We start from the raw sequence: 72,089 nt of genomic DNA, 5'->3' as shown, positions 1-72,089 counted from the left end.
AGGAAAGATGATAATTAGTATGGTTTGTTAGTAGAAATTGTACACAGTAAGTCACATTTATTTGGGGCTAATTAAGATTGCAGTCCTGGAAAACACAGATTCAAATAATCTTGAGGACGTGGTCTTACAAAATGGCAACTGTATCTGTAGCTTTAAACTGCAAGGGGGTTGGAAATTACACCACTTTTTAAGAATCATGATTCGTGCTGGCAGAAGCTCTTTGGGATTGGGATTGGGTGCCATCTTGTGCTTTGTACAGAAGAAGGTCACCCCGGGTAACAAGATTTCAAAAGGTCAACTTGGATCCAGACTGGGCAGGTCTGCAGCCCTGTTCAGCAAGCAGTTCAGCTGAGGACGTGTCTAAGAGCTGATTGATAATAGCCTCCCGACTGCATTTGAAGTGCCCTAGCCCATACTACTCCATTTTTTTTTTTCCTTGACAACAAAATGGCTGTTGGAAACTTGTCAGAGTTCTAGGCAGGAAGCAAAAGGAAGGAAAACATTTTAAAAATGACTGCACCAGCAATTTGTTCCCATTTCAAAGGGTTTTCTAGAAGGACTTCCAATAATTTCCACACATATCTCATTAGTCATCTGTCTATGCCTGCCTGAAAGGGCGATTGGAAATGTGGTTTTCTAGTTACACACCCTGTCTTCAAGAAAGGGAGAGATTAGATGACCAGCAGTCATCCAACACCAGCTATTCTAATGGCAACTAAGCAAGGGATTAGATTAAAGGGGCAACTAGCAGTTTCTGCTACTAAGAAATGCAACTTTTAGCGGGGCATGGTGGCCCATGCCTGTAATACCTGTGGCTTGGGAGGCTGAGGCAGGACGATCACAAGTTCTAGCAAGTTCAAAGCCAGCCTCAGCAACCTACTGAGGCCCTAAGCAATTTAGTGAAGCCCTGTCTCAAAATAAAAAAGGGCTGGGGATGTGGCTCAGTGGTTAAGTGCCCCTGGGTTCAATCCTTGGCACCAAAAAAAAAAAAAAAAAAAGGAATGCAGCTTTTATATCTGCAGTGAGCATACAGTAAATGATTCAAACATCAGGCTGGGGGTGTAGCTCAGTGGTAGAGTGGAGTGCTTGCCTAACGTACTCAAGGCCCTGGGCGTGATCCCCAGCACCACAAAATTTACAACAAAAATTGTGGCATTATTATGATATCAAGAAATTAGATGGATACATTTACTTGCCAGTGCAATAGAAGCTTTGCCATTTCTATGTTAAGACAATAATAATGATTAAAAAACAGGCTGGGTGCAGAGGTGCATGCCTATAATCCCAGTGACTTGGGAGGCTGAGGCAGGAGGATTGCAAATTCAAGTCTAGCCTCAGCAACTTAGTGAGGCTCTAAACAACTTACTCAGTAATGTTACCGCTGTTGACCGGTGAGGAGTCCTTGCTTCCCCAATGTTGAAGAATAACACCAGAGAAGCACGCCGAGGCAAGGTCAGAGTAGAAATTAGAAGTTTATTAAAGGACAGCAGAAAAGACTTCTCCCGGAGGAAGAAGGGGACCCAAGAGGTGGAATCCGTGGAAGTGCGGTTGTTTCCCCTTTTTATAGTTCTTTCAGTGATGGAATGCGGGTTGGAAGGCCCGAAGGGTTGGGACACAGGTGGGCCAAAGAAGTAATCTGGGCAGGAAGGACTTCATTAACACTTCTTTGGGATGGGCTATCTCCACATCTGTTGGGGGTTGTTTCCTGGGCTTCATTAACATTCCTTTGGGATGGACTTTGGGCCTAGGGCTTTTTCGGGACTTCATTAACATTCCATGAGTTGTCCTGCGTTTCCCGGAATTCATTTTCAGCATGGCCTCCATTTTAGGTTTCACTCGATATTAGACCCGATTTACCTAACTACACTGACTACCTAATTTTAAATCTGGCTTCAGTAAGACCCTGTCTCAAAATTGAAAATAAGGGGCTGTAGGCAGAGGGCTTGCCTAGCATGTGTGAGGCACTGGGTTCGATCCTTAGCACTGCATAAAATAAATAAGGACTGGGGATATAGCTCAGTTGGTAGAGTGCTTGTCTCACATGCACAAGGCCCTGGGTTCATTCCCCAGGACCACAAAAATAAATAAACAAACAAATAAATAAATTAATTAATAATTTTTAAAAAGGCATTCTGTGAAAAAAAAAAAAGAAAATAAAATGAACTGGGGATGCAGCTCAGTAGTTAAGCCCCACTGGGTTCAATTCCTGGTACCAAAATAATGATGATGATGATGATGATGATTAAAAAACAAACTTTTCTCTGTTGTATTTGTGCTTTTTTTTTTTTGCTTTGTGCTACTAAGGGTCATACCCTACTAGCTCTACCACTGAGCTACACGATTAGCCCTCATAATAGTGTTTTGAGACAGAGTTCTCTAAATTGCCCGGCTGTCCTTGAATTTGTAATTGCCCCACCTCAGCCTGCGGAGTAGCCAACTCAAATACCGTTGAGTAGGTAACTCAACGGGCGTGAAGAAACATGAGGGATCTGGGACAAAGTCTGTTGGGTCTGAAGAAGAAGGTCTGTCTGGTGTGCGGAGAGACTTTCCTCCTTCTTCCTGTAATATGAGTTCCTAAACGCTCAGAGCAGGACCAGAGGTATGGGTTTCTTCTTGGGTGGGTCTAGACAGATAAGGGAACTTTGCAGAAAGTCGTTCCCTGCCATCATCTGGGAAGCAAGGCAGGTTAGAAGGACCTTGATTCTGAGCTTGCTTTTAAGGCCTTTAGATCACATTACTCAGCATGTGATCTAAAAATGCCACCTTTTTGAGGATCCTTTTCTGAGCCACAAGACATGACTTATAATTTTCAGGATTTAAATAATACATTGTGGGGCAGAGGGTGTAGCTCAGTGGTAGAGCATGTGCGGAGCATGCCTGAGGCCCTGGGTTCAATCCCCAGCAGACCCCCACCAAAAATGAGTAAATAAATCAATATCAATAATATGTATATATAAGCACACACACAGACATATCTGCTGTAGCATACTAAACCTGTCTTTACTCTTTTTTTAAATAAAGGCCTCACACATGCGAGGCAAGCTCTACCACTGAGCTAACCCCAGCCCCTGTATTTACTCTTTTTTTTTTAAAGAGAGAGAATTTTTTTAATATTTATTTTTTAGTTTTTGGCGGACACAACATCTTTTTTTGTATGTGGTGCTGAGGATCGAACCTGGGCCGCACGCATGCACGCATGCCAGGTGAGCGCGCTACCACTTGAGCCACATCCCCAGCCCTGTATTTACTCTTTATAAGTATAAATGATGAGCTGGGTGCAGTGGCTTGGGAGGCTGAGGCAGGAGGATCAAGAGTTCACAGCCAGCCTCAGCAACTTAGTGAAGTGCTAAGCAACTCAGTGAGACTCTGTCTCTCTATAAAATACAAAATAGGGCTGGGGATGTGGCTCAGTGGCAGAGTGCCCCTGAGTTCAGTCCCCAGTCCCTCCTCAACACATATATTTATAAATGATGTACTCTTTAGAAAAATGCTTTGAAGCAGTTATAGTCTTTGATTCATCAATTCAACTTCTTAGGAACCAGAGTCTATTCTAGGAAATAATAGTAAATACCAGAAAACTCTCTGTGTAAAGGTATTAATTTTTGCGTGGTGGGTGAAACAGATCTATAATCCCAGCTATTTGAAAGGTTGAAGTAGGAGAATTATAAGTTCAAGGGCAGTGTCAGCAATTTAGTCCCAAAATAACAAGTAAACAGGGCTGAGGATATATCTCAGTGGCAGTGTCCCTGAGTTTGACCCCAGTACTGAAAAAAATTTTTTGTTTTAAATCTTTTTTTTTTTTTTCACTTTTATCTAAGCTAGAGGATGTCCGGTGTCTCTATGTTCAGTGGTAGAGTAATGGAAAATAAACCCTGATATCTCTATTGGCATTAAATTACATTTATAAAGACTATGTAGATCTGGGTACTGTGGCTGAGAACCCAGCTATCAGGAGCTGAGGCAGGAGGAATGCAAGTTTGTGGCCAGGCTGGGCAACTTAGTGAGTCCCTGTCCCAAAAATAAACAAAGAACTGGGGGTGTAGGTCAGTGGTAGAGCACTTGCCATCATGCATGAGGGCCTGGGTTCAATTCCTGATTCTAAAAGAAAAAAGATGTGTGGGAAGGCAGGCATGGTGATGCACACCTGCAGGTCCAACTACCGGGGAGGCCGAGGTGGGAGAATTGCTTCAGTCCTGGAGTCAAGACTCACCTGGGCAATGAATGTATCAAGACCCTGCCTGAGAAGAAAATAACTATGTAACCTAGGGGTGCAGCTGGGTGGTATTCTGGAATCCATTCCCAGGACCATAAAAACCAAAACCAATAATATGAGGAAGTACTTATAGCGTTAAGAAAGAAAAAGCAGCCAGGCACGGTGGTGCACGCTCAGGAGTCTGAGGCAGAAGGATCGAGAGTTCAAAGCCAGCCTCAGCAAAATTAAGGCACTAAGCAACTCAGTGAGAACCTGTCTCTAAATAAAATGCAAAATAGGGCTGGGGATGTGGCTCAGTGGTCAAGTGGCCCTGAGTTGAATCCTGGACACATCCCCCTCACCACTCCAGCTAAAAAAAGAAAAAAGCATGCAAAATTATTGGAACAAAATATTAATAATGATTATCTTAGAAGGTTGGGCTTTTGTTTTTTAGTGGATAGATTTTTTTTTTTTCCTTTTTCTTTTCTTTCTCTTTGGTACCAGATATTTAACCCAGGGGTGCTTAACCACTGAGCCACATCCCCAGCCCTTTTTTGTATTTTATTTAGAGACAGGGTCTCAGTGAGTTGCTTAGGGCCTTGCTAAGTTGCTGAGGTTGGCTTTGAACTGATGATCTTCCTGCCTCAGTCTCTTGAGCCGCTGGGATTACCAGTGTGTGCCACCACACCAGGCTGATATATTTTTCTTTTTTACATTATTGGCTCTCTTTAAACAAGTTGAAAATAAATTAGCCGAGCTGGGCACGGTGGTAAACGCCTATAATCCCAGCGGCTTGGGAGGCTGAGGCAGGATCAAGAGTTCAAAGCCAGCCTCAGCAAAAGGGCAACTCAGTGAGACCCTGCCTCTAAATAAAATAAAAAAAGGACTAGGGATGTGGCTCAGTGGTTAAGTGCCCCTAAATTCAATCCCTGGTTCCAAAGACAAAAAACAAAAAAATAAATGAATAAATAAATAGATAAATAAATAAATTAGCAGAATGAGCAAAAGCTTTCTTTTTTTTTTTTTTTAAATGTTATTTTTAGATATACATGACAGTAGAGTGTATTTCAACATATTATGGGTTAAGGGTATAACTTCCCATTCTGGGGTTGTACATGCAGTGGAGTTACACTGGCTGTATATTTACATATGGACATATGTGAATCCCCAGGACTGATTCAGTGAAAACTGAATTTACTGTTTTAGTGTGAATTATATGTCACTAACCTCCACATTGTATCCGTTGTCTTTACTTATATACAAACATCCAATAGAAGTTTTTCATTTTTCGTTCTGAGAACTATCTGAGCCATTGAAATCACATCAGATTTTGACCACTTGGCCTTGAAGGGGAGAAAAACCCCAACATTTCCTCCAGGGATGGAATTGAAGCTCTTTGAGTGTCATAAGAAAGGACCTTCAGCTGGGCACGGTGGTTCACGCCTCTCATCCCTGTAACTGGGGAAGTGGAGGCAGGAGGATCAGAAGTTCAAAGCCGTTGCTGGCGATTTAGGGAGATCCTGTCTCAAAACACAAATAACAACAAACAAACAAATGGAAAAAGGGCTGGTGGAGCTTGGCCCGGTGGCACATGCCTGTGACCCCAATGACAGGAGGCAGGAGGATTACAAGTTCAAGACCAACCTGGGTAATTTATCGAGGCCCTGAGCAACTTAGCAAGACTCTGTCTCAAAATAAAAATATTAGTAGGGGCTGGGGTTGTGGCTCTTCGGTTAAGCCTGAAGCATTCAATCTTCAGTCCCCTAGAGTTAGGCTGTTGACAGTTACCTAGGGATTAGGAATTGGGTTTCCTGACTTTACTGGAAACCAAGCCTGAACAAACTAGACCCTCCTCGAATAGCTACAATTAAAAAATATATATATTTTTAGTTGTAGATGAACACGATAACTTTATTTATTTATTTTTTTATGTGGTGCTGAGGATCAAACCCAGTGCCTCACACATGCCAGGCAAGTGCTCTACCACTAAGCCCCAGCCCCAGCCCATGGAATAGCTATAATTAAGAAACAAAACAGAACATACCTGGGGAGGCTGAGGCAGAGAGTTGCAAGTTCAAGGTCAACCTGGGCAACTTAGTGTGACCCTGTCTAAAAAAAAGGGAAAGAAAAAGGTCTGGGTTTGGAGCTCAGTGGTAGAGTACTTTTCTCAATATGTGAGGCCCTGCCTTCAATCCCCAGTAACAAACAAAACACAAAGACGGGGTGTAGCTCAACCATAGAGTGCATGCCTAATACCCGTGAGGTTGTGGGTTCAATTCCCAAACTCACAAAACAGCAATAGCTACAACAAACCTGGGAGTGCTGGTCCCAAGAGGAAACAGTGAGAATTCTCAAATAGATATTTGGAAAACATCTGTTGAAAATGATAAACGGAGACTTGTTTTATTAATTACAGCTTTATCAAGGTAGAATTCATGTGGGGCCTGGTGGTGCACACCTGTAATCACAATGACTCAGGAGGCTGAAGCAGGAGGATCACAAGTTTGAGGGGAGCCTCAGTAACTTAGCAAGGCCTTGTCTCAAAAACAAACAAACAAACTTTTAATTAAAAAAAATAAAATTTAAGAATGCTGGAGATGTGGCTCAGAGGTAAATCACCTCTGGTTTCAATCTCCTGTACCAAAAAAAAAAGTAATTTGCTTATCATACAATTCATTGTTCACCTGTTTAAAGTATACAGTCCAGTGTTTTACTGTTTTTTTTTTTTTTTTTTTTTTTGTACTGGGGATTGAACTCAGGAGCACTCAACCACTGAGCCACATCCCCAGCCCTATTTTGTATTTTATTTAGAGACAGAGTTTCACTGAGTTGCTTGGCACCTTGCTTTTGCTGAGGCTGGCTTTGAACTTGTAGTTCTCTTGCCTCAGCCTCCTGAGCCACTGGGATTATAGGTGTGTGCCACTATGCCTGGCTCCAGTGGTTTTTAATAAGTCAGAACAGTTTCTCAAGACAATTTAAAAACATTTTCATCGAAACAGAAATCCCAGGCAGGGAGAGCCATTCTGCCTTTTACCCCCAGCTCCCCTATACTGGGGCAACCATGAATCGACTTTCAGCCACTGTAGCCACACCTATTATAGATATTTCATGTAAATACAGTCATCCAATAGATGGTTTTTGTTGACTAACTTCTTTCACTCAGCATAATGTTTTCAAGGTGTATCTACGCTATAACTTGAATCAGTACTTCATTTCTTTTTTGGTCAAATAATATTCTTGTGTGGACATAGACATGTTGTTGATCCGTGAAGCAGTAGATGGGTAAATGAATTGTGTCTACTTTTTAGCAATCAGAAATAATACTGCTGTGAACATTGTATCCATGTTTTTGAGTAGACATGTTTTCCCTTGGTATTTACTGAGGAATGGAATTTCTGGGTCATTTGGTAACTTTGGTGTAGTCCTTCTGAAAGACTGTTTTCCAAAACAGCCCCACCATTCACCCCCACCAGCAGTGTGGAGTGCTCCCACTTCTCCAGTCCGGCCAACTTATTATGTGTATCTCTTCATCATCATCTTAGCTAGTGGGTGTGAAGTGGCATCTCCCTGGGCTCTTGATTTGCCATTTCCTTAATGACTAATGATGCCATCTTTTCATGAGCTTATTGGCTATTTGTTTGTCTTGGGAGAAATGTCTATTCAGATTTTTTGCCCATTAAAAAAACTTGGATAATTTGTTTTTTTTTTTTTAAATTATAGAGTTGTAAGAGTTCTTTTATCTTGACCTTCTCTAATCAGGACTAGAAAGTAAGCCAAATTTCTCAAACAGGTCAATTTTAATTGGCATGATAATGAAGTACCCTTTGCTTTAATCCTTACACAAATGAAGTAACCCTGAAATAATTTGATGTTAATTAATTGTTTACTTTCATATTATTCTGTTTCCATGTTCCCATCTTACAAAGAAAGCAAATTTGAAATGACCAATCTTCTTTTTGTTTTTTGTTCCTGTTTTCTTCGGTCTTTCCCTGTCTATAAAACCAATCTTGTCTGCTCAGACCATTACACTATGTATTCTATTTTATGGAATAAAATGTTTTCCAATTCTAGGATTTGAAATATAGGGCTAGGGCATAGCTCAGTGGTAGAGTGCATGCTTAGCATGCATGAAGCTCTTGGATTCTATCCTTGGCTCTTGCCCACCCCCCATTATCAATTAAGATCCTTTAAGCTAAATTATAATTTTGTCCTTTGATTGGGTTTATTTCTGGACTGTCCATTTGATTCCATTGGTCTATTTTTTTTTTTTTTTTTTTGGTAATGGGGGTTGAAGTCTTAACATTGAGCTACATCCTCAGCCCCTTTTTTATTTTATTTTGAGACTGGATGATGCTGAGTTGCCCAGGCTGGCCTCTAACTTGTGATCTTCCTGTCTCAGCCTCCCAAGTAGTTGGGATTATAAGCATGTGCTACTGTGTCTGGTCACATTCTCTTGATTAGTATGCTTTGTGATAAGTTTTGGAATTTGAAAGAGTTCTTTAGCTTTATTCTTTTTCAAGGTTGTTTTGGTCATGTCAGCTAGGTCCCTTGCACTTCTATGTTTTTGGGTCACCTTGTCAATTTCCACAAAAATACAGATGAGATTTTGGCTAGCTTTGTTGAATTTATAGATAAATTTGGATAGCATTGTCATCTTGTTGCCAAAAGCTTGGTCCTTGTCCTTGGTGCCAATCCAATAAGGAGGACACAGTATTGAAAAAAAGGAAAAGGATGGTTTATTGTTTTGTTAGCAAAGGAGAAACCCAGGGCACTCCTGTCTGGAAGGCTGTGATTCTGCCCATCAGCAGGGGGCTTTTATAGAGGTGATTCAGAGAAAATAAGGTTAGGGAGGAGAGATCCGGAAGGAGAAGATCAGGGAAAAGAACATCAGGGAGGAGAAGTTTAGGGAAAAGAAGACCAGGGAGGAGAAGATCAAGGAGAAGAAGGCTGGGAAAAAGAAAAAAAAAAAAAACATGTAAGTTCCAAAGCCACACAGGGATAGAGTCAAAGCATGAAGTGAAGCCGTGTTATAACCTCAAGATGTTGCCCCTGGTACAGTGGCCCATGCCTGTAATCCCAACAACTCTAGAGGCTTAGGCAGGAGGATTGCAGGTTCAAGGTCAACCTCAGCAACTTAGTGAGACCCTGTCTTAAAATAAAAAATAAAAAAGGCTGCGGATGTAGCTCAGCAGTAAAACAACCCTGGGTTTAATCCCTAGTACAAAAAAAAAAAAATCCCAAAACAACAACAAAAAAGCAATAACCACCCCCACTCAAAAAAAAAAAATTAAATTAAATTAAAATTAAGACCTTGGGGGTTGGGGTGTGGCTCAGTGGTACAGCACTTGCCTGACTTTTGTGGTCCCTAGCACCACTAAACAAACAAACAAACAAATAAATAAAAGTATGGATTCTGATTATTGGGATTCAGAAAATAATGCCCCAAAGTGCAATGCTTTGGTATGCTGTCGTAAGAAACAGCCTGAGACACACTCATACATTGCTGGTGGGACTGCAAGTTAGTGTAGCCAATCTGGAAAGCAATATGGAGATTCCTTGGAAAACTGGGAATAGTACCACCATTTGACCCAGTTATCCCACTCCTCAGTCTATACCCAAAGGACTTAAAAACAGCATACTACAGGGACACATCACTGTTTATAGCAGCACAATAGCTAAACTGTGGAACCAACCTAGATGCCCTTCAGTGGATGAATGCATAAAGAATCTGTGGTACATACAGACAATGGAATATTATTCAGCAATAAAAGAGAAAAAAATCATGGCACTTGCAGGTAAATGGATGGAGTTGGAGAATATAATGCTAAGTAAAGTTAGCCAAAAAAAAAAAAATAAAGTTAGCCAATCCCCAAAAACCAAATGAGATAAGGAGACTGATTCATATTGGGGTAAGGAGGAGGAGCATTGGAGGATTAGATGAACTCTAGATAAGGGAAAGGAGTGGAAGAGGAAGGGAGGGAGATGGGGGTAGAAAAGATGGTGGAATGAGATGGACATCATTACCCTAAGTACATGTATGAAGACACGAATTGTGTGAATATACTTTGTATACAACCAGAGATATGAAAAATTGTGCTCCAAATGTGTAATATGCATTGTGATGCATTCTACTTTCATATATAACAAATTGGAATAAAAAATAAATAAATTTTAAAAAAAGGAAAGAAACAGAACTGAGAAGATGTATCCCCCCCCCAAAAAAAAAGGAGAAAAGAAAAGAAACAGCCTGAGAATCAGGGACTCTCTGGAAATGGTTTTCTCTTGTCCAGGAACAAGGTCTCCCCACACTCCCCCAATACAAAAAGGTGCTCTCTCCCATTTCCTTACCTAACTGAGAAAATTTCCCAAAGAAATGCAGTTGTCTTAAACTTCCTCCATAGGAATTTCATAATAACCAGGAAATGTTAACCACCAAGAAAGACAGTCACTACCACACCTGGACAGACTTTTCATCTATTCTTCTGAGGACAGCTTGGAGACATAACGTGGGGGAATTTGGCAACACAATAGATATCCTTTTTTTGCACTGAGACTCCAGCCCTTACCTTCCTTTACCCTATTCCTCCTCCTTCCACCCTGTGAAAAAAGGTTTATAAATATACAACCTACATGGGTAGGTGGGTAATCGCATTCCTGGGACTGTCCCATGCAAATTAATCAATTTGTATACTTTATTCTTCTACTAGTTTGTCTGTTGTCAGTTTATGTCAGTTAACCTTCAGAGGACAAAGGAGAAGTGTTTCCTTTGCCTTTACATGATCCATTGTAAGGGTAAAAGAAATTGAAGTTAAAGCGTAAAAGTTAAAGGGTAAAAGACCGGGTGTTGTAAAAGTTTCTAAGCTGCAAGGTCTGAGTTAAAATGTAAAGGAGGTATTGTTAGGTTTCTATGCTACCTGCAAAACCCGAAATTTCTGTAGCTGTTAAGACAATGCTTAGAACCGCCCAGTAAATATTTCCCCTGACTATTTGGTTGTTTAATAAGGGCTCTGTGTGGTTGCACATAGGCATTGCAGGGCCTGGACCAATCAGTTTAAATGTAACCCCCTCCTTAGGAATGACCTATCACTCCAGCCTGACCTGTTCCCGCCAATGAATGAACTAATCATGTTTAGGAGTTGTTGTTCAATTTTCCCGTGCCTCATGATGATTTGTTCTGATGTATACAAAGCCCTCCACCCTCCCCAAAAAGTGTACTTAAGCAGTGCTCAGCCCCTGCTCGGGGCTCTGGGCTGCTTTCCCTTCTTGAGTGGGCACGGAGCCCCAGCATGCTGGTTCAATAAATCCCCCTTCTGCCAATTGCATGAGTGGTCACTTGGTGGTCTCTTTCTCCGACGTTTCGCGGGACCCTTACACCATGAACATGGGATATCTTTCCATTTATTCAAGTATTAAAGTATTTAAATATTCCTTAATTTTTTCTTTCTTTCTTTCTTTTGCCTTCCTTTCTTCCTTTCTTTTTTTTTTCTCTTTCTCCCTCTTTCCGCCCCTCCCTCTCCTTTTTCTTTCTTTCGATCAAACCATGGGCCTTGTGCATGCTGGGTTAGCACTCTACCACTAAGCTATACCTACAGCCAATATTCTTTAGTTTCTTTCAACAATATTTGGTTTTGTGGAAAGAATAATGACTTTGGAATCAGTCGTGTCTGGATTTGAATCCCAATTTCACCACACCGAAACTAAGTGATATTGGGAAAGTTACGCAGATTTTACCAAAATGCACTTTTTTCATCTAATCAATGGAAGTCACTTTACCTATTTTACAACTTTCTTTTTTAACACTTGTTTAGGATTTTTAGGGTTCATGAAGTAATAAGCATAGCTCTAGCAATAAAGTATAATGCATCGTCGTAGGTGTTCAATAACTATTAACCCTTTTGAAAGATTCCTTGGTGCTATATGATCTTGTCACTGGAGTCCTAGGACACCTGCCTCTGAGGATCTAACAGGTCAGCTCTGACCACTTGCCTCCAAAACCAAACAGGAATGGTAATGGCGGGGGGAGCACGAAAGGAGCTTTCATCAGTGTAGCTGCACTGGGAAGGTAAGGGACCCATGACCTTAGGGTCGTCTTCCAGAGGCTGCCAATGACTTCGAGGTTTTGTAGAAATGGGAAGGAGGGCAAAGGCCAGGAGTCTGCACAGCTGGAGGATTTCCACAGCTGCCAGAGCAGGTGATCTTGATCAGGCATGATCTGATCTCTCCGGATCTCAGGATGGGTTGAGTGGGAACTTTTCAGCAATAAGAAAGTCGCTGTTGCCATCGGGGTAGCTTCCACTTGTCACAAAATGTTCATCTGTTAGACCTGGTTTTCTTGGAATCCAAAATGACTCAGAGCAAAAGAGATGGATACAAAATGAAGACAGAGATGGCATGTCCCCCACCCTCACCACCACCCGGTACTGGGGACTGAACACTGAGCTCCATTCCCATCCATTTTTGTGGGGGAAGATTACCAGGGATTGAAATCAGGGGCACTCAGCCACTTAGCCACATCCCCAGCCCTATTTTGTATTTTATTTAGGGACAGGGTCTCACCGAGTTGCCAAGTGCATCACTAAATTGTTGAGGCTGGCTTTGAACTCTTGATCCTCTTGTCTCAGCCTCCTGAGCCACTGGGATTACAGGCCACCATGCTTGGCTCCCATCCATTTTTATTTTTTGAGACAGGATTTCACTGGGTTGCTTAGGGCCTCACTAATTTGCTGAGGCTGGACTGGAATTTGCAATCCTCCTGCTTCAGCCTCCCAAGTCACTGGGATTATAGGTGCGGGCCACTGTGCCAGGTTCCATGCCAAGTCTTTAATCCTGGTGTAGGTCACCCATCAGACATTTGCAGGCAAAAGAGTCTAACTCTTTGTTAAATCTTATGGCTAACTCCATGTGGTGGTGCATGGCTGTAATCCCAGGAATTTGGGAGGCTGAGACAGGAGAATTGCAAGCCTCTCAATTTAGTAAGGCCCTGTTGCAAAATAAAATAAAGGGGCTGGGCATGTAGCTCAGTGGTGGAACATGCCTGTGTTCAACCCCTAGTACCAAGAAAAAGAAATCTCATGGTAAAAAAAACTTTAAAAAAAATTTTTTTTGGGGGGGGTACGAAGGAGGACTGAACTCAGGAGCACTCCCCCACTGAGCCACATCCCCAGCCGTATTTTGTATTTTATTTAGAGACAGGGTCTCACTGAGTTGCTTAGTGCCTTGCTGAGGCTGGCCTTGAACTCTTGATTCTCCTGTCTGTCTCCCTCCACGATGGGATTACAGGCGTGTGCCTGGCCTCAGGGTAAACCTTTTGATGGATGTCATTGTTTTCATTTTCATATGGATCTCTCTCTCTTTTCTTTTAAATTTATTTTTTAGTTGTAGATGGACACAATATCTTTATTTATTTTTTTAATGTGGTACTGAGGATGGAACCCAGTGCCTCTCATGTGTGAGGCAAGCCCTCTACTGCTGAGCTATAACCCCACCCTCTCACATGGATCTGTTTTTAAACAGCAAATTCCTTACCTGCTGGGTTTGGTGGTGCCTCAGCAATTTAGTGAGGCCCTAAGCAACTTGGTGAGACCTGTCTCAAAATAAAAAATAAAAAGGCTGGGGATATGCCTCAGTGGTTAAGCACCCTGAGTTCAATCCTTGATCTGTAAATAAATAAATAAATAAACAAATAAACAAATAAAATGTAGGTACAGAAGCTGTTCAAGGTGATGCTCACCTGTGATCCCATCTGCTTGGATAACCAAGACAGGAGGATAGCAAGTTTGAGGCTGGCCTGGGCAATTAAGCTAGACCCTGTCTCAAAAAAAAAATAAATAAATAAATAAATAAAAGAAAGAAAGAAAGAAAGAAAGAAAGAAAGAAAGAAAGAAAGCGAGCACTGGGGCAAGATGCCTTGGGTTCAATCTCCAGTATCAAAAATAAATAAATAGCAATTAAATGGTTTTTAAACATTTAAATCAACTGGTATCCAGTAAAATTGACACTAAGAATTGGCATATGAATTTGGGAAGGTTATTTAAACGGTAGGAGCTCAAGTTGGTTTTAGCAAGCCTTAGTTAAGCATTTCTCTCTTCTTGTAGGCCTCTTGCCTCAGGCTTTTGAAGTGTGTGGTGCTGGGGATGGAACCCAGGGCCTCCGACTTGCTAAGCAAACACACTACCCCTGAGCTACATTCTCAGTCCTGCTTTTGTCCTCTTGGGTAACAGCACCCTGACTGTCCACAGTATCACCAGTTAAGATGGGACAGTTTTGGACTTTGCTGGAAGGAGGGGCCATATGACTAAATTCTGGTTAAGAAGGCATACAGGAAGTGTTCTATGGTAGTTCTGAGACTTCCCCTTAAAAGAGAGAAGTGTACCATTCTTTCTAATTCTCCAGAATCTTTCCTGGAATGTGGGCAAGCACACTGGAACTCTGGGAGCCATTCTGAACTCTGAGAATGAAGATTACACTCCAAGATGATAGAGAACTCACTGGACACGTCTGTGATCCCAGCAACTCCGAAGGCTAAAGCGGGAGGATCCTGAGTCCAAAGCCAGCCTCATAATGTGGTGAGGCCCTAGGCAATTCAGCAAGACCCTGGGTCTGATCCTTGAATACTTCACAGGGTTGGTAAGCCACCCCAGAGCTGCCTAACTCTGGTCAGCTTCAATATTTGAGAAAAGAAGATTCTATTCTTAAAAAAACCACAGTGGAGGGCTGGGGATGTGGCTCAAGCGGTAGCACGCTCGCCTGGCATGTGCGGGGCGCTGGGTTGGATCCTCAGCACCACATAAAAGTAAAATAAAGATGTTATGTCCGCCTAAAATGAAAAAATAAATATTAAAAAAAAACCACAGTGGAAGGGAGAAGTTCTTTATATCCAGATGAATATAATCCTAATATATATATATATAGATATACGTACCTGTATACACATACATGAAACATGTTATATAACATATATGTTACACACATTATATAATATATAGATTAGAGCAGATTGTATATAGTATATAGATTATATATTGTATATAGGTTATATATTTATTATAATATTAATATATCACATATGATATTTATTAAAGGAGATAGAGTGTATAATCTCAGGCAGGGTCTGGAACTCAATAGCTTCTGCATGGTAACACCAAGTAAAAGATGTAATGTAAAACATTTTTGGTACTAAAGATTGAATCCAGGGATGTTTAACCACTAAGCCAGCTTTATTTGAGCCTTGCTAAATTGCTGAGGCTGGCTTTGAACTTGCAATCCTCCTGCCTCAACCTCCTGAGGTGCTGAGATTATAGGTGTCCACCACCACACCTGGAAGATTAATGTGATTTTGATCCTAAGAATATCTGAATATTTCCAGAGGGCATCATCTGTCTAGATCAAAATCAAAGAAAGTTGCAATGCAATTGATTACATTATGACTATTATGATGTGAAGATGGGGTGATTAGTTAACTGAAGGAAAATCCATAATGGGTGGTGCCAAACATAAAGATTGCTGTATGTTGTAGTTGCATTTCATTATCTTCTTAGAAATTGATTCTTAGAAATTCATCTAGAGTAGAAAGAGGCATTCTAGCCACCATATCCTCAGGGAAGAATTCTCACGACTGCATTATTTTTTTTTGTTGTGAAGCTTTATTTTTATACACTTGCAAACTTAAAATCACTGGGGCAAAGGAAAAGGGTCCTGAGTACAGAGCTGCAATATAGGAAGCTCCTTCATTCCTGATCATTTCCAGTTGCTGAATGAATAGCCCTTTCTACCAACGTGCCTCACAATCCAGTGGCCTATAAAATTGCCTCCATTTGTAAGTGCCCAGTTCTGAGGGTTTGTGTGCATGTGTGAGTGTGTGGTGGGTACTGAGGATTAAACCCAGGGGCACTAACCACTCAGCTACACCCCAAGCCCCTTTTAAATTTTGAGACAGGACCTGGTAAATTGCCACTGGCCTCAAACTTTCAATCCTCCTATGTCAGCCTCCTGAATTACTGGGGTTACACTTGTGCATCTCCATTCCCAGTTTGCACAGTTCTCATTTTTGACAAATATATATACTCATGAAAAATATACATATTCATGGAATATGTGTATACTCATATGTATGCTCATGTAAATATATGTATGCATATGTATGTACACACACATATACACACATACACTTGTGTAATTGCAATACAGAAAGGAGCATTCCTATCACCCTGAAAGTTCCCTGGTGCTCCCAAGAAGTTTCTGACCCCAACCCTGGCCCTTGGCAACCATAGAATTCCTTTATCTCACTATGGGTTAGAGTTTATGTAAATAGACTTTAGAATACAAACTCTTCAACATGATGCTTTCAAGATTCATCCTTGATCTTAGGTACCCCGTCAGTTCCCTCCATGCTATTACTGGGCCATATTCCATGTATCCTAGATTTTATTAGTTTATCTATTGGACATTTGGATTTTTTGTTTTTTATTTTTGGTGGTGTTGGGGAATTGAACCTAGGGCCTTGAGCATGCGGGGGTGGGGGGTGTGTTCAGCCACTGAGCTACACCCCAGCCGCTGGATATTTGGATTTGATTCAGTTTTTGACTTTTTCATAGTGCTGTGAACCGCTGCCAGGCACAGGGCTCAAGTCTGTAATTCCAGAAACTTGGGCGGCTGAAGCAGGAGGATGGCAAGTTCGAGGCCAGCCTGGGCCACTTAGTGAGACCCTGTCTCAAACTAAAGAATAAAAGAAGTGTTAGAGGTGTAGCCCAGTGATAGCACCCCTGGTTTGTTTGTTTGTGTTTTTAAACATAGTGTGTTTGATAAACACAGGCAGCTTCTTGCTTCTGGGACTCAATTTTCTGGACTCTCTTCAAACCACAGCCCTCTGTATACAAAGAAGCTGTGTTTCTCTACATCTCTACGTTCCGGTTACGTTTTCCTAAGGGTGTACTCTACATGGAGATTCAGCAAACCCCTGGTCTTTCCCAGAACACCTCTAAGATCTATGTATCAGCTGTTATGTGTTTTCCTTTGAAAATTATATATTTGCCCTGATTTCATCAGCTCTGGGGCAGGACAGACAGAAACACTTTAACTATAATTCTTAGCACGGTTACTATTTCTTCCCCTCTCCCTATTTTGTGCACTACCCCAGGAGCATTCTACCTCTGAGTTACATCCCCATCCCATGAAATTACCCAGGTGACTGTCCTTGAACTTGAGATCCTCCTGCCTCAGCTGCTGGGATTACAGGCATGTGCTCCCATGACGGGCTTATTTGCCTTTTTGTTTAAGAATGATCCTTAGAGAATAAATTCTTGGATTGCAGGACACTTATTTTCCCACAAGACGAGGAGCTCAGTTTCAAGCACTAACTCTGATTTCACGTAGAAAGTATTGGGATTTTTTTTGGGGGGGGGTATGTGGGATTCAACCCAGGGGTGCTTAACCACTAAGCTACATCCCCAGCCCTTTTTAAAAAATATGTTATTTAGAGACAGGGTCTCATTGAGTTGCTTAGGGCCTTACTAAGTTGCTGAGGCTGAGTTTGAACTCACAACCCTCCTCCCTGAGCCTCCTGAGTGTCTGGGTTTACAGGCACGGTACCATTGCACCCAGCAGTGTTGGGACCTGTAAGTGTGCATCTGTACAAACATTCATTTCAAGCACCCACCATATTCCAGGCACAGTGCTAGGTGCTGGGGAAACAACCATGCTCAAGACAGGCAAGGGTGCCTCGTGGAACTTGCCTTCTAGTTGAGGAGGAGAGACAGATGATAGAGCCAACAGGAGGACTGAACAGTTGTGGCTGGTGAGATGAAGGAAGTAAGTAGGGTGACACGGTGGTGAGTGGCATTTGAACTGAGGCTCAAGGGTCAATGAGCTCTGCTTGATGAAGAGGCAGGTCAGGGAAGTACCAGGTCGATGACCTTGATGAGGGAAAGCATGTGTTGACGTTGAAGGACTGAAGTAGACCATATGACAGAAGCCAGATCCCAGTTGTCATTAAGGAGTCTGAATTTTTCTCTAAGCGATGAGAAGCCATTGGAGGGTGAGCAGCAAAGGAATGGCAATGTCTGATTTATGTCCTTAAATATAAAACGTATTTAAAAACACAAAATATAAAATAGGACATTTGGCTTCTGGGTGGAGAGAGGCTGTAAGGGGGTGTGGTGGGAATAGAATTGGACTCTGCCGCCTCCCCATGTCACCTTTGCTGAAGATGGCGGGCCAGACAATCAGCGGAAGCAGGAGACCTGCCTTCGACCTCCCTCTCCATAACCCCAGGAATCATTCCTTCCTGGATCCTGGAGGAAAACGGTGTGTGTGTGTGTGTGTGTGTGTGTGTGTGTGTGTGTGTGTGTGTGTAAAGATGGCCCGGGGGCCACAGGAAATCTTGGGCCTCTGGGCCCCAAAGGTAGAGCAAGGTCTTTTCTAAGCTCCTTTTGCAGACTCTGACTGTGGTTCCTAGGTTATTAGAAGGTCCCAGTTTTGTGGGTGATAATTCAGTGATGCAGTGGCAGGACCTGAGCCACCAAGCTACATGGTGTCTAACAGGAACTGAGAAAATATGAGCAGAGTTCATGAAAATAACACCGAATAATAAAATGTGAGCAAAATACCGGATGAAATTACAAAAACAAACAAACAAAGCAAAAAATACAGCAAGCAGCAAGAAGAGGACCTCTAAGCTTTTTGAACTAGAAAAGATGTCTCATGGGAACTTGAAAAGCCCAGGTGTCTCAGAAGATTTGATAGATTATTCTCTTGTTTCAAACACAGTTTGATGTATAAATGGACTTAAATATAAACAAATTTTCTTTTCTGCAGTGAACCTGTGGCAGGATGAACGAAGTGTTCAGGTTGAGGGTATCATTTATTCTTGTTTCTCTAATGTATACCTGACTTTTTATCTAACTTGTGACATGATATACTATTTCATACATCTCAAAATAAATAAGGATAGATGTAATATTATAAGAAACCCATGTTTCTTAGAGTATTGAACATCAAAGTGGAATATTAGCCATGTTATCTTTACTCTATTTTTTAATTTAAGAAGAGTAGATGGTGAGTTGATTTGTTCATCATAAGCTAAAGAAGGAATCTTGTATATGGTGTGTAGAACTACCTATCTGTATATATCTATGCCTATATCTCTATCTATGTATATATTTGTCTTTCTTGATATGAGGTTTTTAAAAATTATGGTAAAATAAACATAATATAAAATGAGCGTGGTGGCGCACGCTTGTAATCTCAGTGGCTTGAGAGGCTGAGGCAGGAGGATCACAAGTTCAAAGCCAGCCTCAGCAAAAGCAAGGCACTAAGCAACTCAGTGAGACCCTGTCTCTAAATAAAATACAAAATAGGGCTGGGGATGTGGCTCAGTGGTTGAGTGCCCCTGAGTTCAATCCCTGGTACCCCGCCCCCCACATAAATAAACATAATATAAAATTTATCTTTTGAGCTGAGTGTAGTGGTGCACACCTATAATCCCAGACAGGTGGAGAATCACAACTTTCTAAGCCAGCTTGGACAACTTAGTGAGACCCTGTTTCAAAATCAAAAGTGCTAGAAAAGATAGCTCACTGGGAAAAAGACCCTGGGTTCAATCTCTAGTACAAATGAGAGAGGGTAGGGGAGAGAGAAAGAGAGAGTGAGAGGAAATCATGGAGAAAATATTTGAAAATCTATATCCTACAAAGGACTAGCCTGGGGCTCCCAAGGCGCGATTCCAGGTGGGCATGTCCATGCCCAGAGTGACAAAGCTGTTCTGTATCCTGACCATAGCATTGTCAACACCCTGGTCATGCTATTGTGATATAGTTTTACAAGAAATTACCACGGGGGAAGACTGGGTAAAAGGTACACAGGAGTTGTTTTTTTTTTTTTTTTTATAAACCCACAATTATCTCAAAATAAAAACTTCAATTAAAAAAAAAAAAGACCAAATCTGCTTGATTTGTTCTCTGGCTCCCTTTCTTGGCATTTGCTTTCAACTGTTAGGGAGACTTTGTATTTGTTCCCTCAGCCCCAGGAAGGGTGTCATTTCACCAGAAAGTGCTTCTGATGACGCTTCTAAGTGTGTCAAAGGGCTGCTCTTTGGCCGCCTGCAAGGGAAGCCGTGCTCACATTTCCTTAGCAGATTTCCGTGAGTCTCAGGGGTTGAAGTTAGTAACAGGGCCATGGGTGGATTACACATGAACTCCCACGGGAGAACCCAGGAGGAGAGAAATTCAGAGTTCTCTGTTATGTCCCCAGAGCTTAGGAGGTAGCACACAGAGCTTGGTGCTCAGACCCTCAGCTGGAGCCAGTAAAGGGTTGGAGAGGGGGGTGGTGAAGAAAGGCTAAACATTCCTGAATTTGGAGACTGTTTGGAGACATCAGGGCAGGGCAGATCTGTGTGGCTGGGCTGCCTCTGCCACCCTCTGGCTGTCTGACCTTTGCAGGACTCACTTTACCTGTTGGATCCTCAACTGGGGGCTGGGAATGTAGCTCAGTTGGTAGAGTGCTGGCCCCACGTGCCCAGGCCCTGGGTTCAATCCCCAGCACCACAAAAAAGAGACTGATCCTTAACTTCCTCATCTGAAAAGTGGGGCAAACAGTACCCTGTTGCCGAGAGAATGAGATCACAAGTGAAAAGTGCTTCCACAAAATAAAATAATGGCCCTCAGTGAACATGAATCCCTTTCCTCTTTTGCTCACTGATGCCGTGATGCTGCTTCTAGTTTGAGAGGCTGTCTCTCGGCCGCCCTGTTCAGTCCCCATGAATTTGGCCATAATTTCTTCTGGAACCAAAAAAGTAGCTCTAGAACTCATTTGAATAACTTGGAGTTTAGAGAAACGTGGGTTTAAGTGGACCGTGCCTTAGAACACAGCTGATAACCATCTCACGATTCATGTTTATTATTTTCATAGTTTGGGAGAACCTGTTCCAGCCTCTCAGAACATGTGCGGCTATGGAGGAAAGTTCAGGGCTTAAGGCTGAAAAGACCCAGGGTGGGAAAGAGGCTGCTGGGTGCCAGCCCTGGCTTAGGGGGCAGGACTGCCGACCTCAGGTTTCCCATTAGGGGACCTTAGAGGGAAAAATAGAAGGGTTGCCGTTGAGGATTAAGGGAGATCTAACTTGGGAGGTGATAAACACTAACATTTATTGAGCATTTATTATGCACCAAGCACTATTCTGATTCACTCAATTGCATATCCAGAGTCCTATAAGATAGGCACAATCACCGTCATTTTGTGGATTCAAATCTCAACGCCAAGAGTTTGTTATGTGCTCTAGCTATACAGCTAAACCTGGCCTGGTGGTGACATGCACCTGTAATCCCAGCTACTAAGGAGGCTGAAGCAGGAAAATCACCAGATGGAAGCCAGTCTGGGCAATTAGCAAAAGCTTGTCTCAAAAAAAAAAAAAAAAAAAAAGGGCTGAGCTCAGTGAAAGAGTACTCTTGAGTCAAATCCAGTACAACTAAGAAGAAAAGAAAAGATTACAGTTAGTTAAGTGGAAGAGTTTGGATTTAAATGTAAAATAGCCATGCCATTAGCCACCAAATTCTGTGGTCTCCTGGGTACCTAGCAGGCAATAAATAAATATCAGCTTCCTATCCTTTTTAGGTAGGAGAGGCTTGTTGAACTGGAAGACATTCTCTTTTTTTAATATTTACTTTTTAGAAATAGTTGGACATAATACCTTTATTTATTTATTTATTTATTTATTTTTATGTGGTGCTGAGGATAGAACCCAGGGCCTCGCCCGTGCTAGACGAGTGCTCTACCGCTGAGCCACAATCCCAGCCCCTGGAAGACATTTTCAGGTGAGGGAAAGTAGTGTCTCTCCACATCAGAAGAAATGAATCCATAAAACAGCTAATTAATGAGCGGAATTTCTTTTGAATTTAACAATGCGATAAAAATCCCAGGAACATGGTAGAACTTTCTAGCTAGAACATAATGAAACACGTACCATTTTTTTTTTGGACAAGGCAAACAAGCATAGCAAGATTTATTTATCTAAGAAAGTGATTGAGGACAGGCCCCTCCAGAGAGGAGGGTTCTTTTGGAGCCAAAAACCTAGGGAAGTAGTACAAAGTGCCTTTTTTTTCCTTTATTTTTTTTTTCTGGGTATCAGGAATTGAACTCAGGGGTACTTGAACACGGATCCACACCCCCAGCCCTTTTTTGTATTTCTTTTCAGAAACAGGGTCTCACTGAGTTGCTTGGTGTCTCACCCTTGCTGAGGCTGGCTTTGAACTCACGATCCTCCTGCCTCAGCCTCCTGGCATTACAGGCAAGGGCCACCATGCCCAGCTGCAACTTGCCTTTTTCACAGGCCTCAGAACTTCTCTTTTATTAATCCTTGTCTTTCCTTTCTTTCCTGTACATATGCACTTGGACTGATTAACATCAATAAGGGAACCAATTTTTTGACGTTGTGAAAGAAATGTGTTCATCTCCAATGATGATTTCAAGCTCCTGCCGCCAACCAATCAGGAGGAGGCCTCCAAGCATCATCCCTTTTGCTAATTTCACTGTCATCAATTATTTTCTTCAATGCCTCCATCACACTTTAGGTACATAGGCCTCTTTTCTGATCATGACACCATTTTTGTAATTGCTATTTTTGGCATACCTCGATTTACCGTAGGGTCAGACCTCAAACTCCAAGAGCTTGTGGCCGAACTTGCCTTTGTTGTGATTTATTTATTTATTTATTTTGGTAGTGCTGGGGACCAAACCCAGGGCGTTGTGCACGCGAGGCAAGCCCTACCAACTGAGCTATATCCCCAGCTCATCGAACTAGCCTTTGTGACCTACATAGTAACGTAGATAAAAGTCACTCTCCATGCCTCGCAATACTGAACTCACATATCTTAATTTTATGGAAAACCTTTGAACATAAGGAGTGGAGAAGGAACAGTCATGAAAAACAGAAAAGGCAAACCATCACAGGATGGGGAATTCACATTTATTGAGTTGGTGTTATGATCCATGCTGGATCATATACCAATCTGTTGTTTTGAAATTTTCATAACATTCCTGAGAGTTAGAGATGATACAGGTCTATGGTCCCTTCCCCCCACTCTCCTATTGGGCTACAAGTTTTGTTCCCCTTTAATGTGCACAAACTGGGGTCTCAAGGAGACCTCACTGGGGAGTCATACAAGGGGCTGTTGATTTATTTTTACATTTTTTTCCTGTGCTGGGGTTGGAACCCAGGACCTCAGGCATGCTAGGCAAGGTGCTTTGCCACTGAGCTACACAGCCCAGCATCAGAGGTTCATTTAGATGAGCAATTGTATTCATCAGACTTCTGTAACTGTGACAAAAATTGCCTGAGACCATCAACTTAAAAGGAGGCAGCAAGGTTTATTTTGGTTCACAGTTTTAGAGATTTCAGTCCGTGGCCACTCGGCCCTGTGGCTCTGGTCTGTGGTAGCACAGTACATCATGTTGTTGAGGATGCCTGTTTGCCTCATGGCTGCCAGGAAACAGAGATAAGAAGGGGCCAGGGTCCCAGTATTCCTCCCACCAGGCCCCACTTCCTATAGGTTCCATATCCTCTCAATAGCACCATGAGCTGGGACTAAGTCTTCAACACACGAAGGGAATGTTCAAGATCCAAATTCTAACCGACACCAAGGAGGCTTCTGGCAAAGAGTTCTTCTCAAGGTTAAAAAGAGTTCAGGCACCCAGGGTTGATCTAGGCCTTTGCTTGAAGATCAAATGAGAGAGATATTTGCCTTTTACTATTATTTCAACTCCAAAGATTCCATCTTGAGCTCCAGAGAACAAAGACTAGAAGAACTGAAGTCTGTGATTGGAACTGTCCCATCATGTGGGATTAGACAGGTGGGATTCAGGGATTCAGGCCCGCCCCAGGGGGGCCCTGGCTGCTCACTGCAGCAGGAGCCAGCACTGAATGGGGAGGAAATGTGGGGTGCGAGGAATCCTGGTGCTCAGGGAAGACTACAGTAGGCCTCCCAGAACCTGCAGGGCGAGAGTGTCTTCAAATAGAGTTTGAAGGACCCACAGCAGCAGGTGGGGTAGAGTCAAATGAATATATGCATATGTGTGTGTATATATATATAGATCTATCTATCTATCTATCTATCTATCTATCTATCTATCTATCTATCTATCTATCTATATATATATTTTTTGTACTGGGGATTGAATTCAGGGGCGCTTGACCACTAAGGCACATCCCCAGCCCTTTTTTTTTTTTTGTATTTTATTTAGAGACAGGATCTCACTGAGTTCCTTAGCGCCTCACTTTTGCTGAGGCTGGCTTTGAACTTTTGATCCTCCTGCCTCAGCCTCCTGAGCTGCTGGGATAATAGGTGTGAGCCACTGTGCCCGGAGAAACGAATACATGGTTCCCATTTCTATTCCTGGGTTGGTGTGATACACTTTCAGAATAGCTCTTATATCTAGAAATGTGATGTGTGGCCTCTTAATCTAATGGAAGAGACATCAAAATGATGTTAATTAAACAGTCACAAAAATAATGTAACTTCAAGGTGTGAGAAGGAAGGAGAAGTACTAGGTATCCTGCTAGTATAGAAAGCTGGATCTGTTCTGGCTCAGGAGTGAGAGAATAATAAGGAAAGGTTTTCCCGGGAAAGTAATGTTTACTTTGTTGGTGGGGATTGCAGAAAGCCTGAAGCAGATTTCCCCCCCCCCTCCTTTCATTTCTTTTTCTTTTGGTACCAGAGATTGAACCCAGGGGTGTTTAACAACTTAGCTATATCCCCAGCCCTTTTTATTTTTTTAATTTCCAGACAGGGTCTCTCGAAGTTGTGTAGGGCCTCTCTTAGTTGTGCAGCCTGACCTTGAATTTTTGGTCCTCCTGCCTCAACCTCCCAAAATCATTGGGTTTACAGGTGTGTGCCACTATGCCCAACCTGAAGCACATTTAATCAGGCCAAATAAATGACAAACTGGAGGAGGGGGAGTAGAACAAGACTCATGGAGGCTGCTTCTCTGAGAGCGGAAGTGAGTGCCTGCAGGTCCCTCCTGCATAGTTGGTGAGCTGTTTTTCAAGGCATGTGGGCAGGGGATGTCCACATGTGGGCTCTAATTATGTCTCAGACTCCAAGGTTGTATGATTTTAAGCAGATTTCATGTGCTTCCATTTTCTACCTCTCCTGGAGGACAGAGGGTGGAGCGGAGCCTGCCAGTTGATCTCCACAATGCAGATCTAAGAGCAGATTTTAAGAACAAATTTCGTCTTTTAACTTCTTAACTCCTGACAAGTGCTCACTCTTTCCTGTTGATGCTCCGGGTGGACCTCAGGAGAAGAGAGTTTATTTTGCTGTGGTGCGAGGTCTCATTGTTTTATTGAACACATTCTTTCATTTATTTACTCAACAGCTAGGGCAGGGGCTGAACATTCAAAGGAGAATAAGATCCGTCACTGCTCCCTGTTCCCTCAGTCCACTGCCCATTTAGAACACAAAAAATGTAACTGAGTAATTTCAATACAGTGACAGAGCATTGCTAGAGAGATTTAGAAGGTGTTAAGAGAAAAAGCAAGGTCATCTGACATATATATATATGAAGCAGAGTGGGTTATATATGGAGATAGATATGTAAATAGGTGGGTAGACCACTGTGGCTGTTTAATACATGGATGTGGCTGAATGTTTCTTTTTTAGGCAGGGGAGGGGGTTACTCAACCACTGAGCCACATCCCCAGCCCTATTTTTGTATTTTATTTAGGGTCTCACAGAGTTGCTTAGCACCATGCTTTTGCTGAGGCTGACTTTGCAATCCTCCTGCCTCAGCCTCCCAAGCCACTTATATGCCTGTGCTATTGTGCCTGGCTAGATTTGGCTGAATGGATGAAGGGTGTTGCTTTTATTCTAAATTCATATAGCTAGATGGCTGATTCCATGATGTCTATTTTGTTCTTTTATGTCATAAAAGTAGAAATTACTAAAGACTGTAATTGTTATGACTCTAAGTACAGGTAATGTACTCATTCTAAGTACAGGGACGTAGTCCAGGTAAACATGACCTGAGTGAGTGTGTACAGGGAGTGTGTCCAATGTGTGTACAGTACACACTCACTCAGGTCATGTTTACTTGTACTACCTCCCCACTAATTTTTCATCAGGTGATTTTTTTTCTACCATTAATCTTTCCTCCTGGAGACTAGAAAGACTGCTCTTGGCCCATTTTCATCTTCTTGTATTAAATCTTCGAAAGGAATGAGTTCAATTTATATAACACAAGAGACAGATAGAAGACTGATCCTGGGGTAGAGAAATTCAATAAGAGTTTGTTCCCCGACGATGGGAGTGCTCAAGGGGTGTGCTGTGAATTCAAGAAGTGATGCAGTCATTACTGAGCTGTGGAGATAGCAAGGGCCAGGGCTGGGAGTCTCTCTCTCTCTCTCTCTCTCTCTCTCTCTCTCTCTCTCTTTCTCTCTCTCTCTCTCTCTTAAATTTGCACTGAACACTTGCTATAGTAAAAAAAAAATAAAATGGGATTGGAAGCCCTAAGTGCAAATCATCCACTGCAGAAGAAAAATGCTACTTTTAGGCTGCCCATTAAAACATTTGCCCACTCCATATGCTCCTGCTCTTAGCAGGGAAAGAGGATTTGCCCAATGCAAACCGAGAGCACATTTCTGAAAAATTGTTTTCCATAAATCTTGCAAATTACTCTGCTCAAATATTCTAGGTTGGAGCCAGACCGACCTCTGGGGAGCGATCATCAGGGAAATAACCATGAACGGCAATCAGACCTTGCGCTCAGCTGACTGGCAACCCCAGCCCGTGACCTTTCTTCGAGGGAGGCATTCCTGTGGCCGCCTGAGTTGCCAGGAGCGCTGTAATTAATGGGGCACCCGAGAAGGGTTCTCTGTGAGCTGCTAACTGCTCCTCCTGGAGACACAGATTCCAACCACGGCCACCACCGTGTCAAGTTGCCACCACGGCTTGCTGACTGACACCCCAGGAGCGCTCTGCACTGTTCTTTATTTCCTCCATAGTGGCCCCGCTGCAGGGAGAGAGTCAGGTGACTGGGTCATACCTGCTGTTGAACTGTGGGCTGGGAACCTACCCCTCCAAGTGGCGCAGGTGAGCCCTGCTCAAAGAGGCCAGCTGGGGAGGCAGGAGGAACCTGCAATCCAGCCCCTGCCACTTAACCGGCGTGTTTCTTTGCACACATCAGAAACCAACCAATATGACTCGGGAATTCTTTTTTCTTTTTCTTGGTTTCATACAGGGGATTGAATCCGGGGATGCTCTACCCCCGAGCTATATATCCCCAGCCCTTTTATTTTGGACACAGGATTCTCCTGAATTGCTGAAGCTGGCCTTAAACTTGCCATCTTTCTGTCTCAGGCTCCAGAGTTGCTGGGATTACAGATATGTGCCACTGTGCCTGGCTCCAGATTTTTTTTTTTAATATTTTTTAGTTGTTGATGAACCTTTATTTATTCATATGTGGTGCCGAGAATCAAACCCAGTGCCTCATACAGGTTAGGCAAGTGCTCTTCCACTGAGCTACAACCCCAGTCCCAGAAATTTTAACCACATACCATCTTGACTTTCTAAACTAATAGTTTACTGGGTTTTCAAATCCTGGAAACTGGCTAGATCATATACTAGCTAGTAGTCATTGAAGTCTTAGGACAATATTAAAGTTAGAACAAATCTTTTAAAACCCCACCTGAAATGTCATGTTAGGATATTGTCTGAGCTTGGTGTTTGCTGGAGAGAAATCATTCACTTCAGGACACCTTCAGTATAAGGGCCTGTCAGTAATAGATGCAATGGTTTATTTAAAGTGTCGGCGTTGATGTTAATTTTGGGTTCACCCACAGGGCCTGAAGGTTAACAGGTGAATTATGAGGATTCAGTGCTATAAGCAACATCACCTGGTGGTCAGGAGATGCTAATGTCTCTTCAGGGAAACCATGGAGGTCTAGTTCACCTGCTTAAAGGTTGCCAGGTAACTGTTGTTTAATATCAGCTCACACGATTCTGCAGAACCTGTCTTCTCCCACAGATGCTGTGTCCTTGGAAACGTGGGTTTTAGGAGCAGAGCTGTGGCCTCAGCCCTTTGCAGCCAAGGGGACTTTAGCATATCAGCTTCTGAGCTTCCACTGCTCATCTGTGCAGTGTTTCTTCCCGTGGTTGGCAGAATTTAATAGAACAGGTAAAGTGTCTAACAAGGAGCCTGAACATCAGAGTTTCTCTCTCTCTCTCTCTTTTTCTTTTTTTCTGTCATGGTGCTGGGAATTGAACCCAGGGATACTCTACCACTGAGCCATATCCCCAACCCTTTTTATTTTTTATTTTGAGATGGGATCTTGCTGAGTTGCTGAGGCTGGACTTGAACTTGCGATCCTCCTGCCTCAGGCTCCTGAGCAGCTAGGATTACAGGTGTGTGTCACTGCACCTGGCTCATCATAGGTTCTCCATAAATACTAGTCCCTCAATCCCAATCTTGATGTCGTAATGATTTCCATATTTGTTTTCTGGGCTGCCGTAACAAAGGACCACAAACCAGGTGGCTTACAACAACAGAGATGTCCTCTCTCACTGCGCTGGAGGCTATAGTCCAAGAAGTCCTGCTTCCACGGAAGTGTGTGTGTGTGTATGGGGGAGGAGCCGCCCTGGCCTCTCTGCCTCTCCAGCCTCAGGTGGTCTTTGGCTGTCTTCCTTCTGTGCATTCACATGATGTTCCCTTACTTTTCTAAAGTTGACTTTAGTTTTAAAAATTCTGGGATGTATTTGGTAAAAATTTCAAAATGATTGCAAGTCTCCAGAATAAAAATAATAACGATTCCTCAATTTTTTTTCTATATAATTTTGTTTTGAGCATATTTCAAAATCTCAAAAAGTAGTAGAACACACAGCTTGGCATCGTGTACCATGTGCCAGCTTTAAGAGCTGCTTCTGGGGCTGGGACGTAGCTCAGTTGGTAGAGTGCTTGCCTTACATGCAAGAGGCCCTGGGTTCAATCCCCAGCAGCAAAAAAAAAAAAAAAAGGCCAGGGGAGGGGACTGCTTCTGAAAAAGCAGTGACACTGGATGTGAGGGTGATTGATCTGGCTGTGACATCTGTCACCCTATTGATATCCAGGCTTGGAAAAGCAGCAACACCAGTTTAAAATAGATTCCTAGTGGCACATGTCTATAATTCTAGCAACTCAGGAGGGTGAGGCAGGAGGATCACAAGTCTCAGGCCAGCCTCAGCAACATAGTGAGACCCTTTCTCAAAAATGAAAAGGGGGGCTGGGGATGTGGCTCAGTGGTTAAGTGCCTCTGGGTTTGACACTCAGTACAAAAAAAAAAAAAAGGATTCCTCAACTATGCTCTTGTCACCATTTTAGCAAATTATTTAAAAACTTTTAAAATTTACTGTTTTACAGAATATACGTTCCTTTTCAATGCCTTTTTTTTGGTACTGGGGGTTGAACTCAGGGGCACTCAACCACTGAGCCACACTCCCAGCCCTATTTTCTTTTCTTTTTTTTATTCTGCTATCTTTCCTATCCTCTACTATCCCCCCTCCCCCCAGCCCTATTTTGTATTTTATTTAGAGACAGGGTCTCACTGAGTTGTTTAGTGCCTCGCTAAATTGCTGAGGCTGGCTCTGAACTCAAGATCCTCCTGTCTCAGCCTCCCTAGCTGCTGGGATTACAGGCATGCACCATGTTGCTGGGCTGTTCAATGCCATTTTAAAGTTATTGTTCATTTAATATCCAACTGACTTGAGAAAAGGACTTTATGAGAGTCCTTTCTGTTTTGATTTCTACTATTTGAAAGATTACTAAAAGTTTTACAAACAATGGGGCATGAAAAATTAACACGTAATTCATAAATTATGTATTAATACAAATTATTAGGTTATGTTTTCAGTAAATAGAGGAAGTTTTGAGATGAGGTAAAATGTATCCATTCATGTAGTTTGAATACTTCACTGGGAGGAAAAAAAAAACCAAAAACCTGATGAGATTCTGATGAAAAAAGAAAAGGAACTAAGTACAGTTTGAAAGGTCATTGAGAGTATTTCGAAACAATTCACACGTCACTAATCGGAATACCAAGATGGTTTAAACGATCTTATGGACAGCTCTGTAACACATTGATTTAGGGGCCAGCCGTTCTCCGTCTTTAACACTATCTTCACCATTAGCTTTATTTAAATACAATCGATTATGCAATATACACAGTACTATTCATGGAAGATAGAGACCTTTGTATTTATAAACTAAATCTTCTGCTCTTAAAACATTTGACATTGTGCCTTTTGTGTTAGGTGGCCTAAACATGGCTTCTCTGCTTACAGGTAAGAAGATGAGAGCCTGGTCATTCACTTACAGATAGGAGAACACAAAAAATATACTTTCATATTCAATTGATGGAAGCATTATTCATAGTTAACTCATCCTGGCCCCCCCGTCTTTTTTTGGTACTGAGGATAGAACCCAGGGCCTTACACATTCTAGGTAAGTGCTCTACCAGTGAACTACATCTCCAGCCCTGGTTGGTTGCTATCTTAGGGAAAGCAATTTGGCAATATCTATCAAAAACTGTCATGCAGCCTGCCAGTGGTGCACACCTGCCCCAGTGGATCCAGAGGCTGAGGTGGGAGGATCTCTAGTTCAAAGCCAGCCTTAGCAACTGTGAGGCACTAAGCAACTCATTGAGACCCTGTTTCTAAATAAAATATGAAATAAGCTAGGAATATGGCTCAGTGGTCGAGTGCATCTGAGTTTAATCCCTGATACCCCCTCCGCAAATAAAAAACAAAAAAACCTGTCACGTAACCCGGGTATAGTGGTTCATACCTGTAATCCCAGGGACTCAGGGCCAGCCTTGGCAACATAGTGAGACCCCGCCTGAAGATAAAATGGAAAGCACTGGGGATGTTGCTCAGTGGTGAAGAATCCCAGGGTTTTACCCCCAGTACCAAAAGCAAACAGACAAAAACCAAAAAACTGTCACGTACATATACACCAAATCAGCAACCAGTATGTGTAATGTCAGGGATATCTGTTGCACTGTTTGCATTAATGAAAACTTGGAAACTGCCAAATTGGGAAAGAGTTGCACTTTATCACACAGTGATAATCCTACATCAGCTAGGGTCACTGAGGTAACACTAGATGATACGGATTGGGGGGTGTTTCTGATTTCAGGTTGAGCAAGTTTCAGAACAATGTTTAATATAAGCTAATACATGAAATAAAATGTAAAAATAACACTCACAACACCTCTACATATACAAATGCATGCCTCACACAATGCAAGGCAAACCTCTACCACGGAGCTATATACCCTAGCCCTGTTTTATCTTTTCATTTTTAGAAAGGACCTCACTAAATTGCCCAGGCTGGCCTTGAACTTGCAATCCTCCTGCCTCAGCCTCCTGAGTAACTGGTATTACGGGAGCCCAGCACAAATACATTATCTGTAGCATAAATCATTAATTATAAAAGGAGAAATGTAATTCATATAATATAGAGATGCTTATTATTTTTCATAAACAGACATTAAGGTGCAGCCAAAGTATATAAAATTATTTAGGATCTTTATCTATCAGGCTGAAAAAAAAAGATTTTATTACAGGTAGGCGAATTGCTTTCTCATTGATGAAATGTTTATTTTCATTAAATGTCCAAGTAGCATAATTTACTACTTCTCACCCTGAAGCTGAGGTCCTGCGGGGCCTTCAACCTTGGCTGCTGAAAGGAATTTGAGTGTAAGTAGAACTCAAGTAAATGCAAGGCTCTCTTATTGGAAATTTGTTATTAAAAGGGAAACTTTTGCAGGGCATGGTGGTGTGTGCCTGTAATCCCAACACCTCTGGAGGCTGAGGCAGGAGGATCACAAGTTCATAGGCAGCCTCAGTAACTCAGCGAGGCCCTAAGCAACTTAGTAAGACCCTGTCTCAAAAAAAAAAAAAAAAAAAAGGCTGGGGATGTGGCTAAGCAGTTCTAGGCTCAATCCCCAGTAACAAGAAAAAAAGGAGGCCTCTTTAAGGCTTTTCTAGTTTGATTGATTGAAGTCTGTTGGTGAGTACGATGGGTTATCATGGAATTTCAAACATCCGAGGTCCCTCTTTCCCTCCCTTCCTGCCTCCTTTTATTTGTCAACTTGACTTGGCTAAGGAATGGTCAGACAGCTGTTAGCAGAATATTTCTGGGTATTTCTGTGATGGTGTTTCTAGAAGAGACTAGAATTTGAGGTTGGCCCTTACCAATGCGTCCAGTCTCTGGAGGGCGAAGGTGGAGGAAGGGCAGAGCTGAGGTCGGCCTGGGCTGGCACACCGTCTCCTCTGGCCCTCATACGCGATGCTCTGGGTTCTTAGGACTTTGGGTTTGGATTGAAACCATGCCTTTGGCTTTCATGGACCAGACTGTGGGACTTCCCTCTATAACCTTGTGAGCCAAGTCTCCGAGTCTCTGGATATCCCTGTGTGCACTTTATTGGTCTGTTTGGATAACACGTCTCTTTTCTCTCTTTTGTCTCTTTTCAATGCTCTTGGTCTTGTGCTGGCCAGGAAGGAAGGGGGCAGGGCAGTCCAGGTGAAGCACCTTGAGGTCCAGGTACAAGGTCAGAGGCGGCCTCGCAGTGTACTTGGTATTCCCGAATACCTAGTACCCAGGTGCACCCTGGTGACCTGATCAATCTCTGCTTGGCCAGCCAGGAGGGCGGGGGAGGGAGCTGGGACCATGGGCAGGGACAGTGCCTGGCTGAAGGAAGAGACCATGGGTGGGCGTGTCCAGGTGGTCAGATTTTGAGACTCAGTGGGAGGAGGTGAATTGGAGCTGGCCAGGGCATCGGGAGACCGAGCAAAATGACACGCGGCGTGGGGGACTGCAGAGCCGCGATGCAGGCTGCCCCGGGCTTTGACAAAGGCTTAGGGACCACGGAAGGGAGGCCACCTGAGGCTGGACCAAGGTATCAGGACCTCAGCTGAACAGACTGGGTTTGGGAGGGAGGAGCTGGAGTATGTCTGGGTAAATGGAGGGAGGGCCCATCTAGGTGTCTGCTCTTCTGAGCACAGAAGGCAGAAGGCACTGGGCCACTGAGACAGAGGCGTGGATGTCCGAGAGTGTGAGGAGCATGCCAGACGTCGGGCAGCGGAAAGGAATGCCTCTGGTCTGGAGTGCAGCCCAGTGGTAGGGCACATGGTTAGCGTGAAGCTGAGAGATATATAATATAATATAATATAAGCTTAATATATAAATATAAAATATATGTATACATTTTAAAAAATACAAGAATGACACAGTTGCTCTTAGCAGGGACGAGGGTCATGGTTGAGAAAGGCTGGGAGAGTGGGAGAGGCAGGGGCACAGCGGTGCACACCTGTAATCCTAGCGGCTTGGGAGGCTGAGGCAGGAGGATCTCGAGTTCACAGCTAGCCCCAGCAACTTAGCGAGACCCTAAGCAACTTGGTGAGACCCTGTCTCTAAATTAAAAAAAAAAAAAAAGGGCTGGGGCTGTGAGCGCCCTGGGGTTCAATCTCTGGTACCCGAACCAAACCAAACCAAACCAACCAACAAACAAAAAAAACTTATAAGAAATGTTGGGAGAGACATGCTTCTTGCCGGGGGTCTTCTCCAAGGCAGAGACCAAACACATTTTTCTGCCAGAAACCCCATGCCTATGTCCATTTCCTACAAAGATCACTTTTTTGAGAAAAATTTAAAATAGCCATTTCCAATGGCTTCTCTAAAAGATGCCCTGGTTCCTCAGAAACGAGAGGTCTCTGTCTCTTTGGAGTGTCACAGAACTCCTTCCTGATGAGTAGTCAGGCAGTTTGAATGATCCTTTTGTACCAAAGAGTTAAATCCTCACTTTCTTAGGGCAGGTGGCTCGAAGCTTGTAACGTCAAGTTACCTCTTATGTTTCTTGGTAGGTTACAAGCTCCCAGTAACAGGGAGACAGCCCATCCTGCACTCTGCGGAGTGTGTTGCTCTCTAACACGGTGACATCAATCTCTTTCCTGGCTCAGGCTTTATAACACCCCGATCTCAGTATATCTGCTCCCCTAGCCTGCTATTTCCCATACATGTAGGATTCTGGGAGTCAGGTTATTACTCTTAGCAGAATCTATCCGTAATCTCACAGGGCTGGCAGGGAGGTTGAAATATTGTTAGAACAATATTGAGGTATAAATCTTCCTCCCTCCGTTGTTGAGTCCTTGGCGCGGGTCAATCATTTGCTATTGCTTAACTGCACGCTGATGGCTGTTGGTATCGATCACAGGTCAATTAGCTGGCTCTGGGCAACCCACATTTTTTAGTGCTGTTCATTACCTTGTCTTCGCATTGGCTCCCGGGGATGAGGTGTCCTAGGATCTGAAGATACGAGGTGCAAGTGACTCCGACCTCTCTCTTACCTCAGCAGTGGCTGTATTTAAACAATTTGTTTGTTTTTCTCCAAACCACATCGCTGTGACCGAGGGTTGCAAGGGTTTGCTTTTTTTTCTCTCCTGTTGATTCTACCTGCTCCCCCAATACTGGGGACTGAACCCAGGGGTGCTCTGCCACTGAGTAGTTGCATCCCAGTCTGCTTTATTTTTTTTTATTTTTATTTTTTAGAATTTTTTAAATATTTATTTTTCAATTCTCGGCGGACACAACATCTTTGTTGGTATGTGGTGCTGAGGATCGAACCCGGGCCGCACGCATGCCGGGCGAGCGCGCTACCGCTTGAGCCACATCCCCAGCCCCAGTCTGCTTTATTTTGAGATAGGGTTTGATTGTTTCCTGTTCTAAGATTCTGAGATCCCTCCTTCAGGAAAACGTGTCTCCATCAGCAGCAGGAGAGAGTTCTAGCAGAGGACCTGGGATGGAGCTGAAATCCGCTGTGCTAGAGACAGACTCGAGGGGAGGTTGACAGACATTTGGTTTCCTTTAACAAGTAAGTGTAGGAGGCACAGGGCAGCCTGAGCGTGGGCTGCTGTGACTCTCTCTGTGACCAATCTGCTTTCCTGGGCAGAGCAGATGGCTCTGGCCCACCACCTCCTTCCTTCTTGGCTTTGAAACTCACAAGAGAAGCTGACTTAAGTTATGGTGGAGACTCTGCTGGCTGGATGAAATTCAGAGTTATATTGGATGAGAAATATAAGCCTGGTTAAAAAATGAATGAACAAATAGTAAGATTCATCAGAGAGTGCAAAGACATAGGTCAGAAATACGGAGTATAATATAGATAGCAAGTGCAATCCAGCACCTCCACTTCAAGGTAGAGACCCATGGGAAATGAAAATCTATACTCACACAAAAACTTGTACAGCATTATTTGTGATAGTGCAAAAGTAGGAAAAAAAACCCTTGTCCACCAACTAATGAATGTATAAGCAAAATGTGGTATGTCTGAACCATGGAATATTATTAAGCCATAAAAAGGATGAAGTTCCTATACATTATATTAAATAGATAAGCCTTGGAAATATTATGCTAAGTGGAGGAAATCAGACACAAAAGATCACATATTGAATGATTTATTTATAAGAAATGTTCAGAATAGGAAAATCTATAGAGACAGAAAGTAGATTAGTGGTTTCTTAGGATTAAATTTTGGTGATGTTTATAACAACCATGAAAATATCCTAAAAACAATGAATTCTACACTCTGAGTAAATTGTGTGATATATAAATTAAATCTCAATAAAGGTGTTTTATTTTTATTTCTAATGTTTTTTGTGATGTTGGGGATAGAGTTGGGGATTCACACATGCTTGGCAAGCACTGTACCACTGAGCTACACTCCCAGCCTCTAGTTTATTTTTAAATGATGGAAGAGCAAGTTTAGAAGGAACCAGAGAAAACCCAGCTTTGGCAACAGACGCTGAGCCAGATCTTGTGTGGCAATCAGGAAGCGGCTCCCCAGCCCCATCTCCTGCCTGGCATGTCCCCTGCCCACTCTCAAACGGATCTTGGGAAGTCTGTGTTTCTTGCATCAGAACTATTACAACCATCCAGCCTCCCCTAAAGCCCTCGGGTTCTCACCGCCGTGTTTTCAGCCTGGTTTCCCACAGGAATTCTTGGTTCCAAGTCTCCAGGTCTCCTCACCCTTGGCCAAATGTGCCAGTGCTATCCAGTTGGGTCATACTGTTCTCACAGCTTGGAATATCTTCACTTTTTCTACCCTTCAAAGATAGACCTCTTCAGATCCCACCATTTCTTTGAGCAACCAAATCACCAAGCTGTTCCTTCTCTCTGATCCCCTCCTATGCATTGTTGAGCTCCCTGACTTTTGACTATAGACACACACACACAGACTCTCTGAGTTATACATTTTTTTTGTCTATGTATTCTTTCCCCTTCCATTTCTCACATGAATTTATTTGTAGAAAATGAATAAAGTAAAGGAGCTAAGGGGAAAATATGTCAAAAGGAGAGAATGAGGGCTGGGGTTGTGGCTCAGGCAGAGAAAGCGCGCCTAGCCCCTGTGAGGCACTGGGTTCCATCCTCGGCGCCCCATAAAAGTAAACAAATAAAATAAAGGCATGCTGTCCATCTACAAAAAATTTAAAAAAAAAAAGGTGGGGTGGATGGGACTAACTCTTGACAGGGTCCATTGAGGTTGGTATGACACTAGGAGTGATGGCTATTGGTGTCTCCGTCTGTCTGAGAAGGAAGAGTCCTTTAGCAGCAGGTGCACTAAGGTAACTTCTGACCAGCTACTGACCCCAGGGCCCACCTGGACATGGGTCGACTTGCAGATGAAGCCCCCCTCTAAATCGGATGGCCACCATGACAGTTCCGAAGAGGCAACTAAGGTCATAAACGCCACCGCCTGACGTGAAGGAGGAGTTGAACACCTGATTGCAAAGAGTTCAGAAGGTGGTCCCCAGCTGTCCTGGTACACAGGGAGCAGTCATGAATTCCAAGAAGGCCACGGTCCTCTCTGTCGTTCTCTGCCTGGAGACCACCTGCTCTCTCTCTTGAGAGTTCCCTGCTCAGGCCTCACTTTGCTCTTATTTTACGTTGACTTATAATAAAGTTCTCTTGGGTAGGTTTTTGAGTCTGCACCGAGGTTTGGCATTTCAGCTGCCGCTTTCCTGTACCACCTCCTTCCTTCCAAGTGCTGGGGGTGGAACCCCGGGTTCCACTGGTGCTGATCCAGTGCTCTGCCGCTGAACTGCACCCCCAGTCAGGGACCTGGCTTTTGAAGTGTGGTCAGGAGGAAGAGATAAGTCCAGGCAGATAGGGAAACAGGCCCCAGGCGAACTTCCTGAGCGCAGAGCACAGCAAACAGCAGCTGCAGGTTTTTGCTGAGAAACTTGCAAAAAGGTTATTTTCAAATCAGGACATATGTGATGTGGAGTCCATGGAAAATCAGGACGTGGGTGACCTGGGATCCACGGCCTCTCCAAAGAGGGAAAAATACCTGATGATTATTTTTATTGGACTGAAGGCCGCATGAATGGACGTGGAGTGTCTTACCCAGGGTTGGGCTGTGGGCTGACTTCCTGAGACCTGCAGATCCATACAAACCCCTAGACAATGGCCTCTTGGCCCCCTCCCATCCACGGGAGCTTTGCTTCTCTTTGCTTTAATTAATTCCTATACTTTGCTTTCAGCCTCTTCTGTGTGTGAATCCCATTCTTTGAATTCATGAGGCAAAGAACCCACCGACTCCATGCTCCATGTCACTGAAGGAAACTTTACATTTTGTTCCTCTTTCCAGCTACCACACAGTCAGATGATGCAATCTGACACATCCAAGAGCCAGGCATGAGATGGACACTTGTGTTTTCCTTTTAAAATATTGTTTTCCTATTAATAAAAAGAAATGCATCAGAGTACAGAACGATTGGAAAATAGAGGACATAGAGAAGATTAATCTCTATCTTAATCTCCTTGCTAACATTACCATTTTCTTGTAAAACATCGCATTCATACATGTACGCAAGAGTAACTGTTTTAAAATGCAGAAGCACAGAAGTGTAATTTTTTTTCTCATAATTAAATCTGCTCCAATTGTAAATTCTCATCTTTACCAACAGAGGAAAACATTGTCTTTTGGTCAAATTCTCCCCTTTTCTCCTGCCCTGGTTCTTCCTTCCAGTTTCTCCTTGGGCTAATTACCCCTTGTTGACAGGATTGGATAAAGGAGGGTCTTTACCAAACACAGACTTTGTCATAATGCCTCCCACCACAACAGTTTAGAGATTTTTGTGGCTTCTCCAGTGGCCCCTGGAAAATGTCTGAATTCTTTTTTTTTTCCCCCTGAAAGTGGGTTCCTGGGATTGAACTCACAGGCACTTGACCACTGAGCCACGTCCCAGCCCTATGTTGTATTTTACTTAGAGACAGGGTCTCACTGTGTTGCTTAGAGTCTTGCTTTGCTGAGGCTGGCTTTGAACTTGCAATCCTCCTGGCTCAGCCTCCCGAGCCACGGGGATTATAGGCATGGGCCACTGTGCCCAGCAAATGTCCTAATTCTTTAGTAAACTTCATTCACAGGCTGGCCCCTATCCCTTGCCACTCTGGCCACCAGAGAACCTGCTTTCTCCTGAGTGGAACCCCCTTGACTTCTTTCACCCAGCAAATGTCTTTTTAAATGCCCAAGTTAAATGCTACTTTCGGGTAGTCTTCCTTGCCTCATTTATACCCAAAGAATCCTTCCCTTAACTGAATTCCATCAGCAGCGCCTTCTTTACCTCATCAAGGAACGGATTCCGCCCTATTAGAATTGGTGGGTCTGGAACTCGAAGTTATCTAAGCTCGCTCATCCGTTATTTTCCTCCAGTTAGAATATTACACCCAGGACACTGAAGGTGCTAAAAAATAGTAAAAGTGAAAGGGAATAATGTCTTTCAATACATACATGTTGTGTGATTGGAGATTATCAGCATAGGTCAAAGACAAAGGAAGAGGGCTGGGGCTGGGGCTCAGGGTAGCGCCCTTGCCTGGCATGTTGAGGCACCGGGTTTGATTCTCAGCACCGCGTATAAATAAATAAAATAAAGGTCCATCAACAATATATATATATATATATATATATATATATATATATATATATATATATATATACACACACACACATACATACACACACACACACACACACGGACAAAAGAAGAAGTGGGATGCCCACGGGAGGAAATGCAGAATGAATTAATTGTTAGGGGAAATGATTCCCAGGCTGGCGGTGAAATGATAATGCTCCTCACTGAGCTCAGGCCTCATGAGGATGTGACTGAGGAGGGACCATGGGCACCTCCTGCAGGACATGGCCTTTCACATGGCTGCATGCATTTATCTTAAAAAAAGTTGTACGAACCAAATGGATGGATGGATGGATAAACAAGATGTGGCATGTACATACCAACGAATACCGTTCAGCCTTAAAAAGGAAGGAAATGTGGACATGTGTACACTGTGGGTGACCTTGAGAGCTAACCAGCTGTAAAAGGACAGAGATTGTACAGTGCCACTCCCAGGAGGGATCTAGAGAGGTCAAATTCATAGCCACAGAAAGGAGACTAAAACGGCAGTTTCCAGGGGCTGGGAGAATGGAGAACGGAGAGTTACTATGTAACAGGTTTCAGTTTTGCCAGGTGACAGTGTTGCAGATGTGGGTGTTGAAGATGTTTGTAGGACAATGTGAATAATGTCACCGAACTGGTGAATTTTTTGTTATGCGTTTTAAGCCACAATTTAACAGAAAAAAGAAAAAGGAGCTGTAAGCATGTATGAGTCCTCATTTTACTTGGGGAGAATCCAGGATGTGTGGAGCTTGGAGCTTATGGAATCTGAAGCTCTCTTTATTGAAAAAAAAATTACAAACAGAAAATAAGATAAGAAAGCACATGTTATTTAGAATGAGAACAAGAAGGGAGGAATAGGTGGGGCCCTGAGTGACCTTTCCTTGTCTTTGAACATGAGGTGCTTTTGCTGATCATGAAAGTTCTGCTTTCCTCCTGAGGCATGTGTGTCTACACTGGGGAAGGGTGTTACTGAGTGGGTTGTGGGATTTGCCATCTTTCTTGGGTCATCTGTGGCAGCTCTGGATTAGATTCTACCCGTGCCATTGGGATAGGTGACTGAGCCCTCATTGGGATAGTGACTGAGCCCTCAGTCCAGTCTAGACTCATTTGATCTGCCCCCCACCCTTTAGTAGACATAGTGGGGCTTCGTTTTGTGTGGGGAGTTAGTGCTTTTATCTCAGGGACCTTTGGGTGTTCCTCTAGCAGGGTTGGTGTGTTTAAATTGGTTGTCAGTCTTTTGGCTCTAGGGTAGCAACAATAAGCGCAAGAGGAAAAATCAAGAGTAATTGTCTTTCAGTAATTGTCTTTTCTGGAGAAAAAGCAGCTCAGGGTGGTGGGGGAATTAGCAAGCTGCCTCCAGAAGCCAGGTCCTCATGCCTTTGAGGGCTGCAGCAGATTGGACCAGTGCTGGCCACTGCCCCTTCTGGAGCCCCTGCCTGGCCAGTGGAGGGTTGGATGGTGATGGGGATTGTAGAGGATCAACACCTTGAGACTCAGCTCTTTCCAAAGCTGTTGGCTTCACTTTCTTTTCTTTATCTTTTTATTTTATTTTATTTTTTGTTATAAGGATTAAACCCAGGGGAGCTACTACCAAGCCACACAGGGCCTTGCTAAGTTGCTTAGGGCCTCACTAAATGGCTGAGGCTGTCCTGGAACTTTTGATCCTCCTGCCTTAGACTCCCAAGTTGCTGGGATTACAGGTGTGCATCACCATGCCCAGCTTGGGTTTACTTTCGGCTGTAAAGAATTCACTGGAAGATATAAAGTGAAAAATGCAGGGGCCAGGGATAGAGTAGTGGTAGAGTGGTAGAGTAACATGCATGTGGCCCTAGGTTCCACCCAGCACTGCAAAACAAAAATAATCAGCATAACGTTTCTGGGTACGGTGGTACATGTCTGTAATCCCAGTAACTCAGGAGACTGAGGCAGGAGAATTGCTTGTTTGAGGCTAGCCTCAGTTACTTAGTGAGACTCAGTTTCAAATAAAAAATAAAAGGGCTGGGGATGTAACTCAGTGGCAGGACACTCCTTGGTTTAATTCCCAGTACAAAAAAAAAAAAAAGAAGAAGAAGAAGAAGAAGAAGGGGAATACCTCCCAAGCAATTTCTGGGAAGAAGAACATTCCTTTTTCCTTACAAAGTCTGAGTTGTAAAACTTTCTCCTTCCTCTGATTTACATATAATTGCAACAGCAGGTCAGAACTTGATGGCTGATCTTCAGAAATGTAGTTTGTGGGTTACATCTATTTTCAGGTTTTGTTTAAACCACAAGGCAGAGTTTGGAAATATTAAGAAAGGTCATGATTTCATTATTGCACTGTATTTAACTGAAGAAATGTGGTTTGAAAGGAAATAGAGCAGGGGTAAAGAAGTATTTCAAGAATCATATTTCAGGGCTGGAAGTGTTCACTCTTGTAAGGAAATCATTGTGTTACCTAAGTGTAGAACCCATGTGTATACATTGAAGGAATATTATTTCTAGAAAAGAAAAAACAAACAAAAAAACTAAATAAAAGAAAAATGTTCTGTGATTCTACTACCCAGAAATAATCTCTCTAAACTTTCAGATTAATATTTAAGTGTATTTACCTTCAGTGTTTGACACAGATTAATTTTTATATGAAATGTATAATTTGAAAACAGACAAAATGCTCACCAGATTCTTTGCATGTGCAGATTGACTAATCAGAGTGGTATTTTTAGTGATCGGCAAAGTCTACGACATGTAGAAACACAATTTTGCTGACAGGCTGGTGGGCAGGAATGAGTCACCTGCCTGGTGAGTCACTTGGTAGCTGTGAAGTGTTCATGTCTCAGCTTGGTTTTGCTGTTCTGTTCTGGGGGACAGCACCTGACTGATGATCTGTAGACAAGAGGGCTTAGCATTTCCCACCATTTGTTATCTCCTTCTTAGACATATTGTCACCCAACGAAAATAATATATTCCTATTTTCCTTGAGATGAGTATATGATGTCATTTGGACCAATGGCATGTAAATAGAAGGATGAGAAGCTCCTGGGAAGTATTCTTTTTCCATTGCTCCTGAGAGAAACATATTTGCAATGGCTGAAGCTGAGCACCCACCTTGGACCTTGAGGATGATTATCACAACCTAGGAAAAGCCAACTATGAAGGGAAAGGGAAAGATTGTCCCTGACAATCTTGTAGAAACACTGTATCAGTCTTGGGATGCTTATCTCTCCATTTCCTTTATGTGCGAGAGAGTTACATTTTGTTCAAACCACCATCAATTTGTTTTTGGTCCTTATATTCAATTAGATTGAATTCTAATATTCACTGTTATCGTTTACCTAATATGGGTAGTTGTTGGCTCACCTGTGGGAAAACGAAGGTGAAGTGATCTCACTGTGGAAGGTAGGGCCAGGGGGCATTTGGCTTTGAACTAACCACTGTTCATGTCTATTCTTGCCCTTTGCTGTCTCCTGGGTCCCCTATTTTGTAGGTCTGCCTGTGAGTACAGCTCTCAAGAGCTGGGGGCCTTCCTCTGTGTCTCTAGGGTTGGGTTGGGAGCCCCTCCAGCCACATGGGGAGGCCAGTATTGGCCAGGGAGGGGCATCAGGGAAGAATAACTGCAGGGTGAGGCTTGCAGTACAGGATTTCCTCTCGGGAGCTTCTTCTTACTGAACGCACCGGGTTTAAGATCCTTCCCCAAGTTCACCAAGTTAAAATTGTTCTCCTAAGACCAGGCACAGTGGCGCATGACTGTAATCCCTGTGACTTGGGAGTCTGAGGCAGGAGGAATGCAAGTTCAAAGCTAGCCTCAGCAACTTAGTGAGGCCCTAAGCAACTTAAGAAGACCCTGTCTCTAAATAAAATATAAAAAAAGAGCTGGGCATGTGACTCAGTGGTTAACCACCCCTGGGTTCAATCCCTGGAACCAAAAAAAAAAAAAAAAAAAAAAAATTCTCATAATAATACTGATTAATCTTTCCGCTAAAGTTTCAGTGCTGCTGTTTTGTGACCTTGAGAAGTTGTCCCCAATACACAGGAGTCCACCCATAGCTAAGAGCAGCAGGTGGAGACAGCCATCAGTGGGCCCTGAAATCTCACTTAAGGTGAGATCAGTCGAGTGGGCCCTATCCCGTATGATGGGTGAGCTCCAAGGAGAGGGGGTTAGGTCTTTGTGTACAGAGGAAGGACCACGTGAAGACTCAGGAAGAAGATGCTCATCTGCAAAGCAAGGAGAGAGGCCTCAGGAAAGCAACTCTGTGGACAGCTTGATCCTGGCCTTCCAGCCCTGGACCTGTGCTGCTCTGCTTTGGCAGTTCTAGTGAATTCAGTGGCTTTTCTTACACCCAGCAGAGAGTCCCAGGAATGTGGTGAAGCTGTGCATCACGGAATCACTTTCCTCCTGCTCTGGCTTGTATACTTAAACCAGCCCGATGTCTGGGGCCCATCTGAAATATTTAAGTTGTTAGTTCCCTAGAGTTTGCAAAAATTCCAAAAAAATGAAATGAAGTTTATTTTCCATTGTTTATGTATGTATCTTTGGAACTGGAGATTGAACCCAGGTGCCCTTTACTATTAAGCTACACCCCTAGCCCTTTTTATTTTTATTTTGAGACAGGGTCATGCTAAATTGCTGAGGCTGACCTTGAACTTGTGATCCTCCTGCTTAGCCTCCTGAGTCACTAGGATTCCTCCTGGTGACTGATACTGGGTGTGGCCGCTGGCTGGGCCCATGGTAGCTGGCTCAGCACTGCTTTCTCATGAAGAAGCTGAGCAAAAGGTGCTCCCCACAGATGCCTCCCATACATCTAGAGGTTTCTAAGGCCCCATAGACCCTGAGGAGGAGGCTGGCGCGTCTGGGGATAGGACAGAAAACAACGCCCTCATGAACTCCTCTCGGCCCCTCTTCTCCCCAGAAGCCTCCATCTTGGAGGAAGCAGCTTTTCTTTTCTGCCTCACCCTCTGCCACAGGCATGAGCCACCTGGCTGAGCCGGGGTGACCAACTCTTCCAGTTTGTCTGGGTCTGGGGTTCAGAGCTAAGACTGGAACAGTGCTGGGCAGACTGGGACAAGCTACGCTGGTCACCCCAGGCTTAGCTCTGCTCAGACCAAGGGACTTCCTTCTCCATAAGTTGATAGGGACCCTGGGGTTGTTCTCTGGTAGCTTCTGTGCTGCTAATTTAGGAAGGTTTCTCTTCAGCTCAGGACTTCTCAGCCAGGGAACTGGTTTCTCTAAGGGGCATTTGGAAAGCTGGCACCATGCTACAGTGGAGCTAGTGACACCACTCAGGTGGGGCAGCCCCCGTGATGGCTCTCAAGAGGACAACTCTTCCTCTAAGAGCCCCAATGGTGATACATGGAGGCTCTGGGCAGAGCTGCCTGCCCTGGTGTTTCTGGCTTTGAGTCTTGCTGAAGAGGGCAAATCCCATTCCCTTGCTTGGAACGCCAATCTCAGGGACATCTCCTGGGAAGCTTCTGGGGAGTGTAATCTAAAGGAGAAGCAGGTGGGATTGCGCACACCTATAATCCCAGAGGCTCGGGAGTCTGAGGCAGGAGGATTGTGAGTACAAAGCAGCCTCAGCAATTTAGCAAGACCCTAAGCAACTCACTGAGGTCCTGTCTCTAACTAAAGTATAAAAAAGAGATGGGGTTGTGGTTCAGTGGTTAAATGCTTCTGGGGTCAATCCCCAGTACGAGAGAGAGAGAGAGAGAGAGAGAGAGAGAGAAAGATTGATTCATGTAGAAGTACATTATTCCTAAAATAATATCTCCTTCCAAAGCACAGACCTCGGACTCTCTGCACTGTGCGAAAGTCCTGTGGAACAAGAGCTGGACTTGAGAAGCCAGAGTGCGGGACAAGAACAATGTGGAAACTAAAAGGTAAGACAGAGGATGAAGCAGGATGAGTCTCCTAGCCATGGGGTCAAGGGTCACAGCCAACTCCTCCACAGGAGGACACTGGAGGCTGAGTCCAGAGGCTTCTGCGTGACCTTCACACGCGGTTGTATAACTGTGTATACAGTTCTGATTATAAAGGTCAGTGTCATAGAATTCTAAAGAAAATGCACGGGCATGTGATAGAAACTTGCCTCCAATAGGGCAAATTTAGCATGAAGAGTCCAAGGGGTGGGGGGCTGTCTCCACAAGGCTTCTCCCCTGCAGGGGGGTTACAGGGTGTAGAAACAGGAGAGCCCTTGTGTCAAAGCCAGCTCAAACTATTTCCAGTTTCCCAGGGGCCTTTTCTTTGCTGTAACAAAATTATTATAATATGTATTTGATGATGTTTTTGGAAAATATTTTTTGGCTCTTTTATCCGTGAGTTCTTTAATTTTTTTTGTGGGGGGGTACTGCAGATTGAACTCAGGGCACTTGATCACTGAGCCACATCCCAGCCTATATATATATATATATACACACACACACACACATACATATATAAACTTTTAGTTGTAGTTGGACACAATACCTTTATTTTATTTTTATGGGGTGCTGAGCATCGAACCCAGCGCCTCACATGTGCTAGGCGAGCACTCTACTGCTGAGCTAGAACCCCAGCCCCGCTATTTTGTATTTTATTTAGAGACAGGGTCTCACTGAGTCGCTTAGTGCCTTGCTGTTGCTGAGTCTGGCTTTGAACTCGTGATCCTCCTGCCTCAGCCTCCTGAGCCTCTGGGATTACAGGTGTGCGCCACCACACCCAGCCAATTTTTAAAATTTGAAGACAGAGCCTTGCTAAGTTGCTGAGCCTGGCCTGGAACTTGGGATCCTCTTGCCTCAGCCTTGTGAGTTGCTGGGATACAGGTTCTCCAGGGACATGGCCCCTCAGAGAGTGTAGAGAATGCTGAGTGAGCTCTCTGGTCTCTTACAAGGATGCTGAGCTATAGGATCAACCCTGATGATCTAATTTAACCTTATTACTTCCTTAGAGGTTCCATTTCCAAATGTAGGGCTTCAGCAAAGGAGTTTTCTGGATCACAAGCCTTCAGCCTATACATCAGGTAACCAGGAAGATCATACTGTTTGAGGCTGAGTACCCCAAAGCACAGAGAGCAAACAAACAAACAAACAAACAGAACGTAAGCTGGGTGCAGTGGCACACTTTAATTCCAGCAGCTGGGACAGGAGGACCCCAAGTCTGAGGCCAGCCTCAGCCACTTACTGAGGCCCCAAGCCACTCAGTAAGACCCTGTCTCAAAATAAAAAAAATAAAAAGGGCTGGGGATGTGGCTCAGTGTTAAGCACCCTGGGTTCCATCCCCAATAACAAACAAACAAACTGAAAAAGAACTTAAAATGAAGGGAGATTGAGCATGTTATGTTATGCACACGTGTGAATATGGCATAATGAATCCCACTATGTGTAATTATAATGCACCAATAAAAAATAAATATTAAAAAAGGAGAAAAAAGATAAGATGGCTAGATTTAAAATAACTATGTCCTGGGTGGCTTTCATCCTTTTAAAAATTCTATCTGCTTTTCAAAGAGATATTGTCTAAATCAGGGCTTTCTTGCACAGAATATGAGCTATTTTACACTGCCTGTCAGTCTCATCAAAACCTGGATTACTTGCTCACTTCTGGAGTGGCCTTAGTTTTTCTGTCACTCACCTTTCACTCTCTTGCTCTATTTAAATTCCTCCCTCATTCCCCTTTGTAAATCAAGAAAGAAACCTTTATAACATATATTTGTTATGCAGGGTTGTGTTGCGTTTTTAAGAACCCTTTTATCAGAGTATGGTCCAGGACCAAGCAAATTTATGTAAATCCAGTCATTCTTCTACAATACTAACATCATCATAACCATTATCCCTATCCACATGGTCATTAAAGTCACTTCAGTGAGTACGTGATTACTGTGATAAATGTTTGACATCAAGACTGAAAGCTCTACCTGGCTAATGTATGAACTTGGGAGAAAGAGCTGAGGGTCTAAGCCAGGGTAACACGAGGCCTTTGCAATAAGAGATTCACAATATTTAAGTGGCTTATAGAAAATAGAAATTTCTTCTCTAGGCACAGTCCCAGGTGAGTTCTGCTCTGTGAAGTCATTCCTGTGCTCGGGGCCTAGTTTTCTCCATCATTTCCTAAATGCTGGGATCGAATGGCATGTTTGCCACTGAGTCACAACCAGATGGTACCTTAGGTGGAGGGAAGATGGATGTGCACAGAGGCCTACTTGTGCAGTTTGCCAAGGTCCAGGTCTGGCCGTGGCATATATCACTCGTACTCAGTTCTGTTGGTGAGAACAGTGTGGCCTCATGTCTCTGCAGATAGGGTGGGAAACTTAGTCCTAGGGAGGTGACTTCATGCCTGGCTCTAACACTATTACTACGGCAGATGGAGAGGATGGGTTTTGAGGGAGAGCCAGTCCTCTCTGATTTGTTGAGAATATGTGAATACATTAGATTATAATGCTTTGGGACTCAGATGATTTTGACATGGGACAATCTTGCCTTGAGCTTTCTCTCTCTCCAGTGAGGACCTCTGGTCCCAGCACAGAGGACTGAGGTGTTAGACCTCTCTTTACAGTGGTGGAGTCTTGCTTTGATGGCTGCTGGGCATGGATTCCGCACTCCCCATGAGAGGGCACACCCTGGGAATTCCTGTAATACAGTCTTGCCCTCCCTATCTGCAGCTCCTACGCCAGCGGATTCAACAAAATGGGGAGGAAAATATCAGAAAATAAAAAGTCTGTATTAAACATGGGCAGACCTTTTTCTTGTCATTTTCTCCAAAACAATAGATGGTAGCAACTATTTACAGAGCACTTACATTGTATTAAGGATGGTAAACAATCTGGGGATGACTTGGATGGGAGATGTAGTTAGGTTGTGCAGATACCATGTATTTTACCCAGGTGACTTGAGCATCCGAGGAGCCCCTGGAACAATCCTCCGGGGGATACCGAGGGATGTGAACAGGAAGAGGAACCTGGGAAAAGCCCAGACTGCCTGTTACTCAAGCTGTGAATGTGCAGGGCATTAATAATTGGGAAAATTATTCAAATGTGGCTTCATCTATTCACACAAGCCATCGCAGCCTGAGCATTCTGGGTATTTGTTGATTTGAATATTATTTTCTTATATAAGAAAAGCCAGCTGTTGCTTCTTGCTGTCCGGATACAGTGCACAGCATTTCCATAGCATTCACAGCCTCTTGCAGACCCACCAGAGTCAGCCTCTCAGATCTGATCTTCCTGGCCACCCCACATGCTCTGGCCACACAGCGCTGACCACTCCTCTCTGGGCATGACAGGTGTTTGCATGCCTGTGTCTTTGCTCCTGCAGTTTCTGTGCTTCTTATCCTGGATTAGTCTTGCTCATCCTTCAAGGTTCCTATCAATAATAACAATGCTGACAGTGGATATTTACCTGCTGTATACCTGGCACTATTCCAAGCACTTTACCTAGTTCATCTTACTCGATTTTCCCAGCAGTTGTGATTTGGATATGAATATTGTCCTCATTTTACTCCTAAAGAAGTAAGGACATAAGGAAGTCACTTAGGGGACAGTGTTCAAGCCAGAGTCGAACATTTTATGTGTGTGTATGTGTGTGTGTGTGTGTGTGTGTATTGGGGGGACTGGGTATTGAATCCAGGGCACTCAACCAATGAGCTACACCCCTAACTTGTTTTTTTTATTGTTCTAATTAGTTATACATGACAGTAGAACACATTTTGACACATTGTACAGAAATGGAGCACAACTTCTCCTTCCTCTGGCTGTATGTGGTGCATAGTCACATCAGTAGTGTAACCATACATATATATAGGGTCCCATCCTGTTTTTATTTTTATTTTTGGAAAAGGTCTTGCTAAGACCTTGCTGAGGCTAGCCTTGAACTTGTAATCCTCCTGCCTCAGCCTCCCGAGTTGCTGAGATTACAGGTGCGCACCACTCCACTGTGCCTGCCAAAATTGAACTCTTGACCACTCTCTTTCGCGAAGCTTCCCCAACCCTGACCTTATCCCTGCAGCAGAATTAATCTCCTTTCCTGTGTTCTACTAACCCAAACTGGGTTAGAGATTTTTTTCTGTCTTGGTGGTCAGCTTGTTGTACACCCTCTGACACGTAGGAGATGTTAATAAATATTCAATGACTAGTTTTACGTGTCAAACTGGCTAGCTAGACAGCCCTCAGTTCAATGGGCACTCAGGTAGGTGTTGCTCTGAAGACTTTTCCTAGAGATGTGGTTAACGACTATAATCAATGGGTTAAGTACAGGAGAATGGCCTGGATCATCTGATGGACCTGATCTAATCTGCCCTAGAGACAAACCTGAAGTTTCTCTGAGCTCTGCAGTTTCCAGCTCCTGTCTGCCCTGTGGATTTTGGACTTGCTTAGCTGGTCCACACAGTTACGTCAGCTAAGTCCTTGTAATAAATCTTTCTTTACTGGTTCCGTTTGCCTGGTAGAACCCTGATGCAATTTGTTGCACTTACTGACCTTGGCTGGCTTTCAGGTGTTAATGTCCTCCTTGTTCCGTGAGTACTAAGTCCACTCTAACTGCTGTCAGGAGACAGTTAAGGACTTTTCAGATTCCTGAAGTTTTGGATGTGACTATGTTTGGGCAAGCTCCAGGTTACCTTCTGGATCACGTATCCTACAAGAATCGAAGGGTTCTCTTGCATTATCCTCAAACCCCGAACTAACTGCCATGCCAACAAAAATGGATTTATATGAAATTAAAAACCCTTATGCTTCAGGGGCCCCTTGCTTGTGTGTCTACCCGTGAGTTCACACCATGCTGTTTATTTCCTTAAAGTTTGTAATAGTAAGACAGTGTCAGAAGTGAATTTGGAAAGGAATTTTGGGACATTTTAATGCTTTTGAGAAATTATGGACTTGATTTGGATGTACAGGAAGGGTGTCTTCTTTTGTCCTCTTGAAGACTTATTAAAGAAAGAAGAAATTTATGAGAAAAATAGATGGGTGTGACCCAAAAGAGATTTAAGAGGAGAGACGAAAATCAGCAGGCATTTTTCTGAAACTGAGAAGTGAATTATAATGAAATTTTCAGATCATGCCTCAAGTGGTAGTCCATGGAGAGGAAGAACTAAATCTTGAATAGAAATACTGATTAAATCGTTTAGATTGTCTGATAACCCGACTAATGGAGAACAGCACATCACCTCAACACATTAGGGAAAGGTTTGTGTTTCTAGCTTATCTTTAATTTTTTTTTTTTTAGTTGTAGATGGACATAACTTTATTTATTTATTTTTATGTGGTGCTGGAGATCGAACCCAGTGTCTCACACATGCTAGGCAAGCAAGCACTCTACCACTGAGCCACGACCCCAGCAGTTTCCTGCTTATTTGATAAAACACTGATTGTTGCAGATGTTGTAAAATTCCTAATATGTCAATACTGTGAAGACATCAATAACAAACCATTTAATGAATTGTCAGTTAGTTATACTTAAGGTTAGCTATTGCCCAAGAACATTTGAAATGCCCTGAACTTTTGTATCTCTTTCATAGGATAAATTTATTAGAGATATTTGAAAATTTGACAATAATTTCCTAAACATTTTACATGGTGCCAGTAATAAGATATGAAAAAAAAAAAAAAGAAACCTTTCTAAGCTATCTATGAAAACACACTTTGATGAGTCATCATGGGGGGAGGGCTGTATTGTCTTTCTATAAACAGGGATTTTATAAGATCTTACCATAGGAAGAGGCGAAAGGATATGGAGGCCAAAAATATAGCAAAAAACATAGCCTCAAAGTGTCTTAGGCAGATGATTAGTAAAATACTAAGTTGTTTTTCTATTTTTGTGAGGAGCCCTCAACCCCATACTGGGGATAAAACCCAGGGGGCCTTTACCACTGAGCTACATCCTCTTACCTTATTGTTTTGAGACAGGGTCTCACTTAATTTCTCAGGCTGGCTTTGAACTTGGGATCCTCCTCCCTCAGCCTCCCTAGTAGCTGGGATTGTGGGCCTATGCCACTCTGTCCTGCCTGAGGTTTTCCTTTTTTTGTTTCTAAATAGATTTTTTCTTATTTAAAAAATTCTTTTTTTTTTTTTTTTAAATAGAAATCGCCATATTGTGGGTGTACCAGACTCCTCCAAACCTAGGTTTCTACTTTCGTTAATAATTTTTCTCTTAAACCGGGCGTCCTGGTGCATGCCTGTGAATGTGGCTATTTGGGAGGCTGAGGCAGGATTCAAGGCCAACCTGAGTGATATGCTGAGACACTGCCTAAGACAAAACAAAACAAAAACACCCAAGGAATAACAATAAGATTATTTCCTCCTCTTATTTGTTGCCCTTTTCCCTCCAAATACCAGAGATTTGGGGACTTTAGAGGTCATAACAATATGTAGTGAGCTACAATATCGAAAGTCCCATCGGGCTTAATTCACATTTGTCTTGATACACTGAAAATTATTACTTATCCTGAATCTTTGGAGCTGAGTGTAACTGATATCTCAAACTTTGAATTTTCAAATTGGGAGAAGTTAGCATAAGATTTTACCCTGAGGGAGAGCCACCCAGTCTGCTTTGAAAAGGTAGTGGAGTCCCGACTGTAGACTTCAGAATCTTCCAAGTGTGTCCTAGTCCACTGCCTAAGAGACGAAAGGGCTTTTTTTGGAATTGGGAAATACAGGTCAAAATAAATTTGACAGGGACCATCATTTTTCAATGAGTCAGTAATCCTTGGCTTTCATTTTATACCCAGACATCACTTATTGAAAACAGGGAACTGTTTCCCATGATGAATCTCGACTTCAGCAAGCAGATGTGGCCTCGCTACTGATGTGTATCTACTTAGAAAGATTGTGGCCTCACAGGCAGAATAATCCGGTAAAGGATGCTAACTCACCCTCTGGACAGAGGCTTCACTTTCTCCTGTAGTTGAATCCTTGGTCTTAATGTCTGCAGGTGGGGGAGGGGGAGGAACTCCCTGCGTGTTTCTCACTCAGGGGCGGGTGCAGAGGGGATGCCTGGGCTCCCGTGACCTTCACGGCAGCAAGGTCAGCTCAGGAACACGACAGGGATATGGCTGGCCTTACCTCTTTCCATTGCCAGGGTTGACTCTTGTTTCTTTTTGGTTTCGTGCTCCCTTTGGCTCTGTGTGTCCAAGAATGCAGGCCTGCCTCCCTGACAAAGGGTACTAGGGACCCTGTGGAGGCTCCTCTATTGGCCTTTGAGGACCTGAGCAAGAGCACACTGGTTCTCCCCCTGTTCACCTAGCATTTGAGACAGTCAAAGCCGAGCAGCACTCAGATGGTCTCACGGGCTGCGACTGTACTCCTGGTTTCCGGCTCTGGAATTCCCTGACCTCCTATTAGCACGTGCCAAAAATTTTACCCATATTTGATCCATATCAACCAAATAGCTCCTGGTCCTTCTATAGCCTGCCTCCTCTTTGGATTTCCCATTGAGCACTCGGTTTTATTTTCGAGGAAGGTCCCTGGTCACCACTGCCCTGTGTTGTTTTCGATGTCATCTGTGCATGCCAAATTGGCAGTGACAATTTCCTCCTGCTTTAGGTTTTACCTGCCTACCTGCAAAGCCTGGGACAAGTCTCAAAATGACAATATATGAGAGGTGAGAGGCAGCCTTTCATCACTGATCCCTTTTACTTTAAAATGAGTTCCTTTTCTGACCTCAGGTGTCCCTGATCCTACCTTGTCTCCACACAAATTGCTTTAGGGGAACTTATGCTTCTTTATACAAAATATGCCTTAAAATATCCAGAATTTCCTAAGTATCTAAAGAGAAAACAACATTTTCCCCTAGTTTTAAGTGCTCGTGAAGCACCCACGTGCCAACCTTGCGTTTCCACCGTTACCATGTTGGATGGAGGCCTTTAGGGGTCTTGGTTATAAACCCGAATCTTGGTCCTGTGTGTTTCCCATTCTGTTTTTACACAGTAGATGTCGCTCTCTACCCAGTGAATCGCCAAGCTCAGCAATGCACTGAGTTAATTAGAAAAGAAAGCTATTTAGAAAAGGATTCTTAAGTGACTGCAAAACATATTTTCAATTACTTTCAAATAGGACATTTTCCCCCACAGTTTGCGAGAGGCATTCATTATTTCTTCGGTAAAAGGAAACCCTTCAAAACTCATTACAGGAAAGATCAGTAAAGCGGGTGGCAGTCTTCCCCTCTCAGCCCTGTGGCCGGGGAGTGGGGGCAGGTGTAAACTCTGCTGAAATGCGCTTGCCTCTAGGATGACCCCCTCAAAGGCATTTTGAACCTGTTTCTAGAGAAGGGGGGATTCCCACACCCACCCCTCTCCTCAGAGCCTCAGAAAAGACCCCTTGAGTGTTTAATGGCCAAAGGAAGCATTTTCTTCTCTCTCTTCTTCCCTCCCTCCCTCCCTCCCTTCCTTTCTTTTTGGTACCAGGGATTGAACTCAGAGCACTTAACCATTGAGCCACATCCCCAACCCTTCTTCTTTTTTTTTTTTTATTTAGAGACAGGGTCTCACTAAGTTCCTAGGACCTGGCTCAATTGCTGAGGCTGGCTTTGAACTTGCAATCCTCATGCCTCAGCCTCCCGAGCTGCTGGAATTACAGGTGTGCACCACAGAGCCCACCTGGCATGAATGAATCTTCTAATTGGATGGCTGAGTCGAGAGAAGCCTGAAGAATTAACTCTGCAGAAAGAAAGCTCTTTATTTTCAGGTTGTTTAAGATGAAACAATAAGCAGAGTTTCATAGGTGGTTGCCATGTTTCCCCCTTGCATTCCGGAAGGCAGACTGAAGGACCAGAACTGGAGGACCAGGCAAGTTAATGTGGTGAATTTTATTTAAATTTTGTTAGAATTCCATCATGATTTTCACACCAGAGAGGCCCTAAATTACAAGACTTCTTAACCATTTCAAAACTTCAAAGGGAACTAGGGGGCATGTTGGTGGATCACTGTGATATTGCTCTGTGTGATTTAAAGAAAATAATTAAAATCAATTTTGAGTTTATTTTTTAATGGTACATTATAATTATGCATAATAGTGGGATTCATTAGACCATATTTCTATTCTATATGGCTTTTTGTCAAACCTTGGGGCATGCAAAGTGGTTAGGAATTCCAGAACTGTTTTTGCTTTTTGAGTAATTTAAACATTTTTGATGCTAATTTATAGTAAATCTTGTTCCTAACATTATCAAAATAACAGTATCTTCGAAAGTGATAAAGTCTGGGCCCAAAATTTCAGGTATGAGATCTGTGGGTCAACTATGCTTACTATAGGGATTGATCTAGCAAAGGCGGGCTCAGATAACCTTGAGGTCTACTCTGTGCTTACATGCATGCGCCCACACAAAAATTGTGAGGGTTTTCCAGAAATCAAGCTTATGAAATTTTACATCATTAGATGCTTTGCATTTAAGAGAACAGTCAGATCTATCTCAGGCTTTCTTTCTTTCTTTTTTTTTTTTTTTTAAATATCTCAGGCTTTCAATGAAGCTGTCCCTAAACCACTGTTCCTAAATCATCCTCATTTGGCTGATATCAGAAAGCGATATGTTCAGTTTTTGTGAGTGCAATGACATTTGCAGACAATTCTCAACCTACCTGCTCTGGTCTCCGTGAGATGGGGTTTAAATTACACCTAAAGCTTTTCCTTTGCATATATGGAGAGTCCCCAAAGCGGAAGGAATATAAAAGAGTAGAAATTAGAATTCATTCATTCAACATGTATCTAGAGAGCAGTTTCTATCCTCAATAAAGAACTTTTTCTCCTTATAAAAGTAGCACAAGTACATTGCAGGAATTTGGAAAATACAGATAGGCATATAGTAGAGTCTTATATACCTCACCAGTGATTCTACCATCCAGAGATTTCAACATTCATGTTTGGATGATTTATTAATATTTGATTGTACTTACAGTTTTAGCTTTTATTGATGTAAACATGTATCTAATCTATAAATTCCAATTATCTTGTGCTCTACAACACTTTTTTTTTTTTTTTCCTCCTGGGGAGGAATCTGTTGCCCAGGCTGACCTTGAACTCTGGGCTCAAGCAAACCTCCTGCCTCAGTCTCTTGAGTAGCTGGGACCACAGGCATGTGTCACTACATCCGATAATACAACTAGTGTTTAATGGCTAAAAAAAGGTTTGGTTATTTGGACAAAATTTGCAAAACCAGTCCCCGTGGCTGGACCATCTCGTAGCCATCACTTTATATACATGATTAGTTCTTTAGGAGAAAGACTGTAAGTTGAATTTTTAGGTTCAATAGTGTGACTATTTTAAGGTCCCTCCATGTGGGAAATCACCTTTTCAAAGTCAATTTACATTCATCTCTACCAACAGTACATAAACATTCTGGAGCCTTTGCACCATTGTCTTAGAAATCCTTTTGTAGTGACTTCTGGTGCTGCCCTGAGTCTTTATAAGGCACAAACATTTGTTTAGTATTAGTCTTAAGATTAAATGCCATGAGCACATTAGTAAAGGAGTTCTTATATTACATTAAAGGAAGGGCAAATAAACAATAAAAAGTAATAGTATTGTCTCTCTGACTTTGCATTTATTACAATGGGAACAGCTTAGTTTTAATTACTGGTTATAAATACTTCATAGCCTACTAATAAACGTCCTGCAGTATATTCAGAGAATTGCAATAAACTCTTGGTCAGATGAGAATTCACTATAGTTCTTGGTCTCTAAATCTCTGTTGAAAAGAAGGATAAAACTGCCATATTTGCTGGTGAGAGTTATTTGAAAGACTGATAAGGGAGTGAGCCCAAGCTAGGTTTTGAAATAATTACTGCCATCAGGACAGAATTGGGAAGATGAAGCCTGCATATTAATGTAGCAGGGATTGAACTCAGGGGCACTTGGCTACTGAGCCCCATCCCCTGCCCTATTTTGTGTTTTATTTAGAGACAGGGTCTCATTGAGTTGCTTTGTGCCTTGCCATTGCTGAGGCTGGTCTCAAACATGCGATCCTCCTGTTTCAGCCTCCTGAGTGGCTGGGATTACAGGCCTGCACTACTGCACCTGGCCCCAGCTCAGTGTTTGAAATTGTATTGCTGAATACACGGATGAGGGACAGTGGGGGTGGTGGTTTGTATACCTTCTTAGTTGCGATAGCAAAATGGGAAGAAAATATTCAAATCAGAAAACATGCTGGTTCCAGGTTATAATCCTTATTCATGCTGACTTTAGATATGCCACGAATCTGGGAGGAATTTCTTTTTACTCATTTTTGTGAAATTTTCCCAGTCTTCCTTTTTTTCTGAGTGCATATTAAAACGTTCAAAATGAAAATAGAGGGCTGGGGATGTGGCTCAAGCGGTAGCGTGCTCGTCTGGCATGCGTGCGGCCCGGGTTTGATCCTCAGCACCACATACAAACAAAGATGTTGTGTCCGCCAAATACTAAAAAAAAAATAAATATTAAAAATTCTCTCTCTCTCTCCCTCTCTCTTTAAAAAAAATGAAAATAGATTTATTTGTACTATTTTCTGATTTACAAAAAGGATAGATACTCATAAACATTATATAAAATAGAAAACCATGAAGAAGAAAGCAAAAACCATAAAAGTACCACACTCAGAGATAAGTGCTATTGATATTTGATGAGTGTCTTTCCATACAGTTGACTTCTTCTTTCAATAGATATAAAATGTTGTGCAAATGTGATTATGGACCAACAATAAACATTGTTGTTTCTTCATGTTTTGTTCAATAACTTGCTTTTTTGGCAGGGTTTGGTGGTGATTGCCTGTGATCTCAGCTGTCTAGGAGGCTGATGCAGGAGGATTGCAAGTTCAAGACCAGTCTCAGCAATTTAGCAAGACCCTGTCTCAAAATAAAAAATAAATAGGGAGACAGGAGCAGTGACGTACAGCAGTAATCCCAGTGACTCGAGAGGCTGAGGCAGGAGGATGGAGAGTTCAAAGCCAGCCTCAGCAACTTAGTGAGGCTCTAAGCAACTTAATGAGACCATGTCTTTAAATAAAATATATAAAAAAAAGGGGTTGGGCGTGTGGTTCAGTGTTGAGTGTCCCTGGGTTTAATCCCTGGTAAAAACAAACAAACGAAACCGCCCCCCCCAAACCAAAAGAGGGACTGGGGATGTAGCTCAGTGGTAGAGTGACCCTGGGCTCAATTCCCAGCACCCCCTGTCCCCCCCCCAATAACCTGCTTTACTTTTTGTAGATATGTATGTTGTGACTGTGTTTTGTGGGAATGTATGTAGAATCTGTAGCATTTTTTTTTTTTTGTACCAGGGATTGAACCTAGAGGTGCTTAACCACTGAGGTACATCTCCAGCCCTTTTGTGTATTTTATTTAGAATTGGGGTCTTGCTAAGTTGCTTAGGGTCTCACTAAGTTGCTGAGGCTGGTTTTGAATTCATGATCTTTCTGCCTCAGCCTCCAGAGCTGCTGAGATCACAGGTGTGCACCATCATGCCTGGCCTCTAAAAACGGTTTTTGCAGTATTTATTGTTGGTCACCTGAAGATCTTTCATATAATTAATTAAATGGTTGGTATTGAGGATTGAACAGAGGGGTGCTTTACCACTGAGCTATATTCCCAGTCCTTTTTATTTTTTCTTCTGAGTCTGGCTAAATCGCTGAGGCTACTCTCAAACATGCCATCCTGTTGCCCCAGCCTCTTTAGTTGCTGTGTGTCCTCACACCCACCCTGACTTTCTTTTAAAATATGCCATTTTTGGTTATTGGGATGTTTATCTTTTTCGTATGGTTTTGTAGGAATCTTTCTTCTTGGTGCTGGGGATTGAATCCAGGCCTGTGCACATGCTAGTCCAACCAGTGCACCCAGAGCTACACCCCCAGGCTTTTCAAAAATTTTATTTGGAGACAAGTTCCTGCAAAGTTGTCCAGGCTGGCCTTGAACTTGCCATCCCCCTGCCTCCTACTCCCAAGTAGCCAGGATTACACACCCCCATGTCCAGTGGTTAAGAGTTTATAAAATGACCAACCAGGAGTTGGGGGTGCAGCTCAGTGGTAGCGTGTGTGCTTAGCATGTGGGAGACCCTGGGCTTAGTCTTCAGCACCCAAACAGTAAACATTGTTGTTTCTTCCTGTCCATGTAAAAATCTGGATAGGTAGCTACCCTCTATCAGTACTCTCTACCTTCTGCTCACTCATGAGAAAGGAAAAAATCAAAACAAAACAAACAAACCCTCCACCAAACAAAAACCCAAACCAAACCAAAACACAGTCTGGGCTGCCCCGTCCCTCCCTGTCCTCTCCTGCTCTCACGGTGAGTGTGGCTGGCCATGCGGGGATGAAACGCAGGTAAGAGAGGACACGGGCTTCCTTGAGGGCTCTGGCTGCTTATTTAGGGACTTCTTTCAACAGACTTCCCAGGGGAGTGTGGCCTCTGGGAAGGTCGTGGGGATGTAGGGACCAGAACCCTGAGCATGGGGTGTGGCCAATGTAGGTATGCCCGGAGACAAGGGATGGCCTAACTGCTGTGCGTGTGTCGTATCTCCTCTGCTCACACTGGTTCTCCATTGTCCTGTGGGGCTTCACCTCCAAAACACAAGTTCCAGGATAATTCTAAGACAGCAGTAATGGAGCACGAAACCAAGTGCAAGCCCTTCTCCAGGGGTTATGAGTAGCTGCCTCGGTTCTAGACCATGCAACTGGTCCCATGCAGTCCCCACAGTAATTCCTGCTGGTGCCAAGGATTAGGGCCCTGAACAGAAAGAAAAGAACTCTGATTCTGTGAATGGTATTTAAAAAGGCCTGAGTCCAGGTGTGGTGGTGAACGCCAATAATCCTGGTGGCTTGGGAGGCTGAGGCAGGAGGATTGCAAATTGGAGTCCAGCCTCAGCACTTTAGTGAGACTGTATCTCAAATTAAAGATTAAACAACAACAACAACAACAACAACAACAACAACAACAACAACAAAAAACACTGGTAATGTAGCTCAGTGGTAGAGTGCCTCTTGGGTCAGTCCCCAGAACACCCTGCAAAGCAAAGCAAAACAAAACAACAACAACAAAGGGCCTGAGACCTTTGCAGTTAACACATGACACAGTATCACATCTAAAAACCCTGCCCCCTAGCTGCTGGGACATTTCATGTGACCTATTTCTGCTCTCTGCTGTCAGTCTGAGAGTGAAGGGTCGTGGTCAGCATGTTAAATGCCCAGTTTGCTCCCCTTAGGATAAATTTGAGCTTGGTCCCCAGTAGCCCATTTCCACCCTCCCACAGAAATGCTCCGAAAAGGAAAAATCAGAGCGTTTTGTAAATATACTTACCAAATAATCTTTCCTCCTGAAAGCATATTCACGTTCTGGCAGAGAGGCTGCCTTTATTCTACCCTCGATGCAAATGCATCCCAAGTACTGGTGAGGGACCCTTTATCCAAGTTTGTAAAATGCTTGAAGAAGTTTCTAGAAAAAAAGATAGACACCATGCGAGCAGAAGGCACTATTATCACTTGTTTGGAAGTCTGTGTTTTGTTAACAAACGTGCCCCTGGTGACGCGTGGATCAGCGTGGTTTATTACAAGCAAGGCTGCGTGGGGCTCCTCACATTCCCGTTACTGGCCTGGGGAGGGTCCGAGTCTCAGCGACTTTCCAAACCCGAGCAAAACCACCCATAAAAAGTGTGATGAAACAAACACTGGGGCAGGGGGATTTGGTGTTCTTTCTTCTCCCCCTGCCAGCAAGTGAAGAATTTAACACCGCCATCCGTCAGAGCTTGCAGGCAAAAGCCACAAATCTCTGTGGTTCTGTTTGACATATTGGCACCGTGCCAAGTTCACAGGACGCTCTGTCTAGAATCCTGGGACCTCACCGAGTCTCAGCAAGTTCACGCAAAGGGCCGAGTCAGTAACCTGGATGCAAGTGGCTGTTCATGCATTTAGCTTGTTCCTTGCCCACCTGCACCCAAGGCCCTTCCAGAAGAGCCTCATAAAGTGATGCTCCCTGACATTCAGCACACACCGACTTCTCTTCCCGTTTCCTGGTTCTTTAGTAGATCCCCCCAGAGGGCAGGGATACTGTCGGACAATCGCATGACTTCACTGCCCTCTCTCCAGCTCATCAGAAATCCTTTGGCTGTTGTATGAGTGAAACGTGCTTTTGAAAGGGTGACATGGGTGTCGTCTGTAGGTGTCTCTACCAACAGTTGACCACCCATTTCCTTGACCTCACACCATTCTAATCTACTCCCAGTGTTCATGATCCTCCCCAGACGGCCTTAAGGACCAGAGGAAGGAGGTGGAGGACGTAGCAGAAACTTCCTGCACTGAGCAGCATTGCTCATGGAATTTCAAAGCACTTGTCAGTATAAGAGGCCTCCATTTCTCTGATAAAAATAATGAAAAGTGCTTGGGTTTATGAGATGGGCTCTCTGTAAATTCTCATCAAGGAGGACAGATATATTATGGGAAGAGAGAGTTTTTCTGTATAAAGTGTCGCTAGGATCCTTCCTGCTGGGAGACTGGTTCTGTCTCCTCCCCCACCCTCCTTCCCCTTCTCCTCATTCCTCCTCCTCCTCCTCCTCCTCCTCCTCTTCTCTTCTCTTCTCTCTTTTCCTCTTCTAATTTTTCTTGCTTTGCTTTGAGGAAATCAGGATCTTCTGAAAGTTGATGATTTTGGTCACTCAGTTTGCTTCCATGTGACCTCTGATCATAGAGAGTGGACTTGAAGTGCTGGGGGAGGGGGTCCCAATTGCAACCCTCCCCCTGCTTGGGTTTGGACATGTTCAGTGTCCAGACTCATTCGCTCCTTTCAGGATGGTGGGACATATTTGTATCCAGGCACAAAAGGAAAGGAGGGCTGAGCAGGAGTAGGGGGAGGAGAGGCTGTAAGGCTCCACCCAGGCCTCCAGGAGGCCTGCCCCTCTTCCCTTCTCCCCTTCCCACGCCCCTAGCTGGGTCTCAGCTGGGTGCAGTGGCTGTAGTCCCAATTGGTAAGCTGAGACTGGAGGAGTTTGTCATCAGCCTGGGCAACATAGCAAAGCAGACAAACAAAAACAACACAACACAACACAACTGCGGTTAGGGGACTTCCCATTGTACTCCCATAATTCCCTGCAAATGTGTCAATCGTTGTATTCACCATTGTTTTTGGTAACTGGCTGTATTACTTGGAGTTACCAGAGTGATTACTGATCCTCGTTAAACGAAGCACAGTGAAAAGACTGAAAGTAAATATTTCAATTGTAACAGTTTTTTAAAGATTATAATAATGCACTCAGCATTATAATAATTTCTAACAGTAATAAAGCTTCTTTATGTACTCCATTTCTCATTCTATTAACTGGAACATATGGAAATCAATATTGGTGAGAGGTCCCTCTGTGGGAAGCAGTTTGATAAAAAATCTGAACAGAGCTAGGGGTGTGGCTCAGTGGTAGAGCACTTGCCTAGCACGTGTGAGGCGCTGGGTTTGATCCTCAGTACCACACAAAAGTAAATAAATAAGAAAAAGTTTTTTAAAAAAACAAATCAGTGTCTACCAGGCTGGGCTGGGCCTTATTTGTTGAGCAGGAAGCAAAGAAAAAGGAGTAGTTAGAGTGCTAAAGCCCCTTTAAGGGAGTACCTCCCACGGCCTAACTTCCTCTCTCTAGGCCCCACCTCTTAAAGGTTCCACCATTTCTTAATAATGCCATAGGCTGGGGATAAGCCAGCTAGGCCTATGGGGGACATTTATCCAAACTTAGTGTGTGTGTGTGTGTGTGTGTATCTCACATGCCTTTTTTTCTGGAGGGTGAGAACTCTGTTTTTCAGATTTGAGTAGCTGAAGATTAGCATAGGACCTGGAATATAGCAAGGATTCAACAACTGTTTACTGAATAAAGAAATGAAGGCAGGCAGGATTTAGGAAGTGGGACTACCCTGAAGAAGAAAGGAGTGAAAAGAGAAAGCAAAGCCACGAACTCAAATTTAATTTTATGAAGGAAGAACTATCAGTTAAATTAATTTATTATTATTATTTTTGTGATACTGGGGATTGAATTCAGGGACTCCTTACTACTGAGCTGCATCTCCAGCCCCTTCTAATTTTTATTTTGAGACAGGGTTTTGCTAAGTTGTCCAGGCTGGCCTCTAATTTGTGATCCTCCTGCCTCAGGCTCCTGAGTAGTGTGACTTGCAGACGTGCACCACAACGCCCAGTTCAGTCTGATTTTACCAACAAGGAAACTGAAGCTTGGTGAGTGTGTGACATGTTCAAATGACACAGCTGGGAAAGCCACATCAGGAACCCATGTCAGAAAGCCAGATTGACTTTGAATTTAGTGTTCTTGACCATTTAACTGTCTCTTACAGGCAAGCTTGGCAAATGCATTGGTTTATGCACACCTGTTGATGAAGTCCTTCCCTGAATCTGACCCTGACCCGAACCCCATCTTCTCTGACCTTCTGGATGTGCAAAGCCTGCAAATATCATCATTGTGAGAAAAAATTAAATTTTTTAATATTCCAAATTTTGGGTTTTAGAACCACATTTTCTCCTCCTCTTTCTCTTTTTGAAATTTCTTTGCCTCCAGGCTTATTTATTTATTCCTGGGCTACCACATATATTCCTGAGATCCTGGATGGTGGAAAGTTGTCCTTTAAAAGCAGAGGGCACTGTGGGTACAGATGGATGCTTCCATTCAAATCTGCAGCCAGGACATTTTCTTCTTGGGAAAAGCCCCTCCCTCTGCCCTCCCTGCTTCTGACCTTGACCGGTCTCCAGGTGAAAGGTGATCATTAGCATAAATGCCCAAAGCAGATCTTGCTTGCTCCCTTCTGAATGGAGCGGGGACTTCTCTGGTTGCTGTTCTGGTTTGGAAGGACAGTCTAGGGTGGATGTCAGCTGCTCCTGGACGTGAGGAAGAGAGACTAATAAAAGGCATTAAAAACATCTTTCTCCTTATTTCACTTGACGCCCTGCGTCTGTCACAGACCCTGCCCGACTGACAGGACGTTACACAAATAACCCCTTCTTAAGGAGCCGAGAGGCGGCAGCGGGCATTTTTTCATTTGGAGTCTATCAACTGAGAATTGATAAAGTCATCACGGAACAACTGTAGTTTGACCCTGACCTGCCAAAGGAGATCGAAAACGTCTGGAGTGGAGGGAGGCGAGGGGGCCGGCGACGTGGCCGCCTCGGGAAGGCGCAGAGTCGGCCCGGGGCTGACCGGGCGCTCCGCGAGCGTGTTTAATAACTGCAAAGTAAATAATGAAAGGGCAGTCAATAAACAATTGTGGTTTAATAAATTATTCATTTTAACAATACTTGCAGTGTTTGCCCAGGGATGGAGCCGGCTGGAGGCTTCTTCCCTGCGCGCCGCGACTCGGAACCCTCCTGTTGTTCACCGTTCTGGACAGCAGAGGGCACTCGCGTCACGCCCGAAAAAGGCAGAGGCCCACCCCTCCCGGTGCCCCTCCTTGTTCATGGAAAGAGAGGCGACAGGGAAACGTCGAGAAGAGGTGGAGAGGACGATAGAAAATGAGTGGATAGGGACGGAAATGAAAAAAATACATTTTCCACAGGCTGATCAAATTCAACCTTGCACCGCAGCTAGGCATCTGCAAACAAATCGAAAACAGTCACTCTGTATTTCCTTGGTTAAAATAACTTATTTATTTGAAAGCCATAGGATGACAGATTGGGAACAGTCAGGGCAAGGGCAAGGAGATATCCGAGACATTTAACAGATTTATTTCCATCTTGAAAATGGAACTCTGATTTTTTTGTTTTGTTTTGTTTTTGTTTTTCAGGAAACACTCTCAGGATCAGGTGGTTTTCCTGAGCTTCACTGCCAAAGAGACAGCAAGAATGCCAACCAGCTGCTGAGGGGCCCGAGGCTGCCTTTTAATTTAGGAGACAGGGTCTCACTAAGTTGCCGAGGCTGGCCTTGAACTTACAATCCTGCTGCCACAGCTTCCCAGGTTGCTGGGATCACAGGTGCACACTACCCTGGCTGGCTCCCTAGGCTGCGGGGAACAAAGCCCCAGCACAATTTAGAGCTTACCCTTCATGGAAATGAGTTCCTAATATCAGCCCAATTCTGCATTCATTTTCTGTTCTCATGGCCCTGTGCCAGGGCTTTATTTTATTTATGAAATTGTGTCATATGAGGCAAAACTCCTATTGTAGGTTGAGAAGGGCCATTGTCATCCTGGGATATTTACTGTACGCCTAGGTGCTGAGGTGTAATCTGTCCTCTGCAGTAATGCAGATACGAAAGCCAGTGGTATTTATTTATAATAACGCGGGAGGCAGCCTGCAGGGAAGTGTCATCTTGTTTGTAATCAATCCCAGTGTGAGGCTGTTGTTGCCGCACAATCAGGTTTTGCATTAAGTGACAAATTGGCTTCGTCTTCTTATTCTGACTGTCATTTTTCTTCAGTAGGGATATATCATCTCTGTTACAAGGCCTTGGAGCTTACACACACACACATACACACACACACACACACAAATGCATGCCTTGTGAATGAGCTCAGGAAAAAAGCCACCATCTCCCATGGGCTTACAAACAAACCCTAATTCCTGCCACTCCTGGGAATGAGCACGAATGTGTTGAAGAAAGCTGGCAAAGTAGAAGAGCGTGCTGTGCGTGTGGTGAGGTAAACATGGCTGTATCTGGTGAAGGCGTGTCATTGCTACGGATTGAATTGATTCACCAAATCCATATACTGAATCCCTACTACCAACGTGAGTGTGTTTAAAGACAGATTGGAGCTGGGGGTGTAGCTCATTGGCATAGTGCTTGTCTAGCCCACGTGAGGCCTAGGTTCAACCCCAGTACAAACACAAAAAATGGGTCTTTGAGAGGTAATTAAGGTTAAATGAGGTCATAGGGGTGGCACCCTAATCCAATATGGCTGGCACTTCTGAGATGAGGAAGAGGCACTAGGGATATGGGTACAGAGTTTTCTCTCTGAAGACACAGCAATATGGTAGTCATCTGCAAGCCAGGGAGAGAGTCCTCAGGAGAAACCAAATCTGCCGATAACTTGATCTTCAACTACCAGCTTCCAGAACTGTGAGAAAGTGGATTTCTGTTGTTTCAACTGCCCTGTCTGTGTCATTGTGTTATAGAAGTCTCAGCAGACTCACACGGTCATTAATAAACTGACACTGGTGCTGTGTTCTGGATGTCTGTCTGTGTTGCAGCCCTAAAGCCCAAGGTGATGGTATTTGGAGGTAGGGCCTTTGGGCAGCTTTTGGTCACTACAACAAAGCACCTGACACAGGCTACTTAGAAAAGAAAGGTTTATTTAGCTCACAGTTTTGGAGGCTGAAAGTCCCAAATGTCACAGTGCAGGCTTTCTTGGTGCTCCTTGGCTGCACCACCTCATGGAGCAGATAACAATGGCAGAGCAGGTACAGAATTGCATACATGGTCACATCTCAAACCAGGAGCAGAGAGAGCTGGGTGGGACTGGGCTTATTTCTTCCACATCAACCCTCTAGTGAGAACTCAAGGGTCTCACAGGACTGCCTTCTGAGAGCACACCCTTGTGACCTAAGGACCTCCGAGTAGCCCCACTACGACGTTTCCACCACCTCCAAGGACACCCCTCTGCGGACCAAGCTTTCAATCACATGAACCTCAAATAGGACACACTTAACTAATATCCAAACCATAGTGGGAGGTAATTAGATTTAAATGAGATGAGGAGGGCAGTGACCCCAAGATGGGTATAAATGTCCTTATAAAAAGAGGAAGGAGACCCCACCTTGCTCTTTCTTAGTCACGTGAGGACTCAGCAAGAAGACGGCTCTCTTCAAGAAACGAAGAGAGTGCCCATCACAACCTAGCCCTGCTGGCCCCCCAGGATGTGGGCTTCTGGCCTCCAGAGCTAGAAAATAAATAAATGTTCAGACATTCAGTCTACGGCGCTCCGTTATGACAACTGGAGCAGTGGTAAGAGAAGTGGTGCCTGCTGTAATGTGACAAGTCCCTAAGACTGTGGAGGTGGTTTTGGAACTAGGGAAAGAATAGAGGCTGGAGAATTTTGAGGTGTTTGCTGAAAAAGGCTGAGATTCTGGTGAGAGAAGGGAGCTGTGGGGAAAGGTTCCATTTTCTTAGAGAATACATAAATAATCATGAGCAGAACGTTGGTAGGAATATGAATGGGAACAACCCTTCTGGTGAGGTCTCAGGTGGACGGGAGGAGCATTTTCTTGGAAACTGGAGAAAAGGCAATCCTCACATATTAATTATGTATCATATAGAATTACATACGTAATGTGCCGTTAAAGGCAAGCAACTTGGCTGGATTGTGTTTGTGTTACAGTGTTTTGTAGAAAGTAGAACTTGTAAGCAGTGGAATTAGGTATTTCGTTGAGACTTCTAAGCAAAGCATTGAAGGAGTGACTTGGTTCTTCGTACCTGCTTGTAATAAAATCTAAGAAGAAAGAAATGAAAAAAAGGATCATTAAATAGAAAGAAGCAGAATTTAAAATTCTGGGAACTTCTCAGTCTTTGCCCATTACAAAAAAAAAAAAAAAAAAGAAAAGAGATACCCTGACAGAAGAGACCACTAAGAGTATGGCCAAATAGCCATTTGATATGGAAATCTCCATATCAGATCTTCATATCTAGTGTGAAACATGCCCCCAATTATCCTCCCACCCCAGCAGGAACAGTGCCAGTTTGAACTAAGGGGTAGAGACAGGAGGAAGAGAAGGAAGGCCATTGGACTTCTAAAATTGTATAGGACTGGACCACGGATCAATTCAGCTGTGAATGTGTGCTGTTCTTCAAGATGAGGGAATAAGGACCCTGTAGGTCATCACAGTTGCCTCTTTGGTTTCAGTGTGTGTGTGTGGGGGGGACGTCCATCACTTGGTTTCAACAGTCCAGACAGCAGTGCCCTGGGTCCCACAGGGATGGGGCTGCCTGAAGCTCCCACCTTGCAGAGTCTGTCCCTTGCTGGCTTTGAAGATGTGAGAAGCCACGCTGAGGAGCCCCATGTGGCAGGATCTGCAGGTGGCCTGTAGAAGCTGAGGGCCACCTCTGGCTAATAGCCACCAAAAAACTAAAGGCTGAGACAGGAAGACCTCAAGTTTCAGGCCAACCTGGGCAACTTAGTAAAACCCTGTCTCAAAACAAAAATAAAAAGGAAAAGGGTTGGGGATATAGCTCAGCGGTAGAGCACGCCAGAGACTTACGGCCTGACTGCATTCTGCCAATAATCTGTGTGAGACTGAAAGTATATCCTTCCCTGGCTGAGTCTAAGATGAGCTTGGAGGCCCGGCCAACACCATTTTGGTGGCTTGGGAAACCCTTAGCAGAAGGTCGGCTAGGCCATGCCAGGTTCCTGACCACAGAAACCATGAGGTAGTAGGCGAATGTTTTTTCAATTACCAAGGTTGTAGTGATGTTGTTAGACAGCAGTAGGTGACACCGGAAACCTTATCATCTTCTTCAAAAATGTAACCAAATGGTTGAAGGAATCTTCCTTAACAGTATTAGCTAAGTTTTTTTTTCATATTTTTTAGTTGTCAATGAACCTGTATTTTATTTATTTATACGTGGTGCTGAGAATCAAACCCAGTGCCCCGCACATGCTAGGCAAGAGCTCCACCACTGAGCTACCGCCCCAGCCCTCAGCTAAAGTCTTAAAGGCCAATTTACCTGAACACCTGGAACAAGACTTACTTCCTATTTAGACTAAAGTCAGGAGTTAGGTGAAAAGCGAAAATAAATTGCAAGGAATGGAGCTTATATAGTTAATTGTAACATGCTTATTACTGGGCATGGTTATAAACAGTCTGTGATTATTGGTTGTATAAAGGAAGAGGCTCCCCAGGGGTTTCCTCCCGTGCTGAGATCCCCTCTTTCCTAGGGCGTCTCGCTATCTTACCATAGCATCCAGACACCCCATTCCTACATGTTCTCTAGGTCCAACTCAAACACTGTTGGTACCAGGGAATCATCCATATCATTTTATTTTATTTTTTCTGTTCTGAGGATTGAACCTACGTGTGCTCTACCCCTGAGCTGTATCCCAGCCCTTTTCCTTTTTATTTTTGTTTTGAGGCAGGGTCTTGCTAAGTTACCTAGGTTGGCCTGAAACTTGGGATCTTCCTGCCTCAGCCTCCCAAGTCTCTGGGATTAAGGACATGTACCAACAAGCTCAGCCCATATCAGTTCTTCATTTTAAGTCACAAAAAAGTCCTCAAGTTCTCTTGAGAAGTAGAGGAATGTTATAGGCTCATGTCATTGAAGTGTCTATAGGTAAACTGGGCTTTGTGTGAGGTTGATCCAAAGGTGTACAGAATCATTAGGATTCTAAGTTTTCCTTTAATTTAAGCAGTTTTATTCCCTCTGAATTTCCTTACAGTAACAAAAAGGACTTTATTTCACTCTTTCCAGAAGAAGAGAAAATACTTTGACCCTGCAGTTGCACGCAAAGCCCTGACAATCAGGCTGACAGGCCTCCTTAGCCCAGATGCTTTCCTCTGAGCTTATCGTTGGACTAGAGGGTGGGAAGTGCTGATTGACATGGAAAACCTCGGGTGTTCCCCTGATAGAATCAGCTCCCCTGGAACTGAAGAATTGCCAAACAGAAATCAAAGTGCATCCAACCTTTTAAAACTGTGTTTTTCTACCTCTAAATAAAAAATGTAGCAAGAATGTAGAAATAATGAACACATAATGAATAAATGGTTTGGCAAGTTATATTGTTCCAATCTTTAGCCAAGTTAAGATGTTTGTTTCTGATTTTGATCCTTCTACATTTGTGTGCAGATGGCAGGCTCTTCGTAATTATAGTACACGACTTCTTCAAGCAAGTTCTACACGTGACCCTTGAATACGTCCCTGAAACCCCCAAACTGGTGGGTGTAGGTGAACTAGGCCTTGCCGATGGGCCTTACACATTTCCACCTGGTTTTTCTACCATTGCTTTAGAATTTTTGTTATGAACATGAGTCTGCTGGAACTCAAAGATCATCTGGGGTCTTTGTGATGGTTAATTTTAGGTGTCAACTTGTCTGGGTGGAGGGACGATGCCTGGGTGGCGGGTGAGGTTTTGGGTGTGTCTGGGAAGCTGTGTAGAGCCCGGGGTTGTCAATCAACACCCCACCCCACTGCTAAGACGGTAGCTCAGAGGAGAGCACCGTAGGCCAGGCAGGCCATCAGGACGATTCTCAGCCTTTGTGTTTCTCTTCCTCCGGAAGAGGCTTGTAAGTTGGTGGACTGAGTGGGGAAGATGTGCCTTCAGTGTGGGTGGACACCATCCAATTGACTGGAGGCCCAGTGGAGAAGGGTGAACTCCATGTGCCCACCCCTCCTGTGTTAGAGTCTGTAAACAAGTCTGGATGGCGCCTGACAAAATGCCAGAGGGAGTGGTTTATGAAGTAATGCCAGCGAGCCATTAAGTGTGGAGATTCCTGATTGGTTGACTGATGTATCTAGTTTATGTTAATTAAGATAAGCTGTGTGGAATGTATAAATACCGCTCCTGTCCTACAATAAACGGCTCCCACTCCTGCTGTATCAATCTACACAAGTTGTTCGTCACCCCCCGGTTATTTTGCTGCAGCCGGACTGCGGCACTCCTGGAGTGGGAAGCCCTTCTCCTCCTGCTCACGGTCACCTGGACTTCTGACCCTTCAGCCTTTGGACTCTGAGACTTATGTCAGTGGCTTTGGGCCCTTGGGCCCGCAACCTTGGACTGAGTGACGGTGTTTCTGGTTCTCCAGCTTGCAGACGCCTAGAGTGGGACTTCCCGGCTCTAGTTCCCCCAGTGAATCCTGTCTCATATATCTCTATCTCTGTCTGGATCTCTCTCTTGGATTGGTTCTATCTCTCTGGAGAATTTTAGTACAATCTTTTATGTAAACTTATTAAAACATATTAAGAGACAACTGAAATCTCATTTTGCACCCTTTCTGAACAAATAATTCCACTAATAGTTTCTTTTTAAATATAATAAGGGACTGTATGTGTTGGTGGTTAAATTCAGGGTCTGGCTTTTGATTCTGGCCCCACCACCTCAGGACCTTGTGTCTCCCAGCAGGATTTTCTGCCTTCCAAACCTCAGTGTTCTTATTTGTAAGTGGGGAAAACAATAGCAATAGGACAGAATGGTCCATGCATATGAAAATAATGGGGGTCCTTTAAACACACAGAAAGATCCATGCACTATTCATAATAATGAGAGAGGAAAATAAAAACTACATAGAGATAGCATTTTTTTTTTTTTTTTGGTATTAGGCACTTAATCATTGAGCCACATCCCCACATCTCCATCCCTTCTTATATTTTATTTCGAGACAGGGTCTTGCTAAATTGCTGAGGCTGGCCTTGCACTTACAATCCTCCTGCCTCAGCCTCCTGAGTTTCTGGGATTGCAGGCATGCACCACCATGCCTGATCACAGGGGCAGCATTTTGATCAGCTTTTAGATGGAATGAGCTCAGAGCTTTGACAGTACCCTCCACTGTTGAGGCCACATACTGCTAGTGAAATGCTCATTGGTACCTCTCCTCCTGGGGGTGAGCTGCTGCTATCTATCAACACCGCAAATACATATATTTTTGGATCAAGTCATCCCCTTACGGGTAACTGATACACTGGCATGAATGTGAAATGGTACATGTTCAAAGCTATTCACTGTGGTATCATCTTTGGTGGTAAAGGATCACAAGCAACCCAAGCATCCATCGACAGGGAACTGGTAAAGCAGAGATGGTCCCCATGGATTGTCTTGGAAAGATGACGAGTCTTTGATGAAATGAAACTGCAAGTGGAGAACCCTGCCTCCTAACCCAAAGTGCAGACAGCATGTAGAATGCTTTGCCTTCTCCGGCAAACAAGAAGGAAAATCCACACCCACGGGGGCCTTATCTGCATGACGGAACACCAAAGGATCATTTAAACACCCAATAACACGGTGACCGTTTTAGAGAGCTGACTGGGGCAGGGTGGGAATAAAATATTTTACTCTGAACCTCTGTAGATTGTTTGATTTTTGAAACCTGTAAATGTTTTATCTATTTCCAAAATACTGAAGGAAACTCAGAGCATTTCAAATGCATTTTTCCCCTCCTGCCTGTCGGAAGTGGCGGTTGAGACTCTTCTGTAGACTCATTTATCATTTATACAGTGTGTCCTGTCTCTTGCCTTAGGCTGGAGGGGACAGCTTAATGGAAGGAGCATGCCTGGAATTGAGAGTCAGTCAGATCCCCATTCTGGTTTGGGTCCCACCACTTGCAGGCTGTGTGATTCAAGGCAAGCTACTCAGCTCTCTGAGCTCTGTCCCTTAATAAGAATAAATTCTTATAAATGAGAATAAATTCAGCGTCTGTAACATGTTAGCACAGTGTGTGGCGGTTATTGAGTGATGGCTGATATTTAACCATACGCTCCTAATATCAGGGGCTTTTGGTTATGTTTTGATCTGATCCCACCCGGTTGGTCTTGAGAGTGCTTTGTGCAAACTCAGAGGGTCGTACATGAACATGAAGCAGTGTCCATAGTGACATCCTTGTTTCCCGAGGGATTATTCTCCTTTTTAATTCATAATTGGGAAGAATAAATCCTCACCTTGTCTGGAACTCAGGGCAGAAATTGCTGCCTCTACCCTCCCTCCCCAAGGCATGACCTACCTTGGTTTTCAGCATCAGTGGGAGGGAAACAGGACAGTGACCCATGAAATCAGGGGCTCTCAGAGGCTGGGCTCCCCACCAGGTCTCAGGGGGAGGGAGTCCAAGGTTGAGCAGTGGGAGCCTCAGGTGCTTTAACTACATTCCAGATTCTTCTTTTCATTCTGACGCCAGAGCCCAGGGAATATCATTAATTTCAACACATAGCTCTGAGTACCTACAATGTGCCTGGCAACTGGTCATGATTTTGGAGAAACAAAGACTAATGAAATCTGGCTTTCAATCAAAGCTAAGGCCAATTGTTAGCACATCTGTCCTTTGTTGACGGGGCAGGTTTTGGTATGTGGATTTGCCCCAGTTTCTTCCATCTCAGCTCTATCCTCTGATCCTTTTTAATTTTGACATTTAGATCTAGCTGAGACCATAACATATTCTGGCT

At 43.6% G+C, this 72,089-nt stretch overlaps 1 long non-coding RNA gene and 1 other non-coding gene across 4 annotated transcripts; both read left to right on the top strand.

The window, feature by feature from the left end:
• Positions 1-29,096: 29,096 nt before the first annotated feature.
• Positions 29,097-29,168, top strand: Trnav-uac. The gene has a single exon. It is a non-coding gene; the product is annotated as a tRNA-Val (tRNA).
• Positions 29,169-34,888: 5,720 nt separating this feature from the next.
• LOC107136767 lies at positions 34,889-65,185 on the top strand. 3 transcript variants are annotated; one of them, XR_001502760.2, is made up of 5 exons: positions 34,889-35,075; positions 43,117-43,232; positions 44,907-45,006; positions 62,362-62,486; positions 63,802-65,185. It is a non-coding gene; the product is annotated as an uncharacterized LOC107136767 (long non-coding RNA). The 3 variants fall into 3 exon arrangements; XR_001502761.2 differs by lacking the exon at positions 43,117-43,232; XR_007350849.1 differs by lacking the exons at positions 43,117-43,232; positions 62,362-62,486.
• Positions 65,186-72,089: the final 6,904 nt, after the last annotated feature.

This window comes from Marmota marmota, unplaced genomic scaffold (genome assembly GCF_001458135.2).
Source record: "Marmota marmota marmota unplaced genomic scaffold, marMar, whole genome shotgun sequence".
In the NCBI taxonomy this organism is placed as follows: Eukaryota; Metazoa; Chordata; class Mammalia; order Rodentia; family Sciuridae; genus Marmota; species Marmota marmota.
Note: the sequence above shows the minus strand (reverse complement) of the source record. Positions and strands in the feature narration are given on the sequence as shown.